The 72089-nt window shown below is 38.4% G+C and overlaps 1 protein-coding gene across 1 annotated transcript; it reads left to right on the top strand.

Moving 5' to 3' along the window:
• The first annotated feature begins 13500 nt into the window (after nt 1-13500).
• Slc4a8 (solute carrier family 4 member 8) lies at nt 13501-66653 on the top strand. Its single transcript, XM_026398629.2, has 24 exons — nt 13501-13579; nt 22314-22460; nt 22947-23082; nt 24332-24492; nt 26526-26714; nt 27681-27772; nt 28833-28990; nt 29898-29985; nt 33234-33380; nt 34897-34997; nt 41442-41616; nt 42214-42347; nt 43371-43616; nt 47215-47320; nt 47927-48088; nt 50401-50514; nt 53680-53841; nt 54891-55142; nt 58119-58187; nt 59278-59451; nt 61188-61325; nt 63267-63358; nt 64975-65070; nt 66506-66653. Exons 2-24 carry the CDS (start codon nt 22343-22345, stop codon nt 66651-66653), a joined length of 3258 nt encoding a protein of 1085 aa, XP_026254414.2. The 5' UTR covers nt 13501-13579; nt 22314-22342.
• The last annotated feature ends 5436 nt before the right edge of the window (nt 66654-72089 follow it).

Below are 72089 nucleotides of genomic sequence, written 5' to 3'. Positions count from 1 at the left end.
GTGATTATCCCACCCCATTGCACAGACATTTGACAAGTTCTAGGTAGGGGAAGAACATGGGCTGAGGAAATGTTGAGGGTTCAGAAACAGGTACTTGTTAAAGGGAATGAGGAAATCAGGTTTAAGTAATTGATGACAACTGTGGGATGGCTCATGTAATGAAGCATTAGACTAGGTTTTGTGACCTTGTGTAAGTTACTTGCTTCCTTGAGCCTGTTTGATTTCTTAAAATGGAAATGGTGATACTTGCTTTGCTTACCTCAAATATGGTTGTTTTGAGGATCAAATGAGGTGCATTTATGAAGAGGCTTTGTGAAGTGTTTATAGTGTGATATCCAATGAGTGGCAGCTTATTGAGTTCTCACTCCTCCTTTCTTGTGCAGTCAGATGGTATGGTTACTGTTCTGGAGAGAAGGCTCCAAGGGGTGAGTGAAGTCAAGACAAGTGGAGGTCTGTGAAGACGATGATGACCATCTCAGGAAGGATAACAAGTGTTGGAGACAAGTGCCATCTTGATGTGACTCAGGGATAGTTTCTGAAAGGAGGAAAGGAAAACATTTCGAGTTTGTAGCAAAATGGATATCAGACTCTGATTTCTTCCTTTCCTCCTGGTAATAGTTTGCTACTAGAAGATCCATAATTCGTTCTTTGTTCAGTCAAAAAAGGAACAATATCTAGATTTTGAAAAATCTTTCCATATCTAATCCTTTAGAGGCCTGCTACATGTATTCAACCTCTGTTTGGGATACAATATTGAGCAAAAATAGGCAATGCTCTTGCCTGCTTGGAGATTACCACTATCTGTTGGGAAGCAGGATGAAGTAACCTTTTCTCTTTATGTGTGTGTGTGTGTGTGTGTGTGTGTGTGTGTGATTATGGTAATGGGGATTGAACCCAGAACCTTGCACATGCTAGGCAAATGCTCTACCACTGATTTATGTTTCCAGCCCTTTATAATTTTATTTTGAGGCAGGGTCTCATCCAGTTGCCCAGACTGGCCTTGAACTTGTAATCCTCCTGCTTTAGCCCCCTACTTGCTAGGATAACAGATGTGCACTATGCCTGGCAGAAATCACCATTTTAAATCAAATAATCACTCAAATGATCATATTATTATAAACTGCGATAAAGGCTTTGGAAAAAAATATAGGCAGACCCATGAGTGTAAATAATGGTTTCATTCTCAATCTGAGACTAGAGAAGTTTTGCTATGGAAGAAAATTTAGATAAAGATCTAAAGGATGGGTAAATATCATCTGAGGAAAGAGGGAGATCAAAGGGACTTGGAGACAAAGATAACAGCATATATGAAGTCCTGTGGCAGAAGGGGTATATACTAAAAGAAGCCTATTGTGGTTAGAACCACAAGCAGCAATGAGGGGAATGGTGTAAGATATATTTTGGGGTTATAACCCCTGTTGAGACTCTTGGTATTTATCTGAGGAACAAGGAGATGCCACTGGCGGAATTTGAGGGGAAGGGGAAGGTTAGGCAGGAGAGAGGCCTCAAGAGATAAAAAATGAGATCATGATCAGATTTTTCCTATTGAAGATTTCTCTGGCTGCAGTGGGTAGAACAGGCTGGAATGAATGTGATGAGACAGTGTCTTTAACATGCAGAATGTGCGCAGGTTGTATTTACAGCATAATAGACCAGGTTTCTGTTAGTGTTCTGAGAAACTGATAATCCTGAGTGTTTCTGGGGTCGGGTAGGTAATAATTATCTCTTTTACAACAGTTTTTGAAACTTTCACAGGTGGTGGAATGAGCAGAGGAAATGGAAAAGAGTGGGAACATTAGGACCCCATAAAGACTGGAGTTAAGCATTAGGCAAATGGGAACATGAGATATAGTGAGGAAAAGAGAATGAGTGTAGTAGGAGGAAAGGAAGTGGGGTGACTTATGGGGAGAAACAGTCAACCAATTGACAATTACCAGTTAAGTCTCCTATGTGCTAACTAGGTTGTGTGCAGGGGATGGACCTGGCAAAGTGGGTACAAGTTTTATGACTTGTAAACAGAGAGGTTCCAGACATTACTTCTGTGTATCAGAACCTTGTGCTGTTACCTCTGAAGTGAACTATTGCCCTAGCCTTCTACCAGTACCCTCTGTTTTCTTTCTTGCCCTTCTACAGTCCATTCTTCACATGCCAGTTAAGAGGGAACTTTTATTTCTTTTTCTTTTCTCAAGATATTGGGGATTGAACCCAGGACCTTGCACATACTAGGTAAATGCTGTATCACTGAGCTATATTCCCAGAGGGAGTTTTTAAAAACAAATCACATCCTATCCTATCCTGAAACCCTTCAGTGGCTTCCTAGTGCATTTTAGAATAAAGTCCAAATTCTTTGTCATGGTTTACCAAACTTTATCATGGTCAGGGTCTTACCCACCCTCCGGGGACTGCCTTTCTTCTACTCTCTCACCTTGCACCCCTGCTCTGGCTTTCTTTCTGTTTTTTTTTTTTTTTTTTTTTTTCCAATATGGATAGCTCCTTCAAATCTCAGGAGCTTTGTTATTGTCATTCCTTCTGCCTAGGACACTCTTCTACCCAGGCCTCCTCATGACTTAGTTCACATCTCATTTCCTTGGAGTGGCTTTCCCTGACCTTCATCATTAGCCACTCTCCTTCATATGACCTCTCTCTCTCTCTCTCTCTCTCTCTCTCTCTCTCTCTCTCTCTCTGTTTTCTGCTGGGGATTGAACCCAGGGGTGCTTTACCACTGAGCTACATCTCCAGCCTTTTTTATTTTTTATTTTGAGACAGGATCGTACTGAGTTGCCAAGGGCCTTGCTAAATTGTGGAGGTGGCTTCAAACTTTTGATCTTCTTGTCTCAGCCTCCTAAATTTCTGGGATTATAGACATGCACCACTACACCCAGTGCATTTTTTTTTATTTTCTTACCACATATAACTTATCTGAAATGTTCTTGTTTTGATTTCTTATTTATTATTTTTTTCAAATAAAAGCTTCATGAAGGTAAGGACCAGGCAGAAAAATCTTACCACCTAGCACAATGCTTGGAATAAAATTACTGCTTGGTTGCATGAGTAACTGAGTAATTGTACTCTCCTGTATCCAAAGCCAAGGTACCTCTCCTTGGGGAGTTTATGGTCTAGACAGGATAGCATAGAGCAATAGACAGCCATTATTGATTACACAAACACTCTCACTTCTTTGCTGTGGTTCCTTTGCTCAGTGTTCAAACTGGAAAATCTTTCCCTTCCTCTCTACTGAGGAAATTCCATTTGTATTTTAAGGTCTGGTTCCATTTCACTCTATCAGAATTACAGTCTTCTGTACCCACAGAGCTTACCAAGTGCTGTCACCTTCTACAACCACTTGAATATACATGAATATACCTGTTCATCTCTGCTGCCCAGTTGACACAGCTCCCTTTGCTTTTGCTGTTGAGTTAATTTTTACTGACTATAGCTAGATGCGGTGGCACACACCTGTAATCCCATCAATTCAAGAAGCTGAGGTAGGAGAATTACAAGTTTAAGGGCAGCATGGGCATCCCTGGTACTGCAAAAATAAAAATTAATAAATTAATTTTATTGAGTGTTTGCCATGTGCCAGGCACCATGCTAGGTGTTTTCCATGCACTATCCCATTTCCTTTTTCCTTCTTTTTTGCCACATTGGTGAACAAAATCCAGGGTCTTGCACATGCTGGGCAAGTATTTGACCATTTACCATTGAGTTACACTTCCAGTCCCACTATTCCATTTAATTCTCTCTGTAACCTTAAAAAGGAATAAAAAGGAATAAAAATAACCCTTTTTATTCTTTTTTTTTTAAACTGGGGATTGAACTCAGGAGAGCTAGTAGAGCTACATCCCCAGCCCTTTTAATGATTTTTTATTTAGAGACAGGGTTTCCCTGTGTTGCTGAGGCTGGCCTTGAACTTGCCTGTCAGCCCCTTGAATAGCTGGGATTATAATCATGTGCCACTTCACTTGGCCTTACTCCCAATTTTCAAATGAGGAAACTCAAGAGAGGTTAAGTAATTTCTAATAAGTGATGAAGCTGCTTGTGGTTCTGCCAAAACCAGGGCTGCCTCTTTCCAAAGGATGTGTGTTTAATTACTGTGCATTACTGAAGCTTGTGTCTTTGAAATATGGATCAGTACCTGGCTCTGAGTGAGTGCTTAAGAAGTATCTGGGGGCTAGGGATATAGCTCAATGGTAGAGTGATTGCCTACTGTGCATTAGGCCCTGGGTTGAATCCCCAGCACTGCCATAAAATAAAATAAAAAATGTTTGGAAAGATACTGATGGCAAGGTGTACAAAGGCTATATTAGAGTGGGAGAGGCTGGAATGAGGGAGGCCAGTTAGGGGGCTGTTGGTGAAGTTTAGGGTGAGTTAATTAAGGTCTGCATTATTCATTTTGATGAAATATCTGTGTTATTGAAACTTTAAGAGTTGATGAGCTCTTATAAGGAGTAAGTAATAGAGGAAGATGACCAGACAGCTTTAGGGAAAGCCCTTTCTTTAGACTGGAACTGGGAACATCTTGTAGCTTCACATTTCTCCTCCTCATCATTTTCAGAAGTGACCAGATCTGAGGAAGTGCTAAAAGAAGAAGGCTGCAGAACTGAAGGGAGGTTTAGGGAGAACGGAAGTGGAGGAGGGGGAAAGCAAGTGATTTGGGGCAATTATGAAGGCTTTTATGTGTGCCAGGGCTGCTCAGAATGGAACATTTTGGAGATATCTTCAGAATACCAAACTCTGGTAAATGGTATTAAGATGCATGACTAATGGAAAGAGAGTCACAACCCAGGTCTTATGGTGGACCTGAAAAAATTCCCAGACAGGAGTTTCTGAAAGCCACCTGGTACGTGTTGACACTTAGTAAATATTTGCTGAGTGAATGAATGAATGGCTCTGTAGGGAGCATATCAACTTTTCTGAGGGTCATGCTCAGTTGATGGTAAGCAGTTAGTAAATATTTGCTCAATGTTATTGAATAAAACTTTACCTAGATAGCAGTTTCTCCTCACACCACGTTGCAGTGTGCATTTCATGCCCATTCCCCATTCCCAACACAGATGAATTGGTATGTGGGAACTGGGGAGTCTGGGCATTCTCTTTACCAGCCCTGCTGGGAAGCTTCAAGAGAGATGTTGGTTGTCTGTCCTGCCAAGCAGAGACTTGAGCAGAGAATTGGGGGACAATTCAGAATGTAAGTTTACTTCCTTCAAAATCTATAGATAATCATCTTAGCTTTAAGGTTTGCCTTGGCAGTAGTAATCAAGACAAAGAAAAGCAACCGTGCTTGTTCTAAATCTGCTGCTAGGTTACAGTAACAAATCTTAGATAATAGAGTGGTTGGTTGTTTCCCATAAGGTAATAATAACAAGTTTACTCTGGTCTTGGTAGTTAGGAAGTCATAATATTTATGGAGTATCATTTTCCTATTGTTGCCATGACAAATTATCACAAATTTAGTGGCTTAAACAATATAAATTTATCATTTTACAGTTCTGTAGTTCAGAAGTCTTAACACAGGTCTTATTGAACTAAAATCAAGGCATTGGCGGGGCTTCTTTCTGGAGGTGCCAGGAGGAAATCTGTTTCTTTGACTTTTTCATTTTCTAGAAACTGTCCACATTCTTTGGCTCAGAGTTACCTTCTTCCATCCCTTTCTCTATCTACAAAGCCAGAAACCTCATCTTTTAGTCCCTAATTTTGTTGACCCATCTTCCTCTCTGGTTCGACTCTTCTGTCTCCTTCTTCTACTTTTAAGAATCCTTATGATTACATTGAGATTACTTTGTAGTTTACATAATTCATGATCTTCTCATTGTAAGGTGAAGTAATTAGCAACCTTATTCCTATTTGCAATCTTAATTCTCCTTCCCCATGGAAGGTAACATATTCATAAATTCCAGGGATTAGGATGTACATATCTTTGGGAGTCATTATTCTTCCTATCATCATGTACTAACCTAGTCATCTATACTAGATAAGAGTGAGTCCAAGTAGGATTCAAGAAAAAAAAAATCACTGAGTGATTTTTTTTTTTTTTTGAATTTTAGTTCCTTAACAGGCTGCTGAAGAGTCAGAATGGAAAGCTCATGGGTATTTAGGAGCTCATGGCCCTGAGAAGAGGAGGTCTGAAATAACTTCACAAGTTCTCACAGAAACTTTTCCCTTGCTGTTGGGTGTCTGTAGTTAGTAAGGAAGTAACTGAGGGCATTTGAGTTGGTAATCTGAGTTAGAATCAGGGACAGGGTCTATGAGGGGCCAGAAGTCAGATGCTCTGCTGAATGAAGAAGAAAATGGAAATGAATAAGGAGATGGAAAATAATTGGAGTTCTGGTCAGCAAATGCACAATTGGCATATGAGGTTCTGGAGTGCTAAGGATTTAATGAGGTATTAATGTGGATCTTGAACTATTCTCTTTGTGGGCATTAATCCATGATTCGGTATCCTGAACTCTCTAAAATGACTAGGTTCTTTGCTTTTGACAATATTAGCACATAATAAGAAAGACAGACTTGAGTCTTCCTAGCCCACTCAGCCCTTATGAGAGCTTATTTAGCCTTGACTTAGAACTGTTTCAAGGATTAAGTGAGGTAATACTTGTAGAGAAAATGCTAGACATATGGTGAGTGCTCAGTAAACATTTCTTCTTAATTCTAATTGGACCAATTTGGTTTGCTGACTTGTAACCCTGGAAGTAGTACTGAGGATATAGTTCAGTGGTAGAATGCTTGCCTAGAAAGCCTAGAAATCATCTTTACATTTGCTGATTTTAAAATGGTTTAATGTATCAGAAGTCAATAAAACTTTTCTTCCCTTTGTGTGGGTATGGATGAGGTTTTTGAGAATGGAAAGGTTATATAATGTCTGAAAACTTTGGATCTTTAGGAGGAAAAAACAGTGAAAGGGGTCTTTGAGATAAAAAGTCAGAGACAGGGTTCAATTGGACAGGTCCACCATCACAGGTCCAGAGTGGAGCTACAGGGATAATGTGTCAGGGAGAGGGCTGTAGGTGGGCTCTGCCCATGACTTCTTCCTCTCCTGTAGCTTCTGTGGTTGCTTCCAGGAGTTTGGATCATCATGTAAGACTTGACACTGTCCCTGCCTTTTAATTTTTTCATTACTGGAAGTTAGAATCTTTCTGCTACTCAGCCATTAAGTAGCTGTCTGCTACTCAGCTATAATTCATTCATTTTTCAAGACTTATAAGAATGCTTGTAATTTTAGTGTCTTAATGTGTATTTAACCCTCTTAGTTCTTTTTATTTTATCTAGTCCTTGAGGTAGGCACCCTCAGGTTTACGTAGCCAGTCATTGTCAGTGAACTAGGAGGAAGCACAAAAAAGAATACTTAGAAATTGGGCTTTTTCTCTATTTAACTCTCCTTTCTGTTTCCCTCTGTCCTTTGTATCCTTTTTCTCCTAAACATATTTAGTGTGATTCTCATGATTTTAATCTTTTCTGAGTAACAAGCCCCTTTGAAAATCTGATGAAAGTTATGGAACCTCTGCCCCACAAAATTCACACTCTCGCATGTTACTACAGATCCTCTGAAGCCCATTCATAGGTACCCTAGAAACTTAAGGACCCCAGGTTGAGAAATCTACTTTGCCATAAATAGTGATGATGTCAGAGGAAATAGTAGCCAACTGGTGAGAAATCTGCAGCAAGCATAAACCAAAGAGACCCAATGTTCCTTTCTTTTCATTTTTAATGATTTCAAACTTTGGATATGCTTGAAATTTACCAAACATCTCAAGCATATATCAAAGTAGAGAGATTTGCATAATGAATCATCATGTACTCATGATTTGGCTTCAGCAATGAGCACACCATCTTGTTTCATCTATGTCTTCATCTATTCTCTAAATATATCAGATCATTTCTTCAGTAAAAGTTTGTAACACAAGATTATTACCATACTTTCAAAAGTAATGATAATTCCTAATATAATCAAATACCATTTAGTTGTTTAAATTTCTATTAGTGCCGTATAATTATTTTTATTTTTAAATATTTGGTTTATTTAACCATGATTCACACATTCACATTCAACCTAAATATTTTGGCTAATTGTCACTGAAAGTGGCTCTCTTTTCTTTGGCAAGACAAAAAAAGTGGATGAACAATTTATTCAGTGAATTTAGGCTGTGGTCAATCAACCTAAATTAAGAAAACTAACAAAAAACACGTAGTTTTCCAATTCAGATTTTCAGATGATTAACCTTACTCTTTATATTTTGATTTTATAGTCTTGGAGTTAAGAAATTGATCATTTCTTCCCTTCCTCCCTCCAGATTCCAACTATGTCAGCTGTTTGTGGATATACCAAATATCTGAATTAATTTATCCCTGCCCTTTGAATATTAAAAACAGTGGGAAACCATAATAATTATTCATTTTATAATATTTTTATTCATATACTTGGTTTATGAGAAAATATATGATATCAAATAAAGTATTCATAAAACTAATAAATACTCATTTGTTGAAATTTATTGGATATTTACCATGTGCTGGGCATTGTACTGGCTGCTAGGTGAACATAAGACACAGTAACCACCCTCCTGGAATTTAAATAGGCGCATTGGCTACTTACAGTGGTAAACTATTATATTGGCTTTTGAGAGAACAGAAGATGAAAAACACATTATGGAAACAAAAACATTATGCTGCAGTCAGGGAATTCATGATCTAAAAGATAGGCTAGGTGAGCAAATAATAAGTCCAAAATAAAGCCAAGTTTATTTCCACTTAAAAATTATTCCTCAGGGGCTAGGGATTTAGCTCAGTGATAGAGCCTTACCTAGCATGTGTAAAACCCTGAGTTCAATCACTAATACCATAAACAAACAAACAAAAAACAAAATGCAGGGCTTTCTACATGCTCAGAAAAACAGTATACAAGAGTCTTTACCGCTAAGCTGGAACTAAAACTAATATGCAAAAAATTGTGTTAATTAAATCAAATCACCTATAGTGTTGAAGAAGACATTGAAGTTAAAGATTTATCTGGATATTTTGAATACTATTTTTATAAAATTTATAAAATAAATATTTCTAAATAAGTTATTTTACATGTATAAATTTTCTGTTAATCTGAAAATATTTCAGTATATATCTCTTTTTTTTCCCGGTATATATCTCTGAAAGAATAAATGTATAATGACATTTATCCACCATTATAGTATCATACACAGCATTTTCATTCCCTAAAAATCTGTGTTTACCTATTTATCCCTCCCTCCCCTCTAATCTACCTGGTGACCATTGATCTTTTTATTGTCTACATTATTTTTCCTCTTCCACAATGTTATATAGTTGGAATTATACAGTATATAACCTTTTTTTCAATTGGTTTCTTAGTAATATACATTTAAGGTTCCTCTATGTCTTTTTATGGCTTAATGGTTCATTTTCTTTTAGTACTGAATAATATTCCATTATTTAGATATACCATAGTTTGTTTATTGTTCACCTATTGAAGGGACATCTCAGTTACTTCTAAGTTTTCACAATTATGAATAAAAGCTGTGTTCAGGTGTTTGTGTGGACATAGGTTTTTGATTATTTTGAGTAAATACCAAGCAATTGCTAAATCATAGTAAGAATATCTTTAGTTTTGTAAGAGCATTTTGCTCTTCCATCAGCAATAAATGAGAGTTCTTATTGTTTTACATTCTCTTCAGCATTTGGCATCCTGGATTTTGGCCATCCTAATAAGTATGAGATAATTTTTGTGTGTGTGTGGTGCTGGAGATCAAACCCAGGTCTTCTGCATGCTAGGCAAGTGTTGTATCACTGAACCACATCCCCAGCCCTATGTAGATATTTTTTAGAAAGCTTTTAGTTAGTTGTTTGAATCAGGATCCACATAAAGCCTACACATAGCAATTGGTTCATTGCTTCTTTTAATTGTTTCTTTTAAAACTGATTCCTTTTAGTAGAGAATGGTATTTTAAGAGACTGCAGTCTAAGCCAGGCATGGTGACTCACACCTATAATGCCTCATAAAACTGAGGCGGGAGGATCTCAAGTTCAAGTCCAGCCTGGACAATTCAGTGAGAACCTATCTCATGATTTAAAAAATTTAAAAAGAACTGGGATATTGCTCAGTGGTAGAGTGCTTCTGGGTTCAATTTGAAAAAATAGATATAATTTAGGTACTAATGATACTCATTCCTACTGGTTGATTAGTTGTGTTCCTATAGTGTTGTTTTCCATGGAACTCTGTTTTATAGTATTTTCAGTAAATTGGTATTTGAATTTAGAGGATTAATCAGATTCACGGACAATAACTTAAGATTATGTCATGGATTTTCTCTCTTGAGACATTAGCAGCCATTGAAAAATCTATGTAGGTCATTAGAGATTGCAAAATGGTGATGTTATATCAAAATATTTATATCTATATCTATCTATCTATCTATATATATTTTTAAATCATTCCTTTTTCACTTATTGACTTTTTCATCTATGGTATGGTATAATTTATGTAGAAAATCCCAGATAAATGATCCTTTTGTGTGCACACATGTGCAGGGGTTAAACCTATGGCTTTGCATGAGCTAGGCAAAAGCTCTACTGCTGAGCTATATCCTGAGCCCTTTGTTTAATTTTTAAAGTGACATTATAAACTCATGGATCTTAACATATTTGATATATTTAATCTGTGGCTATTGATGTTCAGTTCTTTTAAAAAATATTTTTAGTTGTAGTTGGACACAATACCTTTATTTTATTTATATATTTTTATGTGGTACTGAGGATCGAACCCAGCACCGTGGTTAGCTAGCACTCTACCGCTGAGCCAAAACCCCAGCCCCTTGATGTTCAATTTTTCCAGTATTTGACAAGGGTTCTCTTTAAATTGGCTTCACAGTTCTTTTGACATGACCCCAGGTAGTCTTTGAGTGCTTTTTAAAAATATTTATTATGACAAGATGTTTTAGACCATCTAAAGTCATTTCCTGACTCAGAACTGTGACCAGCCATTTATCCAAGGAGCTCTGATTCCTTTTAGTAGAAAATTGGATTTTAAGAGACCACAGTCCAGGTGCTAATGATACTCATTACTAGTTCATCATATGTGCTAGACTTTTTGAAGGGATAGAGCTAAAAATAAATAAACATATTAACTTAAAAACATTTAAGAATAGCCAGGTATGGTAGCCAATGCCTGTAAGTAATCCCAGTGTCTTAGGAGGCTAAAGTAGGAGGATTGCAAGTTTGAGGCCAGCCTGAGCAACTTAGTGAGACCCTGTCTCAAATAAATGATAAAAATCCCTAGTACTGAAAAAATTTTTTAAAAGACTGAAATGTACCTCAGTGGTAGAGTGTTTGCCTAGCACATGAAAAGCCTTGGATTGAATCCCCCTTTTGGGGAACATGTACAAAATAGTAACATTGGAATAGTAATCTGGAAATTTGAACAAGATCTGGAAGAAAGGTGAGGACTAGTGTGCTAAAAATTTTAGAGTAAGGGCATATTAGATAACCAGATCCCATACAGTTTGAGCAAAGGTATGAAGGTAAGAATATGCACAGTGCCCTTGGGATCAGTCAGCCTGGCCAAATCACAGATTTGAGAAGGAAAATAGATTAGTTGCCATATCAGTTAAGAGTTTTTTGGAAGCAATTCAGGATTTGAACACCTACTATGTGAAAAAGCTGTGTTACATGCTGGAAAAAGAAACATTTCATTACTAAAGAGAATTGTGGTATACTATGAGGACATATAGATGGGGGGACCTTAGTTTAGAAGTGGGGATGAGATAAGGACATCTTCCAAGGAAGTGTATATATGATGAGATCTAATAGATGATGACTATGTATTAGCTGCCCATGGTGGGGTGGGAACAACAGGGAGAGAATGGTAGGAATAGTAATTCCAGGCAGAGAAAATAGCCCTCAGAGAAGAAGGTGGGTGTGATTCCAGCACCCCCCCCCCAAAAAAAAACTCTTTCTATGATCTAAAGGACTAAAGAGTGTAGGGTAGAATGAATGAGAAATGAGAGAAAATTTGAGAAAAATTGCAAATAGGGACTTGATAATAAAAGGGAACTAATTCTCTGAAGGCATGTGGTAGACTCTAAATACATGTAGAATGGATGAATAAATAAGTTTGAAATTTTTAACAAGAACTAAGAAATGATAGTACCATGGGTAGGAATAAATAAATCATGACAGGGTACTACTTTTGTATTTTATCTTTTTTAAAAAAATTTTCATTTGTAATACTGGGGATTGAACCCAGTGCCTCATGTATGCCAAACAAGTACTTTATCACTGAGCCATATCCCCATCCCAAGGGTACTACTTTTTAAAAAAAAATTTTTTTTAGTTGCAGTTGGACACAATACCTTTATATTATTTATTTTTTTATGTGGTGCTGAGGATTGAACCCAGCACCTGGCACATGCTGGGCGAGCGCTCGACCGCTGAGCCACAACCCCAGCCCCCCAAGGATACTACTTTTGAAAGGAAGGTTTGTTTGCTTTTAGATACATGGATTTTGAATTGCAGCATCCCAGTGCCTCATCAAGTCCTGAGCAACACAATTTAAGGCTGTGGTTGAAATTGTAAAACTCAAGGAAGAGAAACAAAGAGAAAAGAACTCTTCCTTGGAGCAGAAGATGGTGACTTATGCCTGTAATCCCATCATCTTGGGAAGTGGAGGCAGGATGATTGAAAGTTTGGGGCCAGCTTGGGCAACTTAGCAAGACCCTGTCTCAAAATTTAAAAAATAAATAAATAAAAAGAGCTGGGAGTATATAGCTCATTGGCAGAGCACACCTAGGTTCAATCCCCAGTACGGTCAATAAAAAGGAGGGGCTGGGATTGTGGCTCAGCGGTAGAGCACTTACCTAGCATGTGCGAGGCCCTGGGTTCAATCCGCAGCACCATATGAAAATAAATAAATTAAATAAAAGGTATTGTGTCCAACTACAACTAATATATATAAAAGGAGAGCTCTTCCTTGGAAATTAAGGTTAGAGGAAGAAGAAGATGAGCCTTTAGATGAGACAGAGAAAGCCTGATCAGGAGCAAGGAGGAGAATTTCAAGGACAGTGTAGCAAACATTCAAATGTTGCAGAAAGGTCAAGGAGACCAGTTTGCACCAAAAGAGACAATATGCTTGACAGCATTTGCAAATGCCAAATCATTATATAGATGCATAGGTGGAATAGAGTGGTGGAAAAGACATGACATCTGCAGTCACAAGACCTGGGCTCAGTTCTAGCTCTACCTTTTATCATATTCATGACCTTCAGTCAAAATTATTTAGTGTTCTCTGAGTCTCAGGATGCTTATTTATAAACTGAGAAAAAGAGTGGCTGCCATATTTGCACCTCAAAACTACTGTGAAGTTCAAATTTAAATATTTATGTAAACCACAAGCTCCCCACTCATGTATCTCAAAAGGGTCCGGGCTCAAGATACTTAAGTGTTTGAATGAATATATGTGTAGTACTATGACTATTTTTTGTATTTGTGTTTCAACAGAGACCAGATGAAGAAGCTGTTGTAGATCAGGGTGGGACCAGTACAGTTCTCAACATTCACTATGAGAAAGAAGAACTGGAAGGTAAGAGCTGCTGCTCTTGTTTAATAAGGGAAATTGGCAAGGGGAAGCCTGATGCAGGAAGAACAGACCTGGCTTTCCCTCAGGAGACCTAGATTTGAGTACTAACTGTTTTTCATGCTATAAGACCCTGAGGAAAAATCACTTAATTTATTTTAGCCTCAATGTACTCATCTAACATCTGTTAAATAAAAGCATAGCTAATAATGCCCATCCCACCTGGACAGGGATATCCCTAGGAATTAACAGCATATGATACAGAGTCTTAAGTGCTGTAAGGTTCAATCTAAATACTAATAAATAATCTATTCCTTGAGAATGTGAAGTACTCAGTTCAGAGTTCAATTAATTGATTCTTGACAAGTTCCTGGAAGTATGAGTATATAGAAATTTTTAAAAGAAAATAAAATACAAATAGTTTTTAAAACTCAATTTGGCTATAAAACCCTCTTTTTTTAAAAAACCCCATTCACAATATTTTCTTTTCCTATTCTAACTATACCCATTTCTACTTGATGTTTCACATAAACAAGAAAAGGGAAAACAGGAACATACCTGTGACATACTCTCTAGGAGTTCATAGCTCAAAGTTATATAAAAACCTAAGTTGAAAAACCCAACTGATGGGGCTGGGGTTGTGGCTCAGTGGTAGAATGCTTGCCTAGCATGTGTGAGGCACTGGGTTCGATTCTCAGCACCACATAAAAATAAATAAAATAAAGGTCCATTGACAATAAAAAGTATATAAAAAATTAAACCCCAACTGACTCAGAAGGAAGAAAAAGGCACTTTTGCTCACTGGCTCTAATTTACTTTATTAGGATTCTTCTTCCTTTCTCTTCTCTCCTCTCCAGCTCCCCACACATGACTGTCGCGATGTCCTAATGCTTTTCTTTTTTCCACAGAGCCTAGTTGGAACTTTGGCAATCATACTCACATCTAGCCATGATTCCTGAATCGTAATGTTCAGTTTTGTTTAGAAGAATCTGTTTTACGTATTCCATAAGTAGAGCTTTCTTAAGAAGTCACTTTTGGCCCAAAAGTCTTTGTGAAGTATCTGCAGCATCCCCTGCACAGCTGAAGGCTATGATACAGCAACTTTCTGATGCCTTAGACAGCATGTGAAATGTTCTCTCTGTACTGCTTGTTCCTATGATGGTTTTTTCATCAAAGTTGTGCAACCCTCAGAGAAAGCTTGTCCTTTGGATGGGAAGATACTGAAGGCTGACTCAGCCATGAGAACTTATGTGGGCGGCTCTATGGTGGTCAGTGGTGTTCAGGTATATCAAGGTCAAGTTTTTCAAGTTATTTTGACCATACAGATGAAAAGCCATTGTGGGTTTCAGCAAATGAGAGAAAGTAGGAGAGATAGGGGAAGGGTGTGGAGCGAGAGACTACTATTTATCGAATGCCCTTTAATTTTAGGCATCAGATTAAGCACTTTATGCAAGTTGTCTTTTGCATTTTCTTAGTACTCTAGGCAGGTATCATTATCCAAATTTCACATCTGGGAAAACTGCACAGGGTCGTCTAGCTTAATATCATTGGATAGAGTCCTGCTTCTTTCATTTTGGCACACTGCCTGCAAGGGAGGACAGTATCCAGCATTAAAGATCCAATTTCAGTTTTACTCCATCAGGTAGGTATTTTAATGTTGTGCCTGTCTCTTCTTCTTTGCTGATAATCCTGTTCTCTACCTTCTTATTACACCTTGGGGTCATGTTGCTATTTGTTTAGTTGTCCTCTAGCAAAAGAGGTAAGCATTTATGAATACTTTTGTCTACTTGGGAATAGAATTATAGAATTATAAACCTGGGCAGGCATTCAGATCCTGAGGACTAGGCTTCATCCACAGAAGTCAGCTAAGTAATTGGCAGCAGGAATAGCATCTCCAGATGACATCATCTGTTCCTTCTACAATGCTCTATTTTGCTGTAAAGAAGGCTGCATATGATGACAGTGTTTCTAGAGGGTAGTGTATTGGGAAATGGTCCTTTATGCATAGACCTTTCTGAAAGCTAGGATCTTTTCTATGAAAGCATTTTTTTTGAAAAAGCACTACAGGCAAATAGAGGACAAATGGTACCCACTCCCTAGGCTTGATATGGTTTGAGAGCAGCTCTGAAAAAGAGAGGAGTTGGGATTTACTGTAGGATTGGCCATACTGTGGGGGCCACCCTTGGCTCACTACTGAGTGCATTCTTCAGATTCAGTAAGGCTGAACTCAGGGTGGTGGTGTCTCTTGAAGAGATGGAATAGAATCAGTCCTCTTTTTTTTGGAAGACAGAAATAAATTGTGTTGTGACTCAATAAGGACAGCAGAATAAAATAGACATTATTATTGCTGTGGGTAAATACGTGACTGCATGATCAATGTAATTCTGCAACCTGTACACTCAGAAAAATGAGAAATTATATCCCATCTGATTCAAATGTATGATATGTCAAGATCATTGTACTGTCATGTGTAACTAAGTAAAACAAATAAAAAAATAATACACATGCTATGATACAAAGTTCTGGCTGCAGAGAAAGTTGCAGATCTTCCTGTCCCTTTATTCAACACCTGCTACCTACATGATATAAACCATTCCCCTAACCCCATTTTCAGAACAATTTCTGTGGGTCTTCTTGCACCAACTAATTCTATCAGTAAGAGAAGTTATACTATATCATAATGTTGCCATATGTGTGTGTGTATGTGTATAATGTATGCATGTATTATATACCATACACACACACACACACACACACACACACACACACACACATATATATGTATTCAAAAGCAAACAGTAGAACAGAGTTTCAGAGATAAATGCAAGAAGAGAAATATTCCATGATATGCTTTATAGTCCCAGGGGAAAACAGGGCAGTTGCTTTAGTTAGAGGAATGTTTTTCCATTTTTTTGGCAGGTCATTATTTTTTTTAATTAAATACTAGATTTATAAATCCTGGAACAAGTTTAATGACTTTGTAAGTTTTAGCAGATGTAAGAGCTATTTGATCACAATTATTACTTTTTAAAAAAAGGCTTACATCTGTTCTACACATAGGTTTCCCCCTGTGATTTTGAGTCAACCTCTCAACCCAGAGGAGCAGAACATCCTTTAGTATATGCTAATGGTTCTCTGTGAATGTGGGGTAAACAGTGAGTGTACTGCATTATATATTGGTCACATGGTAATACCTATGGTTTCTATCCTGCTCCACAAGATTCAGTGTCAGCTTAATAATGCTTGTACTATATATGTGGATAAATACTTATTTTAAAAAATACACACTAATGTTACATCTTTCTCATAAGTTTTGCTCAATTGGAATACTATTTTTGCACACAGATAGCCACAATAGACTAGTTTTGATACTGAGTAGCAAAAAAGAATGAGGAATTAGATGGGAAGAAATGTTTTTTTTGTAAGTTGGTAGGAAGATGAAAGGGAAAAGACTGTGGGTAAAAGAGTAATTGAATGACCAATGAAGTGGCCACAGGATTAGTTTGGTAAAGGACTGCCAGAATCCAGTTAGATGGACTGAACTTTATTAGTGCTATATTTCTTCCTAATATGTATTTGTCATCTTTTCTGCTAAATTTCATTCAGAAAATACAAATTCCTACTTCAGAATCCCCAGCCTAGAAACTGATATCTAATTTTCCAACAGCCATTTGGTCCTTCTTAGCTGTGACCCCTGTTGAGCTTGTTTTCATTTCTGCCCATCTCTCTAAAAGTTTTCTAGAGGTAGGCAGAATGTCTTCCTTTCTCAAGATTTTTGTCTTACTTGCTCCAGAAACTTGCTCCCATTATACTCAGACTCACAGAGTGGGAATTTAGATATCAAGCAAAGCTGTATATGAATTAGCAAACATTTACTGAGTGCCTTCTGTGATCCTTCTCTGAAGAGATAAATAGAGATAGTTAGAACAATTGAACCATTGTGTTATCTCTGAAGAGTGATCTGGCCTGAACCTTTCCTGGAAATTGAATATTAGAATCTGGACTCACCATCATCTGGACAAGATGTAGGAAGTCAATAAGGAGATCTACTCTTTTTGTTTTTACTAATAGTTACAGTGAGCTAATTAACAAACAAAATGAGATCTAATAACATTGATTCTAATACCTAATCACCGCCTTCTCAATTTCTCTTTAGAATATAATTAACATTAAATAATACTAGCAACATTCCAGTGTAAGCCTAGTGGAAGAATTTGGAATGTGCCCAATGAGAAGTGGGGATCATAGCCTGACTTTTGGGGGCATTTTGAGGAAAGAGGAAGCCCATGGTTGATGTGGATGAAATGAAAGACTGAATTTCATCCCTCAGTGAGGTGGTTCTTTTCCCAAGTCCAGCTGTACCTACACGTGCCAAACTTTTCAACACCAACATTACCAATTTAAGGGTCATTTGAAGTGGTTCTCTGGGATCTAATTATGTTTTTCATGGCCTATGGATTTACAATCTGCTCCTGCCAGTCTTTCTGTCCTCTTTGAAATCCTTTCCTTCCTTTTTCTACCTTGCTCTGGCATTACTGGATGTCATTTTGCCTTGGAACCATCCCTGCACATTCTAGCTTAGGGCATGTGCACTTGATCTTCCCTTTCCCTAAAATAATCCTCTCCCAAGTTTTCTTTTGGCCTTACTATCTCATTATCATGACCTTCCCTCTAATCATCTTAGCTAAGGTCTTGCTTCTTGCCAGGCATTGTTGAACATGCCTGTTATCCCAGTTTCTCAGGAGGCTGAGGCAGGAGGACTGCAAGTTCAAGGCCAGCCTGGTTAACTTAGCAAGGCCCTAAGCAACTTAGTGAGACCCTATCTCAAAATAAAAAAAAAAAAAAGAACTGTGGATATAGCTAAGTGGTAAAGCTTCCTTTGGTTCAATCACTAATACCAATAATAAATAAATAGTCTTTCTTCTCCATTCTACTCCCTATTACAGACACTTTGGCACTTTACCTTTGATTTTTAATTATTAATATTTGAAATAACACCTTTTTATTTTTGTGGTGTCTGTCTCCCTCAACTAGAAATACATCCTGAAGACTGTGCCATTCACAATTGTATCCCCCGCCTTTGGGACAGGATTAGATGACTCTAGTCTCCTGTTAATGTTACCTGGATTGATCTCAGTGGTGTACCATAAGGACTTCATTGGTATACTATAGTGGAATATTGTTAATTAACAGATGATCTTCAACTTAATCATTTTCATGTTTTATACCCTTTATATTTTATAATGTCAGAGGTCTAGAATCCCAATTCTTAGCAGCTGATCTCCTTTGGCTCTATATTTTTCTCTTTGTGGTACAGGGGTTGAATCCAGGGGTGCTCTATCGATGATCTACATCCCCAGCCTTTTTATTTGTTTATTTTGAGACAGGGTCTTACTAAGTTACTGAGGTTGGCCTTGAACTTGTGATTCTATTATCTTAAGCCTCCTGAGTAGCTGGTATTTCAGTTGTGTGCCAACATTCCTGACTCTCTTTTTCTCTTTCTATGAAGTTGTAAAATGGCCACATTATATTTAGAGATCTGTCAGTCAAAAATGTGCTGAGATGTGTATGAGGCAACCTAAGACTATTCTTATATTGGAGGAGGATAAAGGTGCAGTTCCATCAGATGCTAAACATTTTATCCTCCTGCCTCTCTACAGTCTAACAAGTCTCTGACCATTTCTCATTTAGTCCTCATTCTTTCTGTTCAATTTTTCTTTATCACTTTGGAATTTAGAAAATAGGAAAGACAAAGAAAGGAGGGGGAAATAGACAAAGGGATATTAGAGCAGTACCCAAGACACTTTATCACCACTTGGAAGTGGGGCATGCTATCAAGGAAGCTGAGTGCAGTTTTAGGAAATTCCACTACTGGGAAAAGATGTATAGTTGGCAACTCTTCTCCTAAAGTCTGCCTTTCTGGGAAGTCTTCCTGATTAAGCTTTCTATTCTCAGGTTGCTAAGGATCTTCTCAATCCCCCTATGCTCTGATTAGTGCTTCATCTACCCTAAACACACTTACTTTAGTTACAGGTTCCTTTTGTAGCATCTTTCAGATCAGAGACCCTCTTAGGTCAGATGGTAGAGTCCTGAGGGAGTCCTAAGGGTTTATACTCCTAGGGGAGGCCCTTAGAAGACATTCCATTTGCTGAATGTTTGTGGAGCACTGACAATGTGTAAGACCCTGTGCTAGGGATTCTGAGAGTCTGACCTAGGACCTTGAGGAGCTTGCAGATGAGTAGTGAGGAGATAATACACCTGCTAGACTTTAATGCAAGGCAGAAAATAAGTGTATAAGAAAAGTGCTAACCAAGGGATCTGAGTATTTAGAGAAAGGAGGCAGCACATCTGATCAGGGAAATCAGAAATAATACTAAGAAGGAAGGTGCATTTGCAATGAATCTTGGATGAGAGAACCAACTCAGTGCCCAGAAAGCATTGGCACATTTGTAGAATAACAATTTGGTTCAGGTAGAGAAGAACTGTATGAGGGGGTAGTACACGCAGCGGCCAAGGCCATGAGAAGATGGAGTGAAAACAGGCCGCTCTGTTACTGGGAGAGGGGCAGAAGATGTATATCTCTAGATTTTTTTCCCCCAGAATATTTGTTCTATATAAGCATGGAGGATTTGCCTCTTGAGCTGATCTCTTGGAGGTCTTCTTTTTTCACATTGAATGTATAACTTGTCCTAACAGAAGAAAATACTAGAAAGGAGGCTGAGGGTTCATCATGAAGAACCGTGAATTCAAAAAGATGAGCTGTGATCAGAGATGTGACCAGGAGAATTAGTTTGTAAGGTTAAATTAGTATGAGAGGCAGGAAGGAGACCCCCTGCTTTGTTAATTTCTATGGAACAAGGAACAACTTTCATGGAACAAGGAATTGGTGAGGAAAGAGTTAGGTCGGTGAGTTCTTGAAAATGGTTTGATGGAAAAGGAAGAAAAGTGGAAATTTGGGAGAAGGACAGCATTAGGAAGGTTTCCTTTTAAGATCGGGGAGGGGAGGGGGGATAGGAAGGGGATAGGAAAAGCAGCAGAATACAACAGACACTAGTATGGCAGTATATATAAACGTGGATGTATAACCAATGTGATCCTGCAATCTGTACACATGGTAAAAATAAGAATTCATACCCCACTTGAATCAAATGTATGAAATATGATATGTCAAGATCATTGTAATGTTTTGAGCAACCAAAAAAAATTTTAAAAAAGAAAGCAAAAAAAATTAAATTGGATAACAAAAATAAACTCATAGCATCTGACAAAAACAGAAAAACAAAACAAAACAAACAAACAAACAAACAAAAAGATTGTCAGAAACCTGTGGAAGGGATGGATAGAAAGGAGAGGCTGAGGATAGCTGAGGTACAGGGACTCCAGAGGAGTGAGCAGCAATGGATTGAGAGCCTGACAAAGAGAAGAGCCAGATTGAGATGGAGAAAGTTCACATGAGAGGGCCTCAGTCTTCTCGGTGAAATATAAAGCAAAGTCATCTGATCAGACAGAGGGAATGTGGATAAGGTTTCAGATTTGTAGAAATCAGGTAGAAATAAGGGGAAGACCAAGACTCTGTGTTTTGGGGGGTGGGAGGAGCTCTGTAGCTAGTGATTCTGAGCTCCAGGTTTGGCAGGAAGGCTGATGAAGTCAGTAGGAGAATCAAAACAAAACACAGGCTTATTGAAGGAATGAGGGAGTAGGGAGGAACTAGAGTGGAATGTTATTGGATCACTTATTTTCTCATGTTCCTCACTCTTTGTACAATATTTAATATTTCTCTTTCACACAAAATGGGATATTGTGTATATATGCACACAACCTAGAGGGACACGTCCAACTAAGCTTCTTGTGACTGGATGACTTTGTTCTTTGCTTGTGTTTTTTTTTTTTCCCCTGTAATGTACAATTTACTTTTAAAAAATAAAAATTATTTTAAAAACCTGAAAAAAAATATTTCTCCTTAAACCCAGCATCATGCTCTTTATGATTTATAACTAGTCTTTTACTACTATTTTAGATTGTGTATTCTACAATTCAAGAAAAAAAAATGCAAGACTATCCTAGAATGTATTGGCTGATGTATTTCGATATTATATTAAGTATTTTATATGCATTATCTTATTTACTACTTATGACAAGCTTATGAGTCTAAATAGTAAGCTTTTAGTATTTCTTCTAAAAGATGAATCACAGAGAGATTAGATAACTAGTTCAAGGTGACATGGCTAGCAAATAATGAAATGGAGTCTTGGATCCAGGCAGGCTCTTTTGAGCCTTAATTGTGCTCTTAAACATTTTTCTAAACTGCCTCCCTGCCAAGGTTTGCCAGAATCATCATAAGAAAATTGTATTTCATTTTTAAAAGTTAGATTATCACTGTAATAATAATAACTTAAATTGTATAGGCCTTTACAGTTTGCAAGTCATATTCATGTGTCTTTTTTTACAGGGGTGGGGGAGTTCTAAGCATGCACTCTACCACTGAGTTATATCATCAACCCCTAATGCACATTATTTCTTTTATCTTCCCAACGTCCCTGTAAGGTTTGCAGCCACATGCAAGACAGAAGAAGACACCTTCATCTCTGAGATTGCTATATCTGTAGTCCTGGAAGTCTTTGAAATTTTGTTATTTGTTATCAAAAAACTGCAATTTTTTTCTGTGATTCTTTTCCTCTTAACTATGCTAGGCTCCTTTTACTAAAGGAACTAATTCCACAGACCTTCTGCTTCTTTACAGGTCACAGAACTCTGTATGTGGGGGTTCGGATGCCACTGGGCCGGCAGAGCCATCGGCACCACCGCACCCATGGCCAGAAGCACCGAAGACGAGGGCGGGGCAAAGGAGCCAGCCAGGGGGAGGAGGGCCTGGAAGCTCTAGCCCACGGTAACAACTTTGGGAGGGAGGGTGGGTATCCAGAAGGCTTGGTGAGGCCAAGGAGCATGTGGGAGACAGAAGCAGATGCACTAGATTCACTAGACCTTTGGTACAGTTTTCAGAGCTTGCTTCCAAGTGGAAATCCTCTAAGAACCAAAAGTATCTTCATGAAAACTCAACAGTTTAGCAACTCCTCCCTAGTTTATACAATAATAGGTAAAATCCTTTGCTAGAGAGTTAACCATTCCTTTTGACCAAATTTGTTATACTTTAGGGTTTTTATGGGATTTCTGTAAGCGGCCTTAGTTCATAAATTTTCCCTCTCATGAAACTACTTCCACAGAATAACTTTTTCTCTGAAAATAAAGGAAAATTCCTGATCTGTACTAGGGAACCTTTTCTATACATTCCTGAAGTTGTTAGATAAGGCAGAATGCTATTTTTGTTCTGGTTTTGAGGCTAGATGCAGACCTTTCCCTGTGATTGATTTCATAGACACACCATCTCAGCGTGTTCAATTCATTCTTGGCACTGAGGAAGATGAGGAGCATGTACCTCATGAGCTATTCACTGAGCTGGATGAGATCTGTATGAAAGAGGGAGAAGATGCAGAATGGAAGGAGACAGCCAGGTAAAAAGTCCTAAAATAACTTGGATCAAGATCTGCTTGGGCAGACAAATGAGAGTCCTGCTTGCCTTTTCTTTTTGGGAGAAGTGATAACTGACAATGAGGATTGATGTTCCAGAGTTTTCTATGAGGAATCTTAGTATTGGTCATTTTATGATGTCTCTGGTCATACCTGTTGCTTAGTGAACTTGAACATGGGATTGGTGACATACATATGTAACTTTCAGGGATTCCTCCATTTGTTTGATGGTCAGAGTAAGTTCATGGGCTCTCTTGATACTACAGGCCTTGTTTAGAAGATGTTGAACAGGGCCACCTTGGTTGTGACCTGGCTGAGCAGATAGCAAGCATAGGTTCAGACTTTTTCTGTGGGTAAACCATAGGGTCATTTGGGTTTTAATTCATTGACAGTCCAGAATTTTGGAGATTTTAATTTCCTCTGGGACAATTTAATCTTACAGAGACCATTGAAATTATAACTAGCCCAATACTAGATTTCCTGGAGTTGCTGTAGAGTGGTTCTGTTTGTCTGAGACTCAAGTCCCAGAAGAGTCCTCAGATTAACCAGGGTCATGTCTAGGCTCCTCTAGTAACTGGCCAGTGATCTTGACAGATGATACAAAGCCAGCATGCCTGAACTTTGGGAGGCAAGGTGGGTAACTAGCAAAATGTAGCATCAGCTCTCATTGAAATAGCTATTCCTGGATACCTGCTGTATCATGGACATTTTCTATGGATAGAGACTATTAATTCTGTCTTTGTAGACTCCTAAAGGTCACATAGAACATAGAACTAAAGATCATGTTCTGTATAACACTGATTAAAAAAAGAAAAATATTGATTTATTAATATGATTTGGTAGTTTTGTCCAAGAGATATAAACTAGATCTTTTTTTAATTGTTCAGGTAATGCATGCTTATTATAGAAAGAAAATAAAGATAAGCAAAAAGAAGAAAATAAAAATTATCTATAATCCCACTACCTTAGGAATAACAAAGAATATATTTGGTATCTTATACATGTATATAATTGTATTTTAAAATTTTTCTTTAAATAAGAACAAAATTGAACTATGGTCAATATTGCACTGTTATATTGACAGTGAAAAAAGATTGCTTTTTTCACCAAACAATGTACCCTAAACATATAGATCAGATTTTACAATGTTCAATATGACTATTCAGATATTTTTCTCTCTTGAAAATTCTTCACTTTCTGTCTTTGGCATGTAGTTATTTGTAATGTTTTTAGGTGGCTGAAGTTTGAAGAAGATGTTGAGGATGGGGGAGAGCGCTGGAGCAAGCCTTATGTGGCAACCCTCTCATTGCACAGTCTCTTTGAGCTAAGGAGCTGCCTCATCAATGGAACTGTCCTTTTGGATATGCGTGCAAATAGCATAGAAGAAATTTCAGGTAAGGTTAGTGAAAAAGGAATGCTTGTGTATGCTTTAGAGGGAAGAATAGTGGTGGTGTGTCCTTAGGCAAGTCATAGCCTTCTTGACCTCGATGTACTCAGCAGGGGGAAGGGTTAGCTACTCTATTTCTCAGGCTTATTATGGGATTCAGATGACACAGCGCTTAGTCTTACATTTGCTGGTTCATTTGACAAACATTTATTTTGTATATATTATACACTTCATAATGTGTGAGGCTTAGGGTTATACAGGTAAGATTGTTTCTACCTTCAGGGAGCGCATCTTTTAGACAGGTAGTGGCTATGGAATCAGCAATTAAAGTAAGTGCATCAACGAAGACATGCTTAAGAATAATTAGGTCAGTAGTAAATTGCCCCTGAGTTAAATGCTTAGTACCCTCCTCCAAAAGAATAATTAGAGAAAGGGGCAATGGGAGTTGTGCAGAGAAGAGGGAGTTAAAGAGAATCAAAGGTTTTAAAATATGGCATCTAGAAAAGATATGTAGGAAATCAAGCCATAATATTCTCACATTTTCAGTAAGATGTGAAGGGGAGATCCATGTCTTATGGAGTTTTCCTGGTGTAATTGGATGTTAATTTACTGTTTTGGTATCACAGTTGGAGAAACACCTAGGTATTCTCACCTATAGGGACTTTCCCCTCAAATGGGCTTTGTTTAGCAAGACAAGTTAAATAAAGATGTTTTCATGCCTTTCTCCATTTCAAGAATCTAAGTAATTCTGCGGTCACATGGGACCCAAGTGAAGGGTCAGCTGTGATGGAATCCTGTGTCTCTCTCCTTTCAAAGGAGGTGCCCCAGAAGTACCAATGATTGTGAAAAATGGAACTCTGTGTTAACCACTGTGTTCACGTCTACATTTTGTTCACTTTTGGTTAATGCCTGAAATACAATGATGGTCCCTTAAAAGGTTACGTTTATCTTAGATAGAAGAATCCCTGGGAATTATTGAAGTTATAACTCCATGTAAACAATGGGGATATATTGGAAATATTTTTGGCAGGGTAATGACCTATCAAGTTTTGCATATTAAAGAGATAATGATGACAACAATATGGAAGGTGAATTGAAGGGAGAAATGCGTTAGACTATTGTAGTAGTTCAGGTGAGACTACTGCACTATGAGAAATGGTAGTAGGGGAGGAAAAGGAGTGAGACAATTTCTAGTGAAACTGGGCATGTAGAACTGATGAAACCCATTTGACAGATTAGTTGAGTTCTGAAAGAAAGAGAGTTAAGGATTCTGACTTAGGTGGTTGGGTGACTAGAAAAGAAGCAGGTCTATTGGAAAAGAGAGTGGGTTTGATTTTGTACATATTGATTTCCAGAGGTGTGTGGAACATCTAGATGGAAATATCTAGTGGGTAATTGGAACTTCAGTGTCATGCTTAGGCGAGAGATCTGAACTAGCATATAGTTTTAGGAGTGATAAGTTCATAGGCAGCTGGTGCTTAAAGTCTTAGAGGTGGTTGAGATTATTAAAGGAAAGGAAGATCAGAAACTGGGAACCTTCAATGGGTAGCATAGCGGGCTTGTGGATATTAGAAGAAAAAAGGTTAGCCAAGGAGTCGGAGAAGGAGTGCTCAGAGAAGTGGAAGAAGAATCAGATACTGGCCATAAAATTTGTATTAGTTTTCTAAGATGGCTGTTAACAATTTCCACACAAACTTGGTAGATTAAAACAATAGACTTTATTCTTTCACAATTCTGAATGCCAGAAGCCCCAAAATCAAGATATAGGAAAGGCCATACTCTCTCTGAAGGCTTTTGCAAGGAAATCTCACCTTGAGATCCTTAACTTCATTATATCTGAAAAGACCCTTTTAAAAAATCAAGTAACACTCATAGGTTTGAGTGGGGCAGTTGGGACATAAATCTTTTGAGGGGCTACCATTCAACCCATAACAAAAACTAAGAGAGGGGAGAGTTTTATATATCTATGTCAAATCTTTAGAGAGGTCACCCCACCTGATGGCCTCAGTTTGAGTGTTCTTATGAATGCCTACTTTCTAGACCTGATACTGGACCAGCAAGAACTGTTCAGTGACCTAAATGATAGCATGAGGGTTAAAGTGCGAGAAGCCCTTCTCAAAAAGCATCATCATCAGAATGAAAAGAAGAGAAACAACCTTATTCCTATTGTTCGCTCTTTTGCTGAAGTTGGCAAGAAGCAGTCTGATCCACATTCAATGGATAAAAATGGTAAGGTTATTATGAATGGTTGTTGTTTCTTTTATTAATAAGTGATGGGGAACTCGTTGGAGATGCTGAGTTACTGTACTTGTCAGTATGTTTCCATGCTCACTTAGGCACTGTACTTTGGTGACTGGTGAGGTGAGTAGCTGGGACTGGTCCTTGCCTCTCTTGCAGCACTTGGTATGCTTGCTTTTGATAGATCTTAGTGGACTCAAGATAAGGGACTTGTACCCCAGGGTGGTCTCATAACTGATGTAGCTTTGGGGCCATATAAACATTGGGAGTAATTTGGGGTCAGAAAAGGTAAACTGGAGCCTTTTAGGAGTAAACAAATATCTTAGACTGGGGAGACAAAATATGATAGTGTAGACCCTTAAGTCAGACTTCTAGGCTTGTGTTTCTGGCTTTATCACTTGCAAAGCATATGACCTACTAAACTTCTTTCTTACTTTCTCTCTGGTAAAATAAAGATAATAATAGGACCTACTCTTTCAGTATATTGTGAGATTTCAATGAGTTCATCTCTATAGAGCCTTTAGCCAGGTACATGGTGGGTTGTAACCACTCATTGAATTTCAGTTGCTGTTTGCCTCATCTATGTTCATTTCTTGGTCTCCTCATTTATTGAATTGCAATGTGCAGAGATATGCCTGGGAATCTGTATTTTTGAAAAGTTCTTCAAAGGAGTCTCTCCTATATACTTCTGATTAGGAATTACTGCTTTAACAGAGAAAGAAAAGAGAGTCACTAATATGTTTAGAAAGGTACAAAAGTAATAAGACTTCTGTTTCCCTTACCACTAACTAGTAGGTAAGGAGATAGGTATAAGTGGATCCCGGCTTTAAGGTCACCTTAACTTTTCTCCATGTAGACTTTGCAGGAGAAGTCCTAACCAACTGGTGATGGATAGGGTGTGTCAGACAAGGAAAAGGGCAGGCACTTAGAGGATTCTATTTGATTTTCTCCAAATAGGTCAAACTTTATCTCCTCAGTCTGTTCCAGCTACAAATCTTGAAGTGAAAAATGGAGTGAATTGTGAACACAGTCCTGTAGATTTAAGCAAGGTAAGCAGAGACATGGGAAGTTGATTTCAAAGCTTAAGGTTATCTCTAGTGGAACCCCAGGTCCAACTGCTGGAATCTGGGCAAGCTTTGCTATTTTAATACCCTTTTTGCAAGACCAGAGTTTCTTCTGTGGAAAAGGAGGCCCATCTGCTCAGGTCTTCTCCCCACTACCTGACCCCCAGGTGGGATTGACTTGTCAGTTTGTTCCTCCAGATTCAAAATGCTGAATATTGTGACTAGCTACTGAGAGTCCTCTCCAACCCAGACCTCTTGATTTTTTCATGTATTTTTTGGTAGCCAGTCTCCTGCAGCTCCTTCTTGTATCCAAGAGTTTTGCCAAAACAGTACTTTTGCTACCTCATGGTAGAAACTCTTCTTGCAGGCTGTGACTGTGTAATCTGAGGCCTGCAGCAATAGCAGCACCTCACTGCAGTTTCTGGTCTAAACCTTGATCTCCCTGCTTCTAACCTCTCCTTGCTCTGGTCTACCCCTGACACTATCTTTCTAGAACAAAATAGTGTTATATCACTTTCTCTGCTCAAAGATTCCTGCTTTATTTAGAAAACCTGAAACCTCTGACAATGGATTCAAGTATTTAAAAAGTGAAATTATGTGACCCAGAGTTTCAGAGTCTGGGGAAGCATGGTAGAGTAGAATTAAAACCAGAATACCTGTATTTATGTTTGTTTGTTTGTTTGTTTTGAAGTGCCAAGAATTGAACCCGGAGCATTATACATGCTAGGCATGTGCTCTACCACTTAGCCACACCCACCCCCAGCTTCAGAATACCTAAGTTTAAATTTGGTTCTTTATTTTACAGTCCTGGGCAAGTTAATTTTAGCTCTCTGGATCTCAGTTGCCTTATTTTTTATTTTTTAAATAGTAGTATTATTATGGCCTGTCTTATCTATCCATACAGAGTTTTTGTAAGGATCAAATAAGACTATGAGAAAATACTTGTTAACCATAAAATCACAATGTGAATTTCAGGTATGAGGAGAGTGGTTGATATTTAAGATGATGGCTCCCAAATTGTCAGAAGGCTCTTTTGCACTTTCAGGTGGACCTTCATTTTATGAAAAAAATTCCCAGTGGGGCAGAGGCCTCAAATGTCCTGGTTGGAGAGGTGGATACTTTGGACCGGCCCATCGTTGCCTTTGTGAGGCTGTCTCCAGCTGTTCTTCTCTCAGGCCTGACAGAAGTGCCAATCCCAACAAGGTAAAGGCAAAGATAAAACTTTCTATCTGGAGTATAAATCTATGTGAACACTGGTAAAAGATAGCTAATACCAAAAGTTAGAACTGATTAATTTAGGAATGGTGTTAAAAAATTTGGCAACAAGCTCAGAAAACTGGGGTATATTTGATTAACTGCTATGCAAAGAAATTCTGATTTTTAAGGCTATGATTACGTGGTACCTACAGCCTTGAAAATGGAAAATGGAGGAGCAATCAGAGGGCATAGCAAAGGCCAGTCACTTAATATAATAGGAAGCCTAAATCTCACTCTCCCAGTTCTACAGAGCCATATTCAAGGGAGATGTCTTTAAGCAAGGGTATTGGTGTCTCTTTCCACAGTTCTGGAAGGGTTTATGTGTTTTGCATATATGCCTGCATTTGTTCAAAAGGCTATTCATGTGCTCTGAAGGTGGGTAATGCCATTGATCCAGAGACCCACAAATTATAGATAGTATTCAGATATCCAGAACAGAGGTTAAACTTCTTTATAAGGCTTGATCATTTCAACTTCCTTATCCCTTTCCTTTTTCTGCATTTTCTTATTAGAACAATGAATAGGAGTCAGATAACCTTGAATTTGTACAACAAGGCCATGTTTTGAAAAGATGTCCTTCCTACACCTAGGAATTGTGTCTATGAAAACCCTAAGAAATATAGCCACAGTATTGAATGATGTCATACAAATAGCTTTCAGTGTCCATAGAGGGGCCATTAGGTTAAGGCAACTTGAAATGATCCATCTCTGTTTCTCTGTCTCTCCCTCTGAAGGTACAATGATGATTTTTTTTTTTTGATAGGAGAGAGAAATGTTTTACTGTCTAGAGAGAAATAAGATGCTGCTTCTACAGAGTTACTTATGTAATTTCTTCTTCTGTGTGTTTTGCCAGATTTTTGTTTATCTTATTGGGCCCAGTAGGGAAAGGTCAGCAGTACCATGAAATTGGCAGATCCATGGCCACCATCATGACAGATGAGGTATGTGCCATTTCTGCTTTTCACTCATTCATCTCATAAATATTTATTGTTTATTCTGTGCCAAATACTGTGCTAGTGATTGGAGATAAAATAATTATAATTGCATTGTCTGCTGGGAATCAGTTCAGGGCATTTTTCTGAGAGCCTCTTGTGGGAATACCAAGCCCTCTGGGAGATTTAAAAAAATTTTTTTAATTTGTTCTATTTGATTATACATGACAGAAGAATGCATTTTGACACATTGCACACAAATGAGCACAACTTCTCATTCCTCTGGCTGTACATGGTACAGAGTCATTCCAGTAGTGTAATCATACATGTATATAGGGTAATAATGTCTGTCTCATTCTACCAACCTTTCCATCTCCAGTGCCCTACCCCTCTCCTCACTCCCTTCTGCATAATCCAAAGTTCCTTCATTCTCCCCACACCACTTGATCTTGGGTCAGCATCCACTTATCAGAGTGGCCTCTTTTTTGGGGAGAGGGATTGGCTTATTTCATTTAGCATGATATTCTCTAGTTCCATCCATTTACCTGCAAATGCCATTCTTTATGGCTGAGTAATATTCCATTGTATATATGTACCACATTTTCTTTATCCATTCATCTGTTGAAGGGCATCTAGGTTGGTTCCATAGTTTAACTATTGTGAATTGAGCTGCTATAAACATTGATGTGGCTGTGTCATTGTAGTATGCTGATTTTAGGTCCTTTGGGTATAAACTGAGGAGTGGGATAACTGTGTCAAATGGTGATTCCATTCCAAGTTTTTTGAGGAATCTCCATATTGCTTTCCATAGTGGTTGCATCAAATTGCAGTCCCACCAGCAATGTATGAGTGTACCTGTTTTCCCACATCCTCACCAACACTTATTATTGCTTATCTTCATAATTGCAATTCAGACTAGACTGAGATGAAATCTTAGAGTAGTTTTGATTTTAATTTCTAGAGATGATGAACATTTTTTCATATATTTGTTGATCGATTGTATTTCTTCTTCTGTGAAATGTCTGTTCAGTTCCTTAGCCCATTTATTGATTGGGTTGTTTGTTTTTTTAGTGTTCAGTTTTTTTGAGTTCTTTTTTAAAAAATACTTTTATTTATTTATTTATTTTTATGTGGTGCTGAGTATTGAACCCAGTGCTTCACACATGTGAGGCAAGCACGTTGCCACTGATTCACAATCCCAGCCCATTGAGTTCTTTGTATATCCTGGAGATTAATATTCTGAGGTGCATATGGTAAAGATTTTCTCCCATTCTATAGGCTCTCTCTTCACATTATTGATTGATTCCTTTGCTGAGAAGAAGCTTTTTAGTTTGAATCCATCCCATTTATTGATTCCTAATCTTCTTTCTTGCACTTTAGTAGTCTTATTAAAGAAGTTAGGTCCTAAGCCGACATGATGAAGATTTGGGCCTACTTTTTCTTCTGTTAGGCACAGAGTCTCTGTTCTAGTGCCTAAGTCTTTGATCCACTTTGAATTGATTTTTGTGCAGGGTGAGAGATAGAGGTTTAATTTCATTTTGCTACATGTGGATTTCCACTTTTCCCAGCACCATTTGTTGAATAGCCTATCTTTTCTCCAATGTGTGTTTTTGGCACCTTTGTCTAGTATGAGGTAACTATATTTATGTGTGTTTGTCTCTGTATCTTCTGTTTTGTATCATCAGTCTAAATGTCTATTTTGGTGCCAATATCATGCCATTTTTATTATTGTTACTCTGTAGTATAGTTTGAGGTCTGGTGTTGTGATGCCTCTGGCTTCACTATTCTTGCTAAGGATTGCTTTGGCTATTCCGGGTCTCTTATTTTTCCAAATGAATTTTCTAGTTCTATGAAGAATGTCATTGGATTTTTTAAAATATATTTTTTATTTGTAGATGGACACAATATCTTTATTTTATTTATTTATTTTTATGTGGTGCTGAGGGTGGAATCTAGTGCCTCATGTATACAAGGCAAGTGCTCTACCACTGAGACACAATCCCAGCCCCATGTCATTGGGATTTTAATGGGAAGTGTATTAAATCTGCATAATGCTTTTGGTAATATGCTTTTGACAATATTAATTCTACCTATCCAAGAGCATGGGAGATCTTTCCATTGTCTAAGATCTCTTCAATTTCTTTCTTTAGTGTTCTGTAGTTTTTTCATTGTTGAGGTCTCTCACTTTTTTTGTTGGATTGGTTCCCAAGTTTTTTGTTTGTTTGTTTGTTTGTTGTTTTTTAACTATGTGAATGGATAGTTCCATTTTAACTTTGTGAATGGATAGTTTTTCTAATTTCTCTTGTAGTGGATTCATCACTTATATATAGAAATGCATTTGATTTATGGGTATTGATTTTATATCCTGCTACTTTGCTGAATTAATTTATTTAAAGCTAATTTATTTAATTCTAGAAGTTTCTGGTGGAATTTTTTTGATCTTCTATAGAATATAGAATCATGTTGTCAGCAAATAGTGATAGTTTGAGTTCATCTTTTCTTATTTGTATCTGGGGATTTTTCTTCCTATGTTATCTCTCCCTTTTTGGTTAATTAAGGATGAGGAGAAATCCTTTTCTGGGAAAATTATTATTTCCAAGTAATATATGGAGAGACACTTAAAGCTGACTTAATTTCCTAGAGAATATGGTTAATTAAATATATATAAGCTATTTGCATAAAATATTCTCTCCCATCTAAATGAGACCCGTTTTTTATAAAGTCAGGTGTATGATCTTAGCCAGTGTCATGTGAATGTTCTTGTTTGTCTGTACCAAGCCGCCAGCCATTTTGGCATTGTACGATCCACAGTGCCAAACCCTGGAGAGTACCATGTTGCACATTGAACTGCAAAGCTGAGCTTTCAAACGTATGTTGTAGTAGGCAAAGGGAGGTGTGGGCTATTTTTTCAGCTCTCTTTGGGAGGCTTATTTCATGGAGGACCTTCCTTAGTAATTCCATCCAGTTTTTCTAAACATTATAATCAAGAAAATTTCCATACATCATTTTCCCCCATCCTTTGAGAATATAATAGCTCTGTATATCTTTAGAGTCATCTATTTCTTCTTATACTAGCAGATATTTATTAATTCTTTTTGACCCAACTCATCTCTAAAGGTTCATTTTTAAAATATTTTATCTTTGCACTTGTCTAAGTGCTAAATTTTCTTCTTCTCAGGTCCCTATGACAGAGATAAATATCAATAATTTGAGTAGAGTAACTTTCAACTTTCATAAGAGTTTTTCCTTTTTTGTAGATTTTTCATGATGTGGCATATAAGGCAAAAGAGCGAGATGATCTCCTAGCAGGGATTGATGAGTTCCTAGACCAGGTGACGGTGCTTCCTCCAGGGGAATGGGACCCCTCCATTAGAATTGAACCACCTAAAAATGTCCCTTCACAGGTAATGTATGCACATTAGCCAGTGGTGGCTAGTGTCACTGAGTGCCCACCATGAATAAAGCAAAGGCCATGTGGACATATACTAAATAAATTGAGATGTGGTCCTATTTTGGGGCTCCTAGAATGTCAGATCAGTAATAAAAATGAATACTCAGTAATATAGATTGTTTTAGATGTGATGAGATAGCAGGGTTACATGAGAATGAAGTCTTTTAAATTTTTTATTTGTTCTTTTTAGTTATATGTGACAGTGGAATGTAATTTGACATGTTATATGTACATGGAGTATAACTTCCATTCTTGTGGTTGTACATAATGTAAGAGTTACACTGGTTATGTGTTCATATATGAACACAGGGAAGCTATGTACTACACATTCTACTGTCTTTCCTATTTCCAACTCTTTCCCTTCCCTTTATTCCCCTTTTTCTAATCCGGAGTACTTCTATGCTTCCCTTCCTCTCCCCTTATTGTATGTTAGCATCTGTATATTACAGACAACATTCAGCCTTTGTTTTTTTGGGATTGGCTTAGTTCACTTAGCATGATAGTCTTCAGTTTCATCCCAATTACCAGCAAATGCCATAATTTCATTCTTCTTTATGGCTGAGTAATATTCCATTGTGTATAAATACCACATTTTCTATTTTTATTCATCTATTGAAGGCACCTAGGTTGGTACCATAGCTTAGCTATTGTAAATCAAGCTGCTATAAATTGATGTGGCTGCATCACTCTAGTATGTTGATTTTAAGTCCTTTGGGTATATACCAAGGAGTGGGATAACTGGGTCAAATAGTGGCTCCATACCCAGTTTTCTGAGGAATCTCCATACAGTTTTCCAGAGTGGTTACACCAATTTTCAGTCTGGGCATGGATTTTCAGCCAAATTTTGAAGGCATTGATGTAGAATGGCAGAGAGGAGAAGGGAGAACATTTCTTGACAGTATATTATGTTTAAAGTTATCAAGTGAAAAAAAGACAACAAGCTGTATGGAGAGAACAAATAGGATTTCTTTACTTTTCTGACATATTAAGAGTGGGAAGAAAACTTCTGCTATGTACTAGGTACTAGGGCAGGTGCTTCATACGTGTGAATTCAACTTTCCCAGCAACATTCCCTCCGAAAGGTATTGTTATCTTTAGTTTATACATGAGAAATAAAATGATCTTAGGGCAAGGTTTTATGGTAAAGTAGGATTTTACAGAAGCAGATCTGAAACTGAAACTCTGATGCCAAAGCCTCCATTTTTTGTTTCTGGGCAAGATACAGTTAGGAGTCAGGTTCTATTGCAGAGGAAAAGAAATTTTATATATATACATACACACACACACACACATACTTTTTTCTTCCCCAGGAAAGTCAGTAAATTGCATCAACTCAGTAAATGCATTTGAAAACTACAAACACTTGAGCATTTGGGTTGCTTTTGGGTTATCCCATCACCACTACCCACTGTTAGCAGGAACTACAGATAAATACTGATTTTACTAACTTTATGGTCTTCTGTTAAAAGGAGAAAAGGAAAATGCCTGGAGTTCCAAATGGAAATGTTTGCCACATAGAACCAGAACCACACGGGGGTCATAGTGGACCAGAACTGCAGCGTACTGGGCGGTAAGTTCTGGGTTGTTTCACAGCTGATGCTGCTTACTGTGCAGAAGTTGTGTGAAGGAAAGAAGCATCCTTTTTTGTTTTCAATCTTCTTCTCTGTAGTGGGACTTTATTGTCTGTAAATAACTTTTCAGATGGAATTACCAAGTATAGGTATCATAAATATATCAAATGTATTCATTCATTCAAGTTTCTGAAACCACCTATCATGTTCTGTCTCGTGTCCAATCCTTTCCACACATTGTTCCCTCTGATTTGAACACTCTCCACCTTCCTCATCTCCTGGCTAACTCAGCTCAACTCAGGTGTCCCTTCCTTTGGAAAGCTTTCTTGTACTCTCCATAGTCAAAGGTAGGTTTTCCTGGGGTGTAATGCCTCAGCATTAAGTTAGAGGGAAAAGGTACTATCTTAGGTTTGTATGTCTCAGAATAGGGAATCTAATCTTCTAGGCCAATATTTTTAAGAATAGATGTCCAAGGAAAAGGGCTTTTATGGTAGGTGAGGGCAACAATCTCCAGATTAGAAGGTTTTATTTCCCAGCCAGGAAGGTGGTAAAAGAGGGGAGGATATTTGGCATTGATGTGACATCCAGTGGTGTTCTCAGATTAGAGAATGTTACGACTCTGACTCTGGCTCTGTATTTTTGTGCTGAGAAGAATGTACTGGATGGAGATTCACATATCATAAAAAGAAGCTTTTATGGCTTCTATTTCTTTTTTTTTCCCTATCTTGCTTGAGATTGCTTTCGTTTCGTCTTTTATCCTAAGTATTCTACCCAGTGGAAAGTCAGATTTTTGTTTGTTTTGTTTTGAAATTATGGACAGTGATTTACTTTTCCACTCATGAAAATTCAGGGAGAAACTAGGAGAAACAAGAGAATGGTACTTATCTAATAGTATCCTGATAAGGTAATATGTTCTAGTTGAAGGAGTACATTCGAGAAGATAGCTATGCTCTGAGAGGGAGCCTTGGCACAAAGGAGGAGTCTTTGAAAAGAAAGGGTCACTAAGAAGAGGTCTGAATGGCAGGGGTCCTGATGCTGAGAGGCAATAAGGGAATGACTGTCCTTAGAATTGGCTCCAGGATTGGGACTGTCTTAGAAGAAATGGGGTTTTGTAGTTGTTGTTGTTTGTTTAAGGAAAGGGTTTTGAGTATGGATTTGATAATTTCAGAATTATGACTTTTTTTTAATAATAAAAAGGGTATCCGCACCCTAGGACTTAAAGTTAGAAAATAATGGAATCAAGGGCAACAGGTTTTCCTCAAACAGGTATCTGTACAGAGGTATGATTTCAGAAAAAAAAATTTCAGTTTCTTTCCCTGCCAAAGAAAATAATAAATAATAATAAAATAATAAACTAGATAGCCATGTTTATGATTAATTCTACATGAGGATTTGGGAAACCATTTGATTGCATCTCAACCATTTTGAGATCTCAGAAAAGGTACCTAATGTATCCACAGAAAATTTCATATCAACAGGTCTATCACATGCTTAATCAAAAGCCCCAAGTATTTTTTACGTATGTATGTATGTATTTTGGTACCAGGGATTGAACCCAGGGGCACTTAACCACTGAGCTACATCCCCAGCCTTTTTTATTTGTTTATATATATATATATATTTTTAGTTGTAGTTGGACACAATACCTTTATTATTTATTTTTTTAAGTGGTGCTGAGGATCTAACCCAGTGCCCTGCATGTGCTAGGCGAGCGCTCTACCGCTAAGCCACAACCCCAGTGCCCCCATTTTATTTTTTATTTAGAGACAGGGTCTTGCTAAGTTGCTTAGGTCCTAACTAAGTTGTGGAAGCTGGCTTTGAACTTTCGATCTTCCTGCCCCAAGTACTTTAACATATAAATTCAGATAGAGTTTGATAATGTCACATCAGGAAATTCTGAAATTAACAAAGCTAAAAACTGGGCTCAGAGCATAGTTTTGCTTTAACGTCTTCCTTTAGACCTTTTCTTCTGAGCACTTAGTAAAGGGCCTCAGGACCCATGACTTTTCTCTTGGACCAGGTGACTTACTGCCTGTATTGGTATCAGAGATCCCAGTTTCAGTCCATCTCTGGCCCCTTCTCCTTTTCAAGTTATGTGGGAAAGAAATGTGAGACATTTGCTGTAGATGGACATCCAGACATTTCTGGACCTTCCTGGACTGCACAATCTGAAAACACATTAGTAGCCAGGCACAATTGTACATGCTTTTAATTCCATTAGCTCAGAAGGCTGAAGCAGGAGGATCATAACTTCAAAGCCAGCCTCAACAACTTAGTGATGTCCTAAACAATTTAGTGAGACCCTGACTCTAAATTAAAAAATTAAAAGGGCTGGAGATGTGGCTCAGTGGTAGTGGTTAAGAACCCCTGGATTCAATCTCTAGTAGCATAATAATAATAATAATACATTTAGTTAAATAAAAATTTTAAAAACTCATTAACTTGGGTTTTTCAGTTATACCACTCCTTAGTTTTTATCCTATTGAATTAAAGTCAGCATGCTATAGCAATACATATATACCCATGTTTATAGCAGCACAGTTCACAATAGCCAAATTATGGAACTAGCCTAGATGTTGGTCAATGGATGATGGATAAATAAGCTAAGGTATATATACACAACAAAGTTTTATTTAATCACATAGAAGAATTAAATTATGTCATTTTCAGGAAAATGGAAGGAACTTGAGAGCTTTATGTTAAGTGAAATATGCCAAACTCAGAAAGTTAAAGATCATAACTTTCTTTTTTATCATATGTGGAAGTTAGAGAGAAAAGGGACAAAAAAATGGTAGGGGGAATCTCATGAAAATAGAAGGGAGATCAGTAGAATACAGGGAGGAGAAGAGAGAAATGGGAAGGTACTGGGAAATGAAATGGACCAAATTATACTATTATATTTCATGCATATATGCATATGTAACAATGAGTCCCACTTTTATGTATAATTATAATGCACCAATAAAACATGTGGTAAACACATTATCTTGGGTTTTATAATTCTTCAAACCATTAGTTAAGTTTCTTTGTAAGCAAAGCCTGCTTTGTGCATATCATGTTATACAACGTTGAGGCAAAACTTGAAGACATAAGGGATGTTATTCTTGTTGGACTAAGAGGTATTTGAAAACGGAGTAGAGTAGACTCTAAGAAGCTGGGAAAGGAGTCAGAGTTGAAAATAGCACTGTGATTTCTGTTTTATCTGACCCTCCAAGCCAGGGCCATGACAGTGTTTTGAACCTCCCTGATGTCATCACAGACAGGGACACCATATGTTGCAAGAAAGTATGTCTAGAGTCTTCCTTGTCCAGAAGATCCACAGCAAGAAAGATACTCTGGAAAGGGGTTTTCCAGGGTAGATTTATATCCTTTATCGGAGGTGCCAGTTTGGGGGAAGGGTTAATGTAAAAAAAGAATCAGGAGCTGCTATCTCGATGATACCCCCACACTTCAAACAGGTTTCTTCCAAAGCACACCAGACAAATGGATGACTGGCCTGTCCCTAAAGCCCTCCAGGAAAGGGCTCCCTAAGTCAGTGCTCCAGAGCCTAGTGACCCTCTACACGGGTAAGTTCTTTCTTACGTCAAGCTTAAATTCATATTCCTCTGTGCCTCCTGCCCCCCAAAACTTGAACATCAAGAACAGTGTTGAAAGGGAAAGGAAGTCTCAAATATGAAAAGAAGCATCGAGGCCTAAGTTAATGTCTGTGGTAGATGTGAAATTATCATCTGGTTTTATGCATGAATGAGGTATTAACAGTATTCAGAAATTATTTTATTAAATGTTATACCATCAGTACGAGCCTCAAATCTCCCTCTTATGTTTAGTCATTGCTAGGCAGACAGATTTCTTCCCTTTTTGTGGCTTTTCATAAACACATGTCACATCAATCTTTTGTCTGTCGCTCCCAGACTCTTCTCTCCAAAGAGGCCTCCTGTGTCCAGGGATAGGCTAATCATGGCAGTGTTTCTGGTGGCCTCAGTGGGAGGTCAGAAGGAAGTTATTTTTCGAAGATAATGCCCTTCAGAGGAAGGTTGCTTGTGATGAGGAGGTGACAGTCACTGGATGCTATGGTAGCTAAGGACCCAGAAACACTTGAGTCTTATCCCCAGACTAATCACTGCTGCCTGTGAGATCCTTGAGGGGTTATTTATCCAGAGAAGAGAGCAAGACAAAGCAACAATCAAAATCTGAGGCTGAAGGCTCCTGATCTGTGTTGAACCCTCTAGATACTTCTTTACCTGAGCTAGGTTTGCCAGACAGTCTAAAATTAAAGGCAGGTCATAAGACTGGCTTTGCCTCTCTTTTCTAAGCCTACACTCAGATGTCATGTTACTACTATCGATGGAGCAAAGGTGAATCCCAACTACACCCACCAGAGGAATAGAGCAAGTGGGCAAGATAGAACAGTGTCTGCCCTGTGAACACCTGCATACCCGTTGTGCAGCTAGATAAGAAAGAGTGAGTGGACAAAGAACTGGCTGGGCTTTCTCCCCTGGCATGTGGGTCCTAGACCTCACCATACTTTTCCAGGCTCCTAGAAGAGAGAAGGGAAGAAAGAGCTTGCAAGCCTCCTTTTGTGAGAGAGTAACTTTTTTTTTTTTTTAATAGTAGTAGATGGACAGCATGCCTTTATTTGTTTATTTTTTTATGCGGTGCTGAGGATGGAACCCAGGGACTCACACGTGCTTAGGCAAGTGCTCTGCCACTGAGCTACAGACCCAGCCCAACTTGTTTTTTATTTAGTTTTAGCTCTTTATTACAGAAAATTTCAAATGTAAAAAAAGGAAGAGAAGCAACTGTTATCAACATTTTTCCAATCTTGTTTTATCTATTTCTTCCCACTTATTTTTCTGCTTTCTAGGTTATTTTAAACCAAATCACAAAATATATTTTTTCCTATAAATACCTCAGTATCTATCATGTTTGATAAGGACATTTTAAAAATAATTATGCCATTATCAAATGTAACAAATTTAATAATAATTCTTTAAATCATCTAATACTTAGGTGCACTTTAAATTTTTTGTGATTGTCACCATCATCTTTTTAGGGTTCATTTGTTTGATGTAGGATCTAGTCCATTTTGCATTTGGTTACTATGTTCTCATCCTACAATAGTCCCTCTTCCTTTCCTTTTTCTCTATGCTGTTGATTTGTAGAAGAAACCAAGTGATGTGTCCTGTGAGATACAGTGTGGCTCTTTTTGTTACTCACTAGGCAGTTTCCCCCCTGGTACAGTGACTCCATTCTTAGAAAAAAAAATGACTGAGTCTGGGAGCAAGATCTCCTCCTTGGCTCTCCAAGATCTTGCTCCTCGTCGGTCTCATCCATGGGAAGTGGAGAGGACTCTGAAGTCCTACCACTGAGTCCTGTTGATTCTACTTCCTGATTAAACCTTAAATCCATCTACTTTTCTCCTCATCCCAATTTACACTGCCTTCATCACACTGCCACAAGAGTATTGGTCAATGGATGATGGATAAATAAACCATGGGATATATACAAAATAAAGTTTTATTTAGTCACAAAGAAGAATTAAATTATGTCATTTGCAGAAAATGGAAGGAATTTGAGAGCTTTATGCTTGTTGGATTATAAAGCTCCACTGTGTTTACAGTCCTTGAGTAGCTTGACTTAAAACTGTCATAAGGCCTTTCGAGACTCAGCTTCTTCAGCCTTGTCTGTTGGTGTTTGCCCCTTGCACTGTATTGTCTAGTCATAAATCTTCCAGCACCTTGAACCACTGTGTAGTCTCAACTCTAGGTGTCACCCATGCTGGTTCCTTTGCCTCACCTGGCTATCTCCCAGTCCATCCTTTGAGTCCCTGCTGAAATGCCCCTCCTTGTTCTGTGCTACCACAGTGCCTGTCTCTTGTACTAGAGGAAAGCAAAAGCTGTGTTTGTCTTGCTCACCGCTGCATCTCCAGTACCTTGGCACAGTGCCTAGCACCAAGTATCTGCTACTACTTGTTAATGGCATGCACGAACAATTATGCTAATTCTCAAGAGGAAGGTAGGTAGTTGTTCAGAGTAAGAAAGTACGTGTGATGGGGCATTTCATCTGGAAAATGTGTAATAAAACTAACAATTGTATATCTCGAGTCAGTTTTGTATATTTCCTCCAAACAGATCAGAATTTGAAGTTTGAAGCCAATACTTGCTTCCTTATTAACTTTTTGAACTTTTTATTAAATGGATAATATGATACCCAAATTAATTTTTTTGAATTGAATAAATCATTCAGACTTATAGTAAGCCATGCCTTGATGGCACATAGAATCTGTGCTGACCCCAGAGAGATCTGCTATACTTGAGGTCAAATTGAACCCAAAATACTACTTTAGTACAGAGTACATTTAAAATGTTTTCAAATGTGTGCCATTCATTATGCATTTGTGAAAGAGGGGCTGTGTTAGAGGCCTGTCTGCTATGTTTCTGCAGGCTATTTGGGGGCTTGGTGCTGGACATCAAGCGGAAGGCCCCCTGGTACTGGAGCGACTACAGGGATGCACTCAGCTTACAGTGTCTGGCCTCCTTTCTGTTCCTGTATTGTGCCTGCATGTCACCTGTCATCACCTTTGGGGGATTGCTTGGAGAAGCCACTGAGGGACGCATAGTAAGAACTTTCAATCACTTTTAATGGTCCTAAACACAACTTAAAAATATTATGGTGGCAGCCAACTCCATTGGGATGAAATTACCTGGACTAGAACTGAGGAAATTGGATTCTTTCTCTTGAATAACTGAGGACTTCTGTCTTCATATAAGAAAAAGCTTCTCCCTCTTGAGCAGACTATCTTCTGCTCCAATGTCAGTTACAATAGCTGGTTGCCTAGTTGAATTGCTCATTGCCCCAAGAATGGAAAATGGATATATTGATGTCATTTGAAAATAAGATTTTAAGTGATTGTATGACAACTTGTAGTGTGAATAGCATCATCGTGCCTTTTATGTATTTTTGAATACTGAATTGAGTCACCAAAGAACAAGAACTTAGTTAAGGAATCATATGTAAATGGATTTGGATACCTGAATTATTAAAGTGGGATCTGTTTACAAGAGTATTAGATGGTGTGTACACATCACCCTTGCTAAGAAATACAAGCAAATAACTGTCAAGGCACATATTAGGGCTAAGTCGGGAGTTATATAAGCCAACATTACTCTTTACTGATGGACTACGTGAACTTAAGTGATTTCTTTTCCTTCTCAGAGTGCAATTGAATCCTTATTTGGAGCCTCCATGACTGGGATTGCCTATTCCTTGTTTGCAGGACAGCCCCTTACCATCTTAGGAAGTACGGGGCCCGTTCTTGTGTTTGAAAAGATTTTATTCAAATTCTGCAAGTAAGATATTTGTTTTTCTGAAAACTGTAATTGGCTGTGGTTATTGTGATGCCAGGGTTGAATAACAGGATTCTACACAAATTTAAAAGTAAGCAAATATTCTGAATTGTAAGAAACCTGAAGAAAGAACATCATTTGGTCTATAATTTTGCCCCCAGGCAACACATACCTAAAATTGTAGATCCTCTATTTTTTAAATTTATTTTTTAGTTGTTGATGGACCTTTATTTTATTCATTCTTTATATACAGTGCTGAGGATCAAACCCAGTGACTCACACATGCTAGGCAAGCGCTTTACTGCTGAGCCACAGCCCAAGCACCCCCCATTCTTTAAAAATTTTTTTTTTAGTTGTGAATAGACCTTTATTTTATTTATTTATTTATTTATTTATTTATTTATTTATTTATTTATTTATTTATTTATATATGGTGCTGAGGATCAAACCCAGTGCCTCACCCATGCCAGATGAGTACTATACCACTGAGCCGCAACCCAGGCCTGAAATCTTGACTTTTTAATCTTTAAAAAAACTTTCCCTAGCTAACCCCAAGTCTTCCATGTCCATTTCAAGTCAGTTTATAATTTTTCTTGCTATACCTCCTTAATGTTCTGGTGGCTGGTGGTAGTAGGGGCTCTGCAATGTCTTAGATTTCCTTATTTTTTCTATAAAGTTTTTTTTTCCATTTTGTACTAGAATTAGGAGAATATGGGACTAGAACCAGCTCCTTTTTCTTATTGCATGAACAATCTCTTAATTACATTGAATTTTAATGGCAAAAATGTGTTCAAAAGGATTCTTTCCTTCTCTGCTTTCTATATAGCTTCATAGGCAAATAGCATTGGGAAGCAAATCTGTAACATACCTGTCCCAGGGCACTATTTAGAACTGAAGTTCAGTCAGAATTAGGTATCAGCTGGGTTGCAATGGTGGTGTAGCTGACATGAGATGAATTAACCATATATGACCCTTTTGGGTCTTCATGCCATTCATGCTTTTTGATGAACTTTGGTCTTGTTTCAGAGACTACACCCTTTCATACCTCTCCCTTCGAGCTTGTATTGGACTGTGGACCGCCTTCCTGTGTATTGTCCTTGTGGCAACTGATGCCAGTTCTCTTGTCTGCTATATTACCCGCTTCACTGAAGAAGCATTTGCCTCCCTGATTTGCATTATTTTCATCTATGAAGCTATAGAAAAGCTGATTCACCTGGCAGAGACCTACCCTATCCACATGCACAGCCAGCTGGACCACCTTAGCCTCTATTAGTAAGTATGCTTTCTGCTTGTCTTTTTTTTTTTTCTTCTTCTTCTTCTTTTAATGGACAAAGGGGCCCAAGTTTAATAGCTTGTGTAGTGTGCCAGGCAGCGCTTGTAGCTTCTGTTGAGGAAGCGTCCTGGCCTTCTGGGAAACAGAACTTAGATATGTATGAGGAAGCTTGGAGGACCTCCAGAGAAGAACAATCAAAAGTGATGACAGAGGATGGACTGAGAATGAAGCCCAGAGCAGACTTGAGAAGTTCTTTCTAGAGAATGTCTTTTGGGTCTAGGCATTGAAACAAAAATAGGCTGCAAATATAGCAGAGAAAATTTGAGTTAGTTATTGAAAAGAACTTCTTTTTGTAAGGACTTGTGAGCCCCCAGACCACACCATCAAGTGAGAGAATGGACTCTTTCTCTGAAGGTGTATAGGCAACGTGTAGGAAACATTAGGTAGAGATGGTTTAATAATTCCTTTCAGATCACGAGTCACTCCCACTGTGTCATAAAGATCTAGAAATCTCTTTCTTTACTTCTAGATTTCAACTCAAGAGAGTGTTTTCTTCATGTATTTGACATTGTTTTGATCAATTAGAAAATAAACAACATATCTAGCTGCATTATCAACCATCTAGGAAAATCTAGTCCTACAAATCATTTCTTCTCTGGAATAGTATTTTCCAAATTATGATTAAAGATCCTCTTCCTCTGGCTCTGTACATTATTCCCTCCTTTCTGACTATATAGTTCTCATGTGGAGAATCTGATTGGAAGCATCTGCCAACCAGCCACAAATATACTTTCATCTATTCTAGTTATCCATTCATTAACTTTTATTAAAAAATTTTAAAGTATTTTAATACAAAATAAAGTATATATATATTTTTTAATATTTATTTTTCAATTTTAGGTGGACACAATATCTTTATTTTTATGTGGTGCCAAGAATTGAACCCAGTGCCCACGCACACCAGGCGAGCGCACTACCACTTGAGCCATATCCCCAGCCCCTAAAATAAAGTATTTTAATAACAATGATTAAGGACTATCATCTCCAAAGCCTAATGAATTGGGACCTATTGTCATTGAAGTTCTTACTTTTGTAAAGTTAATTTTTTGACCTCTTTTTAATCATTCATTTATTTAAAAAATGTTTGTCAAACACCTGTTATGCACCAGGCACTGTGTTAGGCCTTGGAAACAGTAGTAAACACGACAGTCAAACAGATCCCACTTTAATAATTCAGGTATCCAAATTCATTTACATATGATTCCTTAATTAAGTTCTTGTTCTTCAAAGACTCAACTCAGTATTCAAAAATACATAAAAGGCACGATGATGCTAATCACACTACAAGTTGTCATACAGTTACTTAAAATCTTATTTTCAAATGACATCAGTATATCCATTTTCCATTCTTGGGGCAATGAGCAATTCAACTGGGCAACTAAGGATGCTTATATTGTAGTGGGAGAAGACAGACAAAAGTGACCAGCCCTGGATTAAGTTTAGACTTCGTATTTGGAAGCTGTAATCTTTTTTTGTTAATAAAACTGAAGATGGGGGGCTGAGGCTCTGTAGCTCAGTGGTAAAGTGCTTGCCTTACATGTATAAGGCACTGGATTCAATCCTCAGCACCACATAAAAATGAATTAATATACTATGTATTATAACTAAATAAATATTTTTTAAAAAACTGAAGATGGTATTTTTTTCTTAGTTGCATTTGACTTTTGTTTCATATGGAATTGATGTGAAATTAGAAACCTCCACTCTAATGATTTTATATTAATGTCCACAAAATGTCCACAAAATTGATTTTTTAAAAATACTTTATTGCTGGCTGTGGTGGCTCATATCTGTAAGCCTAGATACTTGGAAGGCTGAGGCAAGAAGATTGCAGGAAGATAGCAAGTTCAAGGCCAGCCTGGGTAACTTAGCAATACCCTGTCTCAGTATAAAAAATAAAAAAATGCTGGGGGTGTAGTTCAAGTGGTAAAGTGTTTCTGGGTTCAATCACCAGTCTTAGGGGTAAAAAAGACTTTATTTTTTAGAATAGTTTTAGGTTGACAGCAAAGTTGAGCAGAAAGTACAAGAGTTCTCCTAGACTCCCTGCCCAACCGCTGCTGTGTATGCATACCCTCCCCAATTCTCAACATCTCCACCAGAAAAGTGCATTTGTTATAATCAATGAATTTATACTGATACTTCAGTATCACCCAAAGTTGACAATTTACATTAGAGTTAACTTTTGTGTTGTATATTCCATGGATTTTGACAAATGTATAGATACTCTACCATCATATTATTATTATTATTTTTTGTATTACTGGGGATTGAACCCAGGGATTTATGCACTGAGCTATGTTCCCAATCCTTCCCCCCACCCCCGCCAATCCTTTTTATTTTTATTTTGAGACAAGGTATCACTAACTTATCCAGGTGAGGCTGGCCTCAAACTTGCAATCCTCCAGTCTTAGCCTCCCAAGTTGCTGGGATTACAGGTGTGCACCACCATACCCAGCTAATTTATTTATTTTTGAGACAGAGTCTTGCTATGTTTTCTAGGCTGGGGCCAAACACCTGGGCTTAAGTGATTCTTCTGCCTCAGGCTCCTGAGTAGCTGGGTCTACAGATGCATGGTACCAAATTCAGCTTATTTTTATTTTTAATTAACACATAGTAATTTGTATACATATTTATGGAATACAGTGTAACATTTCAATACATATGTATAATATGTAATTATCAAACTAGAGTAATTGGCATATCTATGGAATTTATTTTTTAACCTAAATGTAGAACTTTTATAGCTTTCCCCATTACTTTTTGTTTTGTTGGTTTCTTCCAATTATTTTGACCTGTTGGGATCTTTCTGAATTTTAGTTCTGTCATAGAAGGCATGTTTATTAAATTCACAGGTGAAACAAAGGTGGTGGGGACAGCTATGTCAATTGACCATACTGGGAACCAGTTCAGGCAAGAAGCATGCTGGGATTGGGAGGCAACATGGTGGAACAGGTATGGTATAGTTTGGTTTGGATGAAAGAAGGGGCCTAAGGAAGCTACTGGAGCTGCCAGGCCTGGCTTCAGCATAAGTATCCAGGAAATGGCCAAGGTAGAAGGATTATTAATGATAATGCAGTGTGAGGAAGAGCTTGCATCACAATTAAGGAATCTCTGGTTTTTAGAACAGGGGCAGGTATAGGAATAAAATTATCCAGACTTGGAGGAAATTGTTGAGAACTGAGTAGTGTATCAGAACCTCCTTGCCAAGTAGATTGAATTTCATAGCTAGAACCTAAGAGATAGAAGCAGGAAAGGAAACCATCAGGGCTTATTTATTCTGGGAAAATCATATGCCAAGTGCGGTAGTCAGCACAGTTTTATCCAAGACCCACCTGCTGATTTGAACCCATCTTTAATAATGGCCAGTGAAAACTTAGGGTTTGGTCCTTGGCCCAAACTAGACCCATCTCACAGATCTGAAGTAGGCAAAAGAGAAAGAAGATAGGCTTTGTAGAGCCTTTAATCCAGTCATGTCTAAAAATACTTAACTGACTCTCTTACTGCCTCCCTCAGGAATCTTTTTTCCTTTCCCCCCAGCTGTAGGTGTACTCTCCCAGAGAATCCAAACAATCACACCCTGCAGTACTGGAAGGACCGCAACATTGTGACAGCAGAAGTGCACTGGGATAACCTGACTGTCAGTGTAAGTCTGGGAGCTGCCTAACACCATGGCTACCAGGTTTAGGAGGGACTTCTCAGTGAAAGGCCAGTAGCCTTTTGGAGAATTCTAGCATTTAAGAAAGAAAGCTCTTAAAAAAAATAATTAATTAATTAAAAAACAAAAAATTGTTCTTACTTTTTTTCCCTTTCAAAAATTTTCTTGTAGATAAAAGTAGATCACCCTTCTCTTTTCTACCATATGCACCCTACCCTGTGATTCTACATCAAGGACATGTGGAGATGAAACCACATAGGGTAGGATCCAAGTTTTGTAGAGTTTGAAGGATAGTAGGATAGTAAGTTTGAAGGTCCTCTGTAATAAAAACAATTCAGATTGCTAAGGCCTTCCCAAAGCCTTGAAAGTACTGTTTGTTCAGGACATTTATAGCTTTATTCTTAAAATCTATATCTTAGTTATAACTGTAGTAGTGTCCCATTTGAAAAAGACCTGCAGGTGAGGGCCTCTCAATGGTATCATAAGGGCCTCTCAATGGTATCAAGTAGATATTGCTGGCAGCCTATTCTGATAGTCAGCATCTATTTATTTCCTTGTGCCTTACTTTTGTCACCAGACTGCTTGTTCTTCCAGGAATGCCAAGAAATGCATGGAGAGTTCATGGGATCTGCATGTGGCCATCATGGACCCTACACTCCTGATGTGCTCTTTTGGTCCTGTATTCTCTTCTTCACCACCTTCATCCTCTCAAGCACATTAAAGACATTTAAGACAAGCCGCTATTTCCCAACCAGAGTAGGTAGCATATTCATGCATTTCTTTTGTGTTAGGATTCTAATATAATAGAACCTGTTCTCAGCCTCCATACTTTCTGGAGTAGATTGTCAGTGGGGAAAGCTCCAGATGTCCCGATGATACTTCTAGTGTCTGGCAGCCTCTTTCATAGATCTTACTTTCATAGATCTGTAGAATTGGATGAGGATACTTAAAACCTTTTTTATTTAAAAGTGCTGGGTAAGTTTAAGGTGGTAGTAACGTTCTCTAAAAGCTATTAAGTCTCATTTCTAGAATGCTGTTAAGTGTCATTTCCAGAATTCTGGGAGACTTAGCATGTAGTAGTTGGAGCTGGCTTGTGATGATGGTAATTGGGGTGACTGTCTTGGCTACTTTAGTACTTAGATACTCTAACTATGAAATCCCCTCCCAGAAATGGCTTCTATTAATAACTTATGAAATCATCGCCCACATTGACTATAGCAGTCCGCATGCTCTTGTCTTGGTTTGCATGATGAAAGCCTCAACAGCTTTCTCTGACACAGATAGCATGTCAGGAGCAGTATTCCTGCAGGGCAGAATTAGAAGCTGAGTGTGGGCAGCTAAGTGGGCTATTTCTTTAAAAGGGAGCTAGACTCAGAAGGGAATGTTTTTTTTTCTGTGAGGTTTCAATCAGGTACATTCACAGAATAGAGATATGAATGGGTAGGGGGCACAGTTTATTAGATATTTATTATATACACATACATAACTAAAAAATATTCTTGGGCTTCATTGAACCTGCATAATAGTTAAGGGAGGCATATCTTAAATAAGTTCTGAGTCTTTGTTTCCTATGTGGAAAAATACATTAACCTAAGTGACTGTTGGATACTGACTATGCTCAGACCCAGCGGCGGGGCGGGGGTAGTGCAAACAAAGTTTAAAAGATACTGTCTGCCATCAGAGAGGAAGGGGAGCACATGAAACAAGCAGGTGCCATATGCTACAGTAGTAAGTGTTGCAAGAGCTGGTGGTAAGCCTGAGATGTAAGTGCCACAGAAGTTCAGAAGAGAGAAGGGACACTGAGCCCTACGATGGTCAAGCAGGGTTTCATAATTAGAAAGGGGTGATTGCTTCAGAGAATTAATATAACATTCAGGGAAGAACTAAGAAAACCATGAAGAGGGTTCTGGTTTAGTTACTAGTTAGTCAGGTTAAGTTACTAATGATGTTATGCATGGCTAAGAAATATTTTGTTCTGTCTCTGTTGGAATTGCAGATTAAGACAAACAACAGGTCACTGCATTTTATTAAAGTGACACTAAGCTATAAAGTGAGACAGTTCTTGGGGCAGGTCTTCAATTGGAGAGAATCCACAACAAATGGAAATAAATGTTGTTGAAAATAATAAAGCAGGGAAGGGTGGCTTCTGATGAATGAGGATCTCATGAAGAAGATAGTATTTGAGTTAGCCTAAAGGAGGTGAGGAAACTACCCAAGAGGTTACCTGTAGGTAACATTTTAGGTAGACTCTGAAGTTGGAGTGAGCTTGATATGTTTAAGAAGCAGCAAGGAGGCCTGTGTGGCTGAAGTAGAGTGGGTAAGCAGGAGAACATTAGGAGTTGGGACTGGAGAGCAGATGACACCAGTTGTATGGTCCTCAGAAACCAATGGGGCCTTTTGGGTTTTTAACTCAGACAAAGAACCATTTCAGAGTGTTGGCAGAGGAGTGATAATGATCCAATTTTTAAATTAGTACTCCAGCAGCTATATTTAAAGAAAATTGTGGAGGGCAAAGGCAGAAGCAAATGTGGAGATGGCTGCCATTAACCCAGCAAGAGCTGGTGTAATTTTGATCTGGGCAGGAGCAGTGGAGGTATGAGAAGTGATGATTTTGGATATGTTCTGAAGGTAAGGCCTATGAACTTGGAGATCGACTGGATGTAGGGTTTGAGGGAGAAGCACAGTTGACCCTGATGCTAAGGTTCTGGGCTAGCATAATGGATTGTGGCTGGTTTCAGAAAATTGTATTCCAAGTTTTTAGAACTAGAACCTGAACCTGGTCCTAAATACCCTAAAAAGAACTCTTCAGAGTTACATTAGAGTTTGTCAGAGACTTTTTCTCCTTCATCATATCCACACTTTGTCAGCATTAATTTGGGTAGTTTAGAGGAGTTTCATGATTGGGGGAAGGAAATGCTAATATATTCCTATGGTTTAAATATGCTTGTATTAGTTTAAATGTAAAATAAGGGAATTTTTTGGAGAATTTCTAAACCTTTTGCAAGAATAAATTATTTTCTACTATATTTAACCTGCAAAAACATTGTTCTAATCCTTTCTCATGTCAGGTACGCTCCATGGTGAGTGACTTTGCCGTTTTCCTCACAATCTTCACAATGGTGATTATTGATTTTTTGATTGGAGTCCCATCACCAAAGCTTCAAGTCCCCAGTGTGTTCAAGGTAAAAAAGTCTCAGGATGCATGGTGCCCTCATGTAGTTTCATAGAATCTGATCCCAAGTTGATTTCAAAGGCCTTTTCACATCACAATCATAAGAGGAGTCTTGTAGTCCTCTAAATCTGAACCTTGTTCCTCATCCCTGGCCATTCAGAAAAGCAAACTCTTTAGATCTGGTTGAGTTCAAGTTGGAAAAGCGAGAGAACAGAAAAAGTAAAGTTGTTTAAATTTAATGAATGAAAAGTATTATTTATTATCATAAATACTATTGTTAAGATTTAAAATAGTGCAATGTGCCCATTTACATATATATATATATATATATTTGGGAATACTGTGGAAATGTGGGTTCCTGGAAAAAGTCTGGTTACCACTACCTTTATTGAGCAGCAGCTGTTTAAGGACACTGGGAAGGATGAGTAAGGTAAAGGTCTTTGCCCCTCCCCTCAAGGATCTTGCAGGGTAGGAGGAGGATGGACATAAGAGGAACTTTGTCTGGACTCTAGAGCCCTAGGATATTTATAGGATAGTTCTTTAACACTATTTTATTGTTTGTTTGTATAACTCTATAATCTATAGTATTTTTCAAAAAGCCTACACAATAAATGAAACAAATGATCAATACAAAGTCTCCCAGGTTCGGGTTACTAAATAGACAAAGAAGATAAAAAAGCTAAGTTAAGTTTCATAGATCCCCATTGGGTAGAGAGGAGAAAGACTGAGCATGCTCAGTGACTTCAGAAGAGTAATAGAATGATGGGAGAGGATGTGAGGAGAAAATGGAAGGTAGACAGTCCCTGACAGACCCTGGTTTGGGCTTCCCTTTGTTTCTCTTCCTGAAAAAGACCTGGTTGAAAGTGTCTTTTTCCTTATTGTCAAAACATGTTTAATTTTATTAAATTTGCTGAACTTCTATCAGTTAGAAATTTGTTTATTATTATTTTTTTAGTTGTTGATGGACACAATATCTTCATTTTTATTTGTTTATTTTTATGTGGGGCTGAGGATCGAACCCAGGGCCCCATATATTTGAGGCAAGCACTCCACCATTGAGCTACAAACCCAGCCCTCAGTTAGAAATTTGTGGGTTAACAAACACCCTTTTCTTTTCTAAGCATAACATCTCTGAGAATCTGGCATTCTCATCTTTGTGTGAATGAGCACACTCAGCTTTCTCTCTAATACCTAGCTGAGGTCAGCCCTGCAGGAAGTATGGATTTTGTATAAAAATAGGTAATTTGGGAGCATTAAGCAGTCCTTGGAAAAATTCCCTGATGGTTAGGCTTAAAAGCATCAGAAGGTGCTGAATTTCTGGGACATCTGTGAAGAAAACCTCTTTGAAGTAGAAGAGAATTGAGAAAGGGAAATGGGAGAATGTCCAAGAAAATGTTGCTCATGGCAGGCAGGCTTCACCTTCAGGAAGCAGAGAGAAAGTTTTCTTTTATTCTTCCTTCTTCCCTTCCTTTGTAAACCACATGACCCCCAAGTCCCAAGACCAATATGAAGGCAGGTGCAAATGTCTCTTTCTACCCATGGGAGATTGGATACTCTGGGGATGCAGATGCTCAGATCCCTTCAGTGAAGTTGTGTAGTATTTGCCTATAACCTACATAATCCTCTATATACTTTTAGTCATCTGTAGGTTACTTGTAATACCTAATATAATGTAAATACTATGTAAGTGGTTGTTATACTGTAGTGTTTAGGGAATAATGACAATTTTAAAAGTCTGTATGTGTTAACATAAAAGTATTTTTTTCTGAATATCTTCAATCTGTGGTTGGTGGAATCTGAAGATGTAAAACCCACAGATAAGGAGAGCCAGCTATGCTATTACTAGGGGTTATAATGTCATTAAGGTTTTGATAGGTTTTTGTGTTGGTCTGAAAACTTAATTCCAGTTAGAACACTATTACTAAGGAAACAGGTTCTGTAAGCTTTTAGAATCTAATTCATAATTTGGAACTTGCTAATGTTATTGAAGTTTTTTTAATCCAAGAGTCACAACTAATGTTTCAGATAGAACAGTCTTTGTTTATTGAGTTTGGGTCAATTCTGAGACAATTTGAATCCCTGGCCTTTTATCCTCTAGCACCACTTGCCAAAAAGGTGAACTTGTCTTCCCCAGAGTACCCTAGGGGTGGGGGTTGAGGACCTAGGAAAGTTTAGGTATGTCATGAACACCTCAATAAAATTTGTGAACAGTTGTCTTATAGGGGCATTGGAGAGGGTCCTAGGTCAAAAAGTTGCCAAGTTTAGCAGTCTTATGTAAGGGACCAGCGAAACGTTGGAGGAAGAGACCACAAGAGACTGTCTTATGCAACAGCAGAAAGGTGGGTTTATTTGGAGACCAGCATGCTAGGGCTCTCTCTATAGCAAAGAGAGATAGAGCCCTGAGAACAGCTTGAGCAGAGCTTATATACTTTTCTTGGAGAGGGCAGGGAGGGAAGTTCATTGATGGGTCAGGGCGAGCGGGCAGTTTGCCTGCAGCCGAGTGAGGGAGTGCATCCTGCAGTTTGGCAGTTGGGGACAGCACATTCTGGGAACAAGATTAGCAAACAGTTCACAGTTGGGGACAACACATCCTGGGAACAAGATTTCAACAGTGTTTTGTTAAGCATATAGAAAAACAGAGTGACAAGTACCTATTTTATTAACCTTTCACTTAAGCCTTGTGTCAAATCTCTGGTGCCTAAGCCCCCATTCCTCTGCTGATGGGAGAAGGACATTGGAACTTCCAATCTAAACTGAAGAGATTCATGTAACTGACTATATTTTGCTTTTATTTATGTTATAGACACACATTATATGGCTTCTGAGGAAAAGCAGTGATGAAGATAGTCTAAGATATTTATATTTGTCTTTGAGAGTCATTTTTTTTCTCCAACAACAGATTTAGCTGTTAACTATATTTTACTTGTGCTGATGTTGAGATAAAGTTGCTTTTTCTATACACTGGAGCTTAGGGAGTAAATAGGAGGAAGAATAGGACTAGTGAATATTCCACAGGAAGCTGATAATGGAGGACTATTTCAAAGGGGATTTGGAGAAAGGTTATGGATTTCCAAGGAAATGTGGAACTGTGGTTCAGTTTGATCTCTTGTGCTGTAATGACAATAGTTAACTTAATAGTTAACTTAAAAAATAATGTCTTGTTTTTTCCCCTTAGCCTACAAGGGATGATAGAGGATGGTTTATCAGTCCCATTGGCCCTAATCCCTGGTGGACTGTGATAGCTGCAATTATCCCAGCTCTTCTCTGCACTATCTTGATATTCATGGATCAGCAGATCACAGCTGTCATCATTAACAGGAAGGAACATAAGCTCAAGGTAACAAGAAATTTTGACCTAGAAGACTTCTTTGGTGGCTTGCTACGTTTTTTATTTTAGGGTAAGCCCTTCCATACCAGGAACTGAATAACCTGGATAAAAGTCACAGAAAGGGCCTATAAGGAGTATTCATTCTCTACTTGTTAGTTGGAGATGAGACTAAAGTGAAACGTTGTGGTATAATGTGAAAGAAACTTGGATTCCATTTCTCTTCTCTCAAACCTGTGGGTTTGTGGGAGGCAGAGTTCCTGGTGGTCCCTATTCAACTATTTGTTTTGAGTTGGCTACCATTCAGCTTGTCTTCCTCAGGTTCAGGCTGGATCTTAGACCGCAATGTCCTAGAGGCAGTTATTCTCTCATTGCTGTCTGTTACTAGGGTTTCCAGATTAAACCTGAGCCCAAGGTTTACCAGGTACTAGGATCAGTTCTAGTACATGTATTAGTGGGATGTTTCATACCTTCCATCTCTATGCTTTCCTTACTCAGAACAGGCAACATCCAAATCTGGTGAGAATCTGGAAGTGTGTTGTAGGAATTAACAATTATCTCCAACTTCTATAGTGTCTACTAGAATGGTCAAGATGCAGCTTGGTCTCTAGTTACTTTTCCAGAGAAGGATAGATTTTTTAATGTGTGGGACTCAGAGGAAGCTGAGGTTACTTAGATAAAGAATGGATATTGAGGGGCTGGGGATGTGGCTCAAGCGGTAGCGCGATCACCTGGCATGCGTGCGGCCCGGGTTCGATCCTCAGCACCACATACCAACAAAGATGTTGTGTCCGCCGATATAATTAAAAAATCAATAAATAAATATTAAAAATTCCAAAAAAAAAAAAAAAGAATGGATATTGACATATAGGATAGGCTAATATTTCCCTTCTCTGTTCCCTCCTAACTAGGAAGATTGTAAAACTCCTCTAGGGTCCTTGGATTCCTTCCTCCTTACCCATATACCCCTTCCTGCCTTAGGCATGAGACTCTTAGCTCACTGTTATATGCCCCACTATAGCCAGCTCACTGATGGTAATAAATATTCTGTTTCTCCACAGAAAGGCTGCGGCTACCACCTGGATCTGCTGATGGTGGCCATAATGCTGGGTGTCTGCTCCATCATGGGCCTACCCTGGTTTGTGGCTGCAACTGTCCTGTCCATCACACATGTGAACAGCCTCAAGCTGGAATCTGAGTGCTCTGCTCCGGGAGAACAGCCCAAGTTCTTGGGCATCCGAGAGCAGAGAGTGACAGGCCTTATGATCTTTGTGCTGATGGGCTGCTCCGTCTTCATGACCACTGTATTAAAGGTAATCATTTACTCACTTGTTAGGCATATACATAGTGCCTTTGTGCCAGGAATCCTGCTAGGTTCTGGGAATACAGTGGCACACCAAACAGATACACATACAAACTACTGCTGCCCCGGAAAAGCTTATTCTACCTGAGTAAGATAATGTATAATTAAGAAAATAAACATGATAATTATAGAATTTAATAAGTGATATAAGGAAATATAGAGAGTTCTTTGATGCTATAGGGAATTAAAGGGTTCTCTGTTAGTTAGGATAGTCAAAGACAGCCTCTCTGAGAAGGTAATTAAAAAAAAAACTTTATTTTATTTATTTATTATTTTTATGTGGTGCTGAGGCTTGAACCCAGTGCCTCACACTTGCTAATCAAGCACTCTACCACTGAGCTACAACTCCAACCCCTGAGAAGATAATATTTAAAAATAAAATGGAGCTAGCCTTGCCATGGGTGGTGGAAGATAGCATGGAGGGAGGGGAGAAAAGCAGTCAAGTTAGGTCCTGAGAAAGAAAAGAGTAATTTGTGTTGTGGAAAATATCAGGGTCATGTGGCTTAAGGGTACTGAGTTATAGCAAGAGCTCAGTGGGATGAGATGGAAGAGTAGACAGAGCCAGATCACAGAGGGCCTTGTACATACTAGTAAAGATTACCTTTGAGGGCTTTTAACGGGAGATAGACATGACTCAGCTAATATTTTTAAAAGATCATTCTGGCTGATGTCTAGAAGACAAGTTTTTAGGGTAGGGGAAGAAGAGAAGCAGAGAGACAAGTGAGAATAATACAGGTGAGGGAAGAAATTGATTTTTGATAAGAAAGTTGGTAGTAGGGATAAGAAAAAAGGCAAGGCTCTGCACATCTTAGATGCAGATCCAAAGGTCTTGCTGATTAACTGGTTATGGAATGGGGTGAGGAAAATGGGAAAATCAAAGATAACTATTAGGTTTTTGACTTAGCCATCTAGTGGAAAGATGACATTTATTATGATGGAGAAGATAGCATTTTGATTTTGTGAGGAGTGAGGCTATGATCAGCACTTGAGTAAGAAATCAGGAATTATCTAAGTGAAGAGAGTAGAGGAAGGTTTTGGGTCAGTGATACAAACTTGGGAGCCAGTAGCGCCTGGGTGGCATTGAACCAAAGAGGTAGATGAGCTCACTTGGGAGATGGGTGGATATAAAAGAGAAGAGAGGTTAGACAGAAGAGCAGAGTTTAGAGGATGGGCTGAGAAAGAGATAGCACAGTCTCAGAAGGAGCTGCCAGAGACGTAGGAAGGAAAACAGGAAGGTGTGATGTCAGGAGCCAAGCTGGGAAAGTATTTCAAGGAAGGATTGGTTAGAAGCTGTCTGGAAAGATGAAGACTACACCAAAGCCATTGGATTTAACAATATGGTGACTTAACATGACTAGACAAGAGCAGATTCAGTAGATTAGTTTCTTCTGCTTTTACATAATTTAGAAGTAGAAGCAAAAGCAGAAGCTGACTATGGTAAAAGTCTTTTTGTTCTAAAATGGAATGATTTAGTTAAATCATAGGCCTCACATCTCAACCCTGTCTGGCTCTTCCTTTTCCCTGAGGATAGATAGATGGGGACACACACACACACACACACACACACACACACACACACACACACACACACCTCTTCTACAGAATTAATGATTTTTAAATCTTCTGTAATCAAAATCATCTCCTCAGAGATTTGATGTATTTTAACATGGACTTTAAAAAAAATTTTTCTTTTACTGGCCAGAAACTTGTGGGCAAAAGTTGGGGGAGGTATCTTACCAGAGAGCAAACTTCGTGGAATGATAAGGCAGAAGCCTAATTGCAAGTGTCTGAAGAGTGAATAAGAGATGAAGGAAGTAGAGTATGGATGCAGACAACTCTTTCAAGAGATTGTTTGTGAAGTGGGACAGAAAACAGCAGCTGGCTAAAAGAGGGTGTTTTTATAAAGGTGAAAGATGAGAAAAAACTTTATAGTAGTGGGGCGGGTTATAAGCACTGCATCTGGGAAAGTGGAATGAAAGAAAAAGCTATCTAGCTATGTTGCCAAGGTCCCAACCATCTGGAGCACTTTCCTGATTCTATTCTCCCTCTTTTTGATTTTTAACCACCCAGCCTACCCTGCAAATGCCCTTCAAGGGTGAGAATTGAGAGAATGATGAAGTATTTTGAAACCATCTTCGTGTCCCTTTCCTTTCCACTCAACGTCACTACCTGCTTTTTCTCATACTCCTTATCCGTCTACTCTGTCAATAGCGCTCTTTTCACTTCCTCTCCTGATCTAGGTGCCATTATTAGGGACTCCAAAATTACTGTTTCCTCAAGAATATAACCACAAAGCCTTAGTGGTAGATATCACCAGAAAAATTCTTTTAGGATCCTATCAAATAGCTCTACAAACAAGGTCATCGCTGAATTGGGTTGTCTACAAAAGGGGAACGATGTAAAACCCAATGTGGATTTTCTAATACCAAAGAATTACATTTGAGATTGTTCTTTGGAATGTTTTTGGAATGCTCCCAAAATAATAACAAATTTAGTCTTCAGGGGTGAAAGTTTTCTTACCTTGATTCTATAAGTCCCATTCTCTTGTCCCAGAGTTTCTCAGAAGATTATCTAGGTTGATAGATATGATGTGATGGGAAATTCATATTCAAGTACCATGTGGATATTCAAGAACAAAATAAAAACATTAATATGTTCCCCCAAATCATTCTTTCTGATAAGATATCTCCCCATTCATGCCCTCAAATCTCTGTTCAGTAAAAGATAAACTTTTTTAGTCTATGTCAGAGTACACCAAATGCTTTTGCTTCTACTTCTAAATTACGTAAACACAACAGAAACTAACACAATGTTTATGAAGGCATTTTGTGATTTTGTTTTGTTCTTGGAGATTTAAAAGTTACATATCCTTGAACATGCTATGATACCAAACTTAATTCTGGCCTTTCTGCCCTTTTGTCTGCAGTTTATTCCAATGCCTGTACTCTATGGAGTTTTTCTCTACATGGGAGTTTCTTCACTACAAGGAATTCAGGTATTGTATAGTTCAGCCAGGCCAGTGTCCTCTCACTGAGTTCACCTGTCCTCACCAGGAAGGGGCAGCTCCCAAAGGGAAGCATAATTCTTGAGAAATTGTTTCCTAGTTTTTCTGGTTGAGCTGTTTCAGAAATTTGTTCAGATGTACAGTCATATAGGCACAAAAGTACACAGACTTCCTGGTTTAATATCATGGTTCCAGTCATTCATTCACTGATTATTCAAAATTTAGCACATATTAAACACAAGGTACTTTGCCAAATGCTGGTAAACCAAGATCTGAAATGTTGATCAAGAACCAGACTGGTTTCCACACCTGTACAGCTTGAAATTTAGTATTAGGTTAAGAAGAAAGATCAACTTTGAGAAGTAATAGGAGTTGCCCCAGCTAAGCAAATGTACTTTCTGTTATACTGTATCTTCTCCCATCTATCAGCTCATTCCTCCAAGACTTTCAAACAGAGACAATTGAGAGCCATCATCAATAACTTGATGTAATAACTCAACTTTTTCTCTGGGTGGCCAATTCTTCTTGTATGGAATGTCTTGTGGTCATTCTTACATACTGAGTTCTAATGTGACTTTGGGCAGGTTGCTTAATCTCTGGGTCTCTGTTTTCCTTTTTTATACTGTAAGAATGATCATATTTTCTATATCCAGAATGTTAATGAGGTTTCATTTTAAATAATCAACAAATAGCTCCTAACTTCACAAAGAACAAGTAAGAGATTTGGTTTAATAGTAAGCCAAAAGATGCAATTCACTTATTTTCCACTTTCCCTGAGAAATAACTCTCTTAGGAGCCTCAGTGTGGGATAGGAGAAAAAAGTTTGAGCCTAGAATTAGAAAAGACAGAGTCAAAACTCAACTGACATTTCCCAGTTTTGACCATATTTCCTGTTCTCTTGAGGTTTAAGTTTCCCTTTCTGTAAAAGTATCTGTAATATAAAATTCTGCATTTTAACTGTCCCGTGGAGATGGTGTTACTTAGTTTTCAGAGCAGGAGATGTAAGAGACATGAATGGGTTTAACATGGCTTCTGACCCAGCGAAGCCTCCTGAAAATAAATGCCAGTTCCCTCCTTTTAGTTCTTTGATCGTCTGAAGCTCTTTGGGATGCCCGCAAAGCACCAGCCAGATTTTATTTACCTGCGTCATGTGCCACTGCGCAAAGTGCACCTCTTCACCCTCATCCAGCTGACCTGCCTTGTCCTGCTCTGGGTCATCAAGGCATCACCAGCTGCCATTGTTTTCCCAATGATGGTGAGGTTTTCTGGAATATATATTATTACTGTTATTGTTAAAGTTGTGGTAAAGTACCTATAACATAAAATTCTGCATTTTAACTCTTTCTAAGTATGCAGTTCAGTTGCATTAAGTACATTTACATTGTTATATCACCATGCATCTCCAGAACTTTTTTCGTCTTGTAAAACTGAAACTCCACACCCATTCAATCCTGCCTCCCATTATCTCCTTCCTACCAACCCCTGGGAAAACACAATTCTACTTTCTGTCTTTATGAATTTTATTATTCTAGGTATTTCATGTAAGTGGACTCATATAGTATTTTTTCTTTTGTGACTGGCCTATTTCACTTAATATCTTCAGGGTTAATCCATGTTATAGCATGTGTCACAATTTCCTTTCTTTCTAAGGTTGGATAATATTCTATTGTATACCTAAATCACCTAAATCACATTTTGTTTTTCTATTCATTTGTCAGTGGGCACCTTGGTTGCTTCCACCTTTTGAATATTGCTATTGTGAATAATGTTGCTGCAAACTTGGGTATACAAATATCTGTTTGTGTAACTGCTTTCAGTTTTGGGGGGGGGATACAGCTAGGAATGGAATTGCTGAACCATATGGTAATTCCATTTTTAATTTTTTTTATCTAAACTTCTAGATCAATATCCTCCTGGTTTCTTTCTTTTTTCAGTTTTGTCAGAATACATGTAGAGCTCTGCATTTGTGTATTATGTTCAGGGATTAAGTGTTTAGTTAAAAACATATCAAATTCCTGAGAACATCTGGAAGGAATCCTATCAATTTTAAATTTATTTAAAATTTAGTCATTAAAATTAGAAATATGGGGCTGGGGTTGGAGCTCAGTGGCACAGTGCTAGCCTAGTATATGTGAGGCACTGGGTTTGATCCTCAGCACCACATAAAAATGAAATAAAGTTATTGTGTGTTCACCTACAACTAAAAAATAAATATTTTAAAAAATAAATAAATAAAATTAGAAGTATGATAGAATTTAATGAGCCAAATTTGCCTCATTCCTCATCCAACCAAGAGATATAATTGATGAAAATCTAAGGGACCCAGGTACGTCCTTATGGGTTATGTGGCCTTCTTGAAAAGAAAGTGGAGCAGTAGTTGAGATACCCTGGACTTGCTTCTGTTGGAGAGATTAGCTGCCAGATTCTAGCCAAGACACTTCCTCTTTCTGGGTTCCTCACCTATAAAGTGAACATCAGCCTAGGCCAAAGGGCAGAGATAAAAACCCTACAGATGTACAATGCAGGCATAGAGCAAGGATTTTGGATAGAAATGTTCAAAGGATCAGAGGGAATAAAGATGGTCTTCCAAGGTCCCATCATCCCTGATGAGGCAGGCTTATTCTGAGTGCAGCTGGCCTACTTTGACCCAGCCCTACAGTGGTTCTCCACTCCCATGCTGCCCTGTAGCCCTTCCTGATGACTGCAAACTAGGGGAAGGCAGTTGTCAGGGCCATCTGCAGATGATAGGTTTGTTTTTTCAGTGAGGAAATTAAATTAGTTTCTCTGTAATTTGTGGGGTTGTTGTAGTGATGGTTAAAATATTCCAGTACCTGGTACAAAGAACACATTCAAAATATGGCAACTATTGTGATTATTAAAAATTGGATTTTTCTTGAAATGTTCTTCTAATTGGCTATGAAAATGAGACTTTACTTTTCATTCCAGGAAGAAAATTGGCCCCTTTAACTCACTTCCTTTATTTTTCTTCAGGTTTTGGCCTTGGTCTTTGTCAGGAAAGTCATGGATCTCTGCTTCTCTAAGCGAGAGCTGAGCTGGTTAGATGATCTCATGCCTGAAAGCAAAAAGAAGAAGTTGGATGATGCCAAAAAGAAGGCCAAGGAGGAAGAGGTCACAGTCCTTGTACCAGCTTTGGGGCCTCAAGTTACAGAACATAGGAAAGGGCACATGAAAAGTCACCATGTCTAGAATCCCAGGGGTTATATTTAGGAGCTGGGAAGATTACCCCATAATGTTCTCAGCTGAGAGTGGATTCAGGATTCATGTTCTTGTCTGCCCTTCATTTTTGGATTTAATAATCAGTAGTTTTTCCCTTTGTTTTCTAGAGTCTACCCACCAGGCTACCATCTAGAATATGAACATAGAATCTGTTATTATCAGATCTGATGGCTCATGTTCTTCCCAAAGACCTAATTAACAAGCATATTTTCAGAGAGTATTTGTTATGTACCCCATTGCTGACAGTATTGTGGTTGGCACAATGCAAGGATAACTTGCATAGGACTTTGTGTCCTTCATTTCCCTTAGCATTTAGCATCTTGTCTTCTATACAGTGGAACTTCAATAATTGGCTTACACTTGCAAAGAAAGGATGTACATACAGCAAAATGAAAATACCAGACCAAGAGATGAATGCACTTGGAAGCGATTCCAAATACAGTTAGGGCCCCAGATAGTATTCTTTAAATACAATTTCAACATGCATTTTTTCTAATATCTTGAATTTTTAAGACCTTGTATAATTAAATAAGCTTTAGAAATTTTAAAAACAAAAGCAATGGAAGAAAACTTTAAATGGAATATTGACAGAATTTACTACCTTAAATGTGAAGCTTTCAGGTCCAAAATTCTATAAACAAAATTTTTAAATAATGTTAAGACATTTGTCAAAATCCTTTCTATTCAAATAATTATCTCTAATAAAAAAATAATAGAATGAAAATGAGCGGTGGACATAGATAATTTACAAAAGAAGAATACAAATGACTAATTACTTCATGACTGAGTTCATTCTCACAAATAAGCAAAGAAATGGAAATTTCAAATACATTTTTTACTTAACAAAGATTTTGAAAAAAAAAGTGTTGGTAACACTATTATTAAAATGGGTTTCTCCTACAATAAAAGTAGTAGTAGTATAAATTGGATATATCTCTTTTAGAGGGCAGCTTAAAGTAGAGTCTTAAAAATGTATGAGCCCAAACCAAGCACAGTGATATGTACCTGTAGTCCCAGCACTTCCCTGAGTTGGGAAGATTGCTTCAGCCCAGGGCCCAGGAATTTGAGACCAGCCTATTTGAGACCCTATATCCAAAAAAAAGTGAAAAAGTATATGCTTTTTAGCCCAGTAAATCCTAATTTTAGAATTTATCCTTAAGGATATGTAAGCAATGTCGACAAAAGATTTTAATTATGACTACAAGAAAGAAAATTTAGAGTCTAGCCTAAGGCTAGCCTCAAACTTGGGAACCTCCTACCTTAGCCCCCCATAGCTGGGATTACAGGCAGGTGTCACTGCACCTGGCTAAATTAAAGAAAACACTTTATTATGGGAGATTTTAAACATTAGAAAGAAAAGTCAATATTCATATTTTCCCAATTACCTTATTATTTTTAACAATGTTTATTTGAATCAGGATCTAAAGAAGATTGCTATATTTCTTAAATTTTTTTAGGGGTTTCCTTTCCAATTTTTTCTTTTTATTGACAAACTGGGTCAGTATAAGCTTTCCCATGATGCAGATTTTGCCAAATGTCTTCTTTGGTGTCTTTTAACATCATCTTATATCCATGGTGTTTACAGTCAAATTGGTCATTGAATCTAGAAGCTTACTCAGATTCAGATATTTTGTTTTTTCCCAATACTATTCCATATGTAGTAATATCAGATTGTCTCTTTTTGCAGTGACTCAAACCTATAAAAGACCTAATTATATTTTTATAATGAATGTGAGAGAAAAATAAAAATTATGATAGTAAAAGAATGAGTGGTGAAAAAATTCATGATCTTACTTTGTTGAAGATATAATAATATCTCTTTTTTTCCCCCAGGAGGCTGAGAAAATGTTAGAAATTGGGGGAGACAAGTTCCCTCTTGAAAGCAGGAAGTTACTAAGTAGTCCTGCAAAGAACAACAGTTTCAGGTAAAGCTCCCCAAACACAAAGGAGTTTACTATTTGGGATATTCTGTAAACATTCTGACTTTGTAGTAGGGTGTTATCAAAATGTAGCTGCTGGTATATAGAGCTAAACATCCAGTCTCCCAGGTTCATCCTATGAAAATACCTTTTCCTTTTCTTTGTGGACTGAATGCATACTCTGTGCCCAGCACTGTACTAGGTGAAGAGGCGGGCAGTGTCCCTAGTGCCTTCCTCCATAACACAACTGTGCAGGAAGGTTTCCTTATATGTTCTCTGTTAGTCTTTACAACCATTCTCTGAGAAGGTCTCATTTATCTACTTCTGTACTTGTGAGAAAACTGAGGATTATAGGAGTTTAGGTAATTTGCCCAAAGTTACAGTGCTACTGAGTAGAAAGATCAATATTCAAACCTGGTCTGTCTATTCCTCAAATCAGTACTCCTTATGCTTTTCTTTGTTACCTTCCAAAGATGAATAGGATGTTTTTTTTTTTTTTTTTTTTTTTTATTTCTAGAGAGTTCTCAGTCTGGTGTGCATGACTTTCCTACACTTAGGCCTGCCTTTGGGTTGGAATAGTCCATTCCAACCTGGCTCATGGCATCTATAGTTCAGGGACCCAGGGGGAACAAGCTTAAAAAATGCCTTAGTTATGCCACTGATTTTATTCCTTTCTCTACCAAACCTATTGGTCTCCACAAATTACAAGAAGCTAAATTGGTCCATGTGTGGTTTTGCTCCCGTCATCTTGTTTCTGTTTTGAAAGAGGCACACACAGCGTGAAGGAGCTTAGAGGTCGAGAGGGACAGAGAAGAAAGAAAGAAAGAAAGAAAGAAAGAAAGGGCATCTGGGGCATCTGGATCTGGGGAAATTGACTGCTGAATCATTGGGTTCATTGTGGTTTACACTGTGAGGTAAATTAGGAAAGTCTTTGGTTCCTAATAAACTTTCTATAAGTTATTATAGAAGAAGCCGTAGACTTTGAATTCTCTGTTTCTTCTCAAGTGGGATGCTCTCTTCACTCTTGGCATTTTAAGAGACATCCTGGTGTATAGAAGACTTTAGAGTACTCTTGGGCTCCAGAGGACCAAAGACTGGGTTTAGAGTCTTGATTCCACTTATTGTCATAAGTGGACAAGCACTTAGCCCTATGATCTTTGGTCTCTGCACCTTCAAATGAGAATGTTATTAATCTCTGTTGCTATGATAGTTAATATGGTGAGAAAGTTCTTTGTTAACTATCAGTGGACAAGATTTAGCCATGTAAATAAGAAAATGAATGAAGAGTGCCTGGAACCCAGCAAGCAAATAGTAGTTCCTGATTCTGTGCTCTTGGCATCATAACATGGTCAGCATTTCCAGTGAGGTCTTTCAGAGGACTAGCCATCACTTGGGACAAAAGCTCAGCCTGCAGAATCATCTCATAGGCAGCCTACCTTTTTCTGTTCTGACCTCAATGGCTGCAGGAGGAATGACCAGACTCCGTCTGCATTCCCAGGGCTACTGAGAACTGTTAGCCAGTCTTCCAGTCTTTTCACTTCTAGTGGAGTGGCGATCATTAAAAAGTAAGATATGTTTTTATCCATATGTTTGACATTCACTGTACCAAGCGTTGATTTCAGATGTGACCCCTCTGAGATTAATATATCTGATGAAATGCCTAAAACCACGGTCTGGAAAGCTCTCAGTATGAATTCTGGAACCACAAAGGAAAAAAGGTAAAGAGATCTATAATTAAGGTTTTTATTTATTTTTGGCTTTTGGAAATGGTAATAATGCTAAAGGTAAAATATATATAGTTGTAAGACTGAATTTGTCTAATAAATAGCATGTCTAGGACTGCTGCTAACTCTACGAGAATAGATTTAAGCATAAGAAAAAATTAAGTAAAAATGGTTTCTAAATATTTGAAGGGAGGCTGTTTTGAGCTGTCCGTTTATATAGGTCCAGTCAGGATTAAATTATTTAAGATGTAAATTTGCTTTATCTGTTTTGTAACTTAATCCTCTTCTTAGTTCTCATTTCAAATTCTAAAGGATATCTCTCCTGTTACCTAACCACACAAACTGGAAAATTGCTACACATCTATATTAATACTGTTAATACAAACAAATAGTATTTATAACAGACTTGAACCTATTTAACTTGTTCCATAATGAGAATTATTGCCATGAACAGATTTTGAAATGTTAAATTATAACTGTTTTCTTATTTTGCATACTTTAGTATGTTCTGTATATCATTTGCTAATACCATAGCTCAGTTTTAATCAGGTTAATGAAGAAAATGAAAGGACTTAAGACATCTTTGCCTACATTGAGGTAGGCTGCACATCCAAATTGCTTAAATAATTTAGTCCAAACACCATTTAAGTTTATATAGATAACTGAAGGGCAAAATCTAAGTCCTTATTAAAGATACCTTTTCTAGTTTAAAAAAAAAAAGCCTAGGAAACCTGGTCCTGCTCTTAACCCTGCTGTACAATTTGGCCCACCCCTCTTTCTGGTACTCAGTTTACTTAGGAGGAAAATGGACATAATGATAAGTTTGCTCTGAGGAGAAACTGAAGTGCTTTGAAAAGTCACAGCCACCAGTGGGTGGTAGTGGTGGGTTTTTTCATCTTCTAATGGGTTAAAATAAATCTGTGCTGAATGTGAGTGAAATATAGAATCTTATTTCCTTCAGAGGAAAATCCAGGCAGCTGTCGAACTGTATAACGCACACAGTTATTTTTAGTTGAGAACTAGTCTACTTGTAAATGAACTTAAAATATAGCCAGATCCAAATTGTGGTGACATCTTCAAAGTATTGTGTTAAAAGCAGGAATGAATCATGTGTTCCCTTTTTGTCTCATTGTAACACTTTTATTCAGTCTCTTCAACTAAGAGTCTTTGCTGGGATAGAAGATTTGGGCCATGAGGTGCCTCAGGGAAGTTCTGGTTACAGAGAAAATGGTGAGTCCCTCAGAGAAGAAGCAAGACCAAGTCTGGCCCTATCCTTGGTCATCTCAAAGCCATGCTGAAGCATTCAGTTATTCTTGGTGTGCATTGGAGGCCATCCAGCCATCCCCATACCAGCAGCCAGTCACCAGATGTGAACGTGGAAGCAGAAGGCCACCTCCTGTTGGTAGTCCTCTTTCTTCTTTCTCTTCAGAACTGCCACCATTAAAGACCCAGCTTCTCATTTTTCAGACATTTTCTCTGAAACTCTCTGCTGGCCTGCTGAGCCACGTGGATCCATTCTGCCATTGAGGAGTCGTGCATTGAGGTCCCTCTTCCTAAAGGATGAGGTGGGGGAGTAGCAGGAGAACAGAGAGAAAGGGGAAACTTCCTTAGTCATGTTGGTATCTGCAGGCTCCTAGGAAGCCCTGGGCCTTAGTTTGATTGCATACCCTGGGTGGGGGGGATGCTGGTCAGATCCAGTCAAGAGGTCTGCTACTAGGACAGTCAGCGCCCTAGATATTGGCAGTACTCACCACTTCAGTCAGGAAGACATTTCTGTCCTGGGGGGGATCAACTCAGTGAGACCCTTGGAAGATACAAAAGCCAAGGGGGATATTAGAGTTGCTTAGCTTATTTAGGTAAAGGTTTAGTGGAAAATAAGTAATGACAAGTAAGAATGAGAATCTTCTCTTGGTTTTCATTGAGGATAGAGTAAGAGAATGAGTTGAATTGCTACGAAAGAAATTAGTGTAGATGCCAGGAAGGACTTCCAATTCTGAAGATTGGTCAGTGTCTCCCTTCTAGATATCTAGGAAAGATTTGATAACAGTTGTTTGTGAGTAGAAAAGGAGGTATGATGTTTTTATTGGCCATTTTGTGATACTATTTGACATCTCTTGAGGATACATTCTGATTCCATCCTGGAGAGATCCAAGTGCTTTTGTACTGTCTTCTTAGCTGCCTTAGTAGTGAACCATCATCAGCTCAATGGACCAAATTCACCTTCAGCCACGTGGTTATTTCATCCATGGATATCTTTCAGTTGACAAAACGTTATGACTCTCAGACATAAAAAGCTACACTGGGAAATGAACTGTAAGTGAAGTTAGTTTTAGAATGTAGTTTAAACTACTTTTGCATTTTTTCTCTTCTTTGTTGCAATGAATGTCAAGGGTCTAAGTGCCCATGCATATAGACCTTCCCTGCCTTTGTGCACAGAATGTGACCAGCCAGCCCATTAGCACCCAGAAAACCCAAGACTCAGTTTTCCATCCTGGAAAATCTTTGTACAGTGATCCCCTAGTGTGCTGTCCTTTTATAGGTGAGGAGTTGGCTGCATCACTTTGTTGAGTGTTGCATTCTTTAGACTCTTAAAATATATTAAGGTATTCTAGTCTTACTGTAATGACCTTTGATTGATGTCAAAGGAACCCTGCATTTTCCCCATATTTCCCTATCTCTTAAGACCACAGTTATTTTAATGCAGAGACAATTTTCAAGATATTTAACAACCGGTACAGGACAGACACCAACCACTCGGAACAGGTACCTGCTATGAACAAACACTATGATTGCACCAGTGCCTATTGGCTGAATGTTACACTGCTTTCAAATATTAAAATGGCATCCCACTAAATTGTAGAGTTCCTAGTTTGTCTGATTTGTATTCATAAGGCTGTTCTAGGACAGCCTTGGCTTTCTTTCACGTGGTGCAGACAGGATCAGGCATGTTTCTTTAAAATATATGGGCATTAAAATCTTTGTAAGCCAAAGCTTCACATTTTATTACTTTAGGACAAATCTAATCATTGTACCCCCTTTTCCCATTTCTTGCCAGCTTTCCCACATCACTCTCTGGCTACTTTCTTGCATTTCTCTTTTCCATTGTTTTAGTTCCTTGAGAATGTGCACCTTTTCTTGCTCCATCTTGCCCACCCCCCACGTAATCCAGCCACACTTTTGCATAGGAGGTTGGCAACTTCTGTTTCTCTAGCCTCAGTGCACCCATTGCACTGGGAGGAATCCATTGTGGAACAAAACCAGTGACCGTGTCATCAGAAAAATGTGTTTCCTAACACATCGATACCTTGTGTATGCTAAGTTGCCTGAGGATAAGGAGACCTGCCTTTGTTAACCCTGTGCAGTGCAGTTTCAGGATCACATGTAGCCTTTGAGTTCTCCCCAGCCAGAGTCTCCCAGATCACTATACCTTAGGAACATTAGGCACTTTGGAAGGCTGTGCCCACCCTTTTAGGTCATTAGATTTTTCTTCTCAAACAGTAGTCAGCCTCATTTCTGTTGTACCCAATGGTAGGAACCATTCCCTACTCTTACTCTCTCCACTCTCCCAGGTCTCTCCACTCAGCCCCAGTCCTGGCTGCTTTAAGGGTGCTTGAAAGCTGAGACAGTAAAAGGGGGAAGAACTTGAATGACATCTTACTTGGCTTAAATTTGTGGTTGGTGATCATGGTAGCAATAGTCATACTGGCAGCATTTAGGGGCAAGAAACTGGGAGAGGCGGTGAAACAGCAGCAGTGTGTATGCATGTTCACATAGTGACAAACGGGATGGACTGTAGCTGCAAGTTTTCATCGCTACTCTTAAGCATTTTGTGCACCTGGCTGTTAGAACATTGAAAAAATTCGGTCATTCTCCCATCTAGGGAATTCTCATTTGAGCTCCTTTGATAAAATAGCTTAAGGACAAATACAGGCAGATTAATCTATGAAGAAAGGTGTTTGAAGTTCAATAAAGGAGAAACTGATTTCGAAGTAGAAAGAAAGACAGGTTGTTAGGTGTTTCTCAGGCCCACACTTGCTTTCATGATGAGAGGAAAATTCAAGAACGGTTGAAATTGTTGGCACACCCTGACAGGCTAGTGGTGTCGTAGGAAGGGAAGGAGGCCAGGGATTTAAGAAAATGATGGTAAGTGGAATTTGGTTCTAAGTGGGCAATTTTCTTTCTGGTCATGACTCTTAAGGAAGAGTTGGTCTACAGAGAGGGCAAAGACCAGCAGAAATGTACTGTAAAATTGCCAAATATGTTTGATTGCATAAAACACAGACTGACTCTTTGTGGCTAGATATGATTTCCAACTTCTGAAGGATTGTTGAGAGATAATGGTCTTTACAACATGCAGCTCCTCTCCTCAACTCTTGCTCTTAAAAACTTGGGGTAGAGGACAAGTGAACCATATTGTTCCAAAAGACAATGTGAATAGTCATTATTTCTCTTTGTCTGGGTTGTGACTGGCTTTTAAGTTAGTTATTAGTGTTTGATAAAAATCTGGCAAATGCTAAGAATCCAGCTTGGTTGCTAGCTCAGGTTATGAGAGCTGTGACCTTCAAGAGGTCTCTAGTGTTGGGGAATCTGTGGTTTCTGGTCATCCACAAAGGACAGTTTCTAATTCTACTTTATTTTCTGCCTACTCAACTCTCCACACTTCCCTCTTAGTAGAGGAATCAATAATCTTCCCTGCATCTGCTCTGTTGATTTTGTTGTCCATGTTCTGTATCTCAAGTTTTCCTGAAGCATAGGAACAGGTTTGATGCCAGAACCCCCTTTTTAAAAAAATCAGATTGAGAAACACTACCCACTATGCTCTCTCTGCCACTTTATCAAAGTCTGTGAAGTTCTTTTGCAAGAGAGACAGCTCCTCCTCCAAAGACTTTTAAACAATCATTTTTGCAAGTTTGTCACTACATTTTTCCTCATATTTCTCAGGTTCCTAAGCTACATCCTAGCAGGCCAACCAGGAACCCTGCATTGAATGTTCCCAGCCTTCTTGACTTTTTTTCTGGTGGTAGCCTTTGGGCCTCCTTTGAGCAGGCCTTGGCTAGCCAAGTAAGATGTCATTCAAGTTCTTCCCCCTTTTACTGTCTCAGCTTTCAAGCACCCTTAACTCTTCCTCCTACCTTTTCCTCAGTATTTCAAGTTCTCTTGGGAGGGAAGAAGTTCTTGATCAAAAGTCCCAAAACTACTACCAGTTTGGGGTAGATAGAGGAATAAGGAGGTCAATCAGTGCTGGGCTTCTTGGAAAGGGGACTGTTTGGTTATGTTCTTATTTTTTGGTGAGGGACTGAGGACTCTCAAGCTCTCAGGCTCATCCATATTTTAGTGTAAAAAGAAAAAGACATTCCAAAGCCAAGTAGAAGCGATTTTTCTACTAAATCTATTCTTTATGACTCTTGCTGTCCCTGGTCTCCTAACATTAATTATAGAGAATGGGCGGTTGACTCAGTTACATTTTTTTTTGTCAGAAAGGAAGGTAATTTTCATAACCAAAAGAAGTGTGAAGTAACTATATCACTGCTTGAAGTGTGAAAAGAGGAAAGGAGTGTTACGTGAACCTTTCCAGTGGAAAATTCAGGAAGTTGAATGATTCATCCATAGGCATAATTCTTTTAGAAGATTCTGTGCTCAAAGGGAATGGAATGGTTTCTGACCCTTCTGAAGAGATAAAGAATAACATTTTTTCTTAAATTTAACCCACTTTCAGCATGGAGAATACAGAACTTTTTCTTCTAGCTGATGACATTAATATTTCTTGAGAAGAGGGAGAACCCACTCACGGCACATTTCCGAGCCCAGCAGAAATCAGCAAGCTTGGGCTTCACTTAGCAGGTTTGCGGATGACTTCAACATGCAGGTTTTTCACATGTGCAATAACGCTGGAAACAGAAGCACCAAACTGAATGTGCAATTACTCCTTTTGTATAAGAAGCCAAAATCCTCCTCCTCCCCTTCTCCCATATTCATTCCTCTGGGATAATAAGTCTCCCTCTTGTTTCTCTGTGTCTGTCTGTCTGATTGGTTAGAAACGGCTGCCCTTCCAAGCTAAATAGGGTCGGGTGGAGAGTAGAGCAACCTTCCCTTGCAAGGGGACAACTTGAGGTGCTGGTACATTTCTCTTGTTTTCTATGTTGTTCTTTCTAGTAGGTCCCATGTAGAGATAGAGCTATTTTTGTTTTAGAGATTCCAAAGTATATATTTTTAGTGTAAGAAATGTACCCTCTCCACACTCCATGGTGTAAATAGAACTGGGAATAAATGTGTCATTGTGATAATCCCATAGCAATTTGTTGTAGGAACAAGACTCCTTTTCCAATCTGTGTCTGTGACCTAGGGCAGGTAATTGTGACACTGCATCTCCTAGACCTCTGCCTGCCCAGGCTTGTGTATACTCACCTCAACGGTGAAAATAAAATCTGTAGAAACTGTGTACCTGTAGTGTTCTTTGAGCCTGAATCAAGGGGCTGAGCCACTGTTGAGCAATTGCAGAACTTGTGAAGAATTATGAAGATGGGTGAAACAAAGGTGTGGTGGTATTGCTGAGATGCTTTGAGAGGATATACATGCCTCCTCTGTGCAGGTTCTGACCAGTCCTTGGGGCAGAGCCATGAAGGAGGCCATCCGGGCCTTTTCCTAGGGAGCTGCTCAGGCAGAGGCAATCAGGACAGTAGAAAAAGAAAGCCAATTATGAAGATAAAACCAGGCCATTGTGAGCAATTGCTAATATTTAGAAACTCTCCACTGACCTGAAATTAGATTTTAAAATCTGCTGTCACCTGGGTTGTTTTTGTGAGTGTTGTTTCTTCTTTTCTCTCAAATCCCATTGCTATAGGGTTGGCGAAAAGGGGATGAGGGAAGCAATGGAGGAAGAGCAGAGAGACCAGTGAGGGAGTAACAAGATAGATGGTCAGGGAGTCAGTCAGGAGGCTTTATTGATTGACAAGAAAGGTATCACCTTATTTGTTTATACATATGAGGGATTGAGCCCAGGGGCTCTCAACCAC

This window comes from Urocitellus parryii, chromosome 5 (assembly GCF_045843805.1).
Source record: "Urocitellus parryii isolate mUroPar1 chromosome 5, mUroPar1.hap1, whole genome shotgun sequence".
In the NCBI taxonomy this organism is placed as follows: domain Eukaryota; kingdom Metazoa; phylum Chordata; class Mammalia; order Rodentia; family Sciuridae; genus Urocitellus; species Urocitellus parryii.
The sequence above is the reverse complement of the archived record's forward strand: the minus strand, read 5'-3'. Positions and strand labels throughout refer to the sequence as shown.

Excerpts from the sequence above, each read along its gene's own strand:
- Slc4a8 (XM_026398629.2), top strand. The coding sequence starts at position 22,343 with ATGCCACTGGGCCGGCAGAGCCATCGGCACCACCGCACCCATGGCCAG. Across the intron at positions 29,986-33,233 it reads CCACCATCATGACAGATGAG|ATTTTTCATGATGTGGCATA; the intron begins GTATGTGCCATT and ends CCTTTTTTGTAG. Across the intron at positions 47,321-47,926 it reads GGGATAACCTGACTGTCAGT|GAATGCCAAGAAATGCATGG; the intron begins GTAAGTCTGGGA and ends TTGTTCTTCCAG.